The sequence below is a fragment of the Geotrypetes seraphini genome, chromosome 6, assembly GCF_902459505.1.
Source record: "Geotrypetes seraphini chromosome 6, aGeoSer1.1, whole genome shotgun sequence".
NCBI classification, from domain to species: Eukaryota; Metazoa; Chordata; class Amphibia; order Gymnophiona; family Dermophiidae; genus Geotrypetes; species Geotrypetes seraphini.
Window position 1 is genome coordinate 204879296 of NC_047089.1, and position 72089 is coordinate 204951384.

The window sequence follows — 72089 nt, forward strand, 5'->3', positions numbered from 1 at the left end:
AAACAGAGAGTGGGGGTAAATGGACAATACTCGGACTGGAAAAGCATCACGAGTGGAGTGCCTCAGGGTTCGGTGCTTGGATCCGTGATCTTCAACATATTTATAAATGACCTGGAAATTGGTACGACGAGCGAGGTGATAAAATTTGCAGATGATACAAAGTTATTCAGAGTAGTGAAGACGCAGAAGGATTGTGAAAACCTGCAAAGTGATATAAACACGCTCAAGAAATGGGCCGCGACATGGTAAATGAGGTTCAACATGGATAAGTGTAAGGTGATGCATGTCGGTAGCAAAAATCTTATATACGAATACAGGATGTCCGGCACAGTACTCTGAGTGACCCCCCCGGAAAGAGACTTGGGAGTACTGGTCGACAAGTTGATGAAGCTGTACGTGCAATGCGCGGCGACGGCGAAAAAGGCAAACAGAATGCTTGGAATGATTAAGAAGGGGATCACGAACAGATCAGAGAAGGTTATCATGCTGCTGTACCAGGCCATGGTACGCCCCCACTTGGAATACTGCGTCCAGCACTGGTCGCTGTACTTGAAGAAGGACACAGTACTACTCGAAAGGGTCCAGAGAAGAGTGACTAAAATGGTTAAGGGGCTGGAGCAGTTGTCGTACAGTGAGAGATTAGTGAAACTGGGCCTCTTCTCCCTTGAAAGGAGAGACTGAGAGGGGACATGATCAAAACGTTCAAGATAATGAAGGGAATAGACTTAGTAGATAAAGACAGGTTGTTCACCCTCTCCAAGGTAGGGAGAACGAGAGGGCACTCTCTAAAGTTAAAAGGGGATAGATTCCATACAAACGTATGGAAGTTATTCTTCACCCAGAGAGTGGTGGAAAACTGGAATGCTCTTCCGGAGGCTGTTATAGGGGAAAACACCCTCCAGGGATTCAAGACAAAGTTAGATAACTTCTTGTTGAACCAGAACGTACACAGGTAAGGTTAGACTCAGTAAGGGCACTGGGCTTTGACCTAAGGGCCGCCGTGAGAGCAGACTGCTGGGCACAATGGACCACTGGTCTGACCCAGCAGCGGCAATTCTTATGTTCTTGAAGTCTTTTGGTGGCCCTCAGAGCTTTCTCATATTCACACTATGGCTCTTTATGTGAAATAGGTTGAAACTGCATTAACTCATCCCAGCATACACCAACCTTGAAACCCTAATTGCCCATCCATGGCAAACCAGTGGACACAATCTTTATAAACTTCCTGCTATGGACTTCCTGGCCAAATCTGGCCTGGTTGGCAAGGCCACTAGTGACACAGAGTGCACCAGCTGCCCACTATCTCACTGTCTAGTGTCTGCCTGTTCTGTGATGTCCCCTGTACTAGTGTGTATTTAAACTACTGTGTATTTATTCTTGTAACCTATTCTGGGCTCCTGGGGAGGACGGGATATAAAGCTAAATAAATATTGTTGAGCAGGAGCCCAGAATGTTCTTCCTGTAACTGCATAGGAAATCCCATTTTGGCAGCCTGCTACACCATGAACGGCTCAGGACCTCCCTTATCACAGATCTTTCATCAGGTCATCCCATACCTGTCCTAGGGACCTCACTGACAGCAGGGGTTCCAGGATATGCACAATGAATATGCATTAGATAAATGTATATAAGGGATCCAGTTCATGCAAATTTATCTCATGCATATTCATTGAGGATCTCATGACAGTTTAACTGGCTGTGGTATGCCCGGGGCAAGTTTGAGAAACCCTGTGTTATATAACATAGTTGCCCCCCATAGCCCTTATTTTCATGTAATATTTTGCCATTACTAATGAATTAGCTTTTGCACATTTCTTATTTCTTACACAGGCAGGAAGAGTTTGATTCCAGCTCCCATTTTTCTGCATTCATATAATATCCTGCTCGCCTATTCATAAGACTAAAAACAGCTCTTTGTGTGGGCTTTTTCATTTCCATGACAACAGCTCCTCACTATGCAGTTTCCTTTCTTCAGTCTGTGTGAAATTAAAAGGCTGAAGGGTTAACCAGCTGGTTACCACAATCGAGAGAGAGACTATTCTGTTCCAGGAAGCCATTACTTTACTACTTCATTTTGCAATAAATTCAGCAGAATCAATGAGCAAGAAAATAAAACTACTTTTGAACATTAACCCCTAATTCTGTAATGAGCCATTTACAGTCAATAATTGGATTTTAACAATCAATTATTGACATTAATTTGAATTTATACGTACATCTGCCAGTATGCTATTCTATAATCCTATGCTTCTATAACAATTCCAAGTTTATGCTTCTTCCATTTACCCAAAATTCATAAAGGTCTGATTCCGCCTCCTGGTCGACCGATAGTTAACACTCGTGAATTATTGCTGGATCCATTGTCCCAATTTCTGGATTATTATCTCTGTACGGAAGCCAGGAAGGTAAAATCGTTTTTAAAGGACTCTTCTCATTTCCTGCGAAAGTTGCAAGAATTACAACCCATGCATGAAAATGTGTGGATGGTAACGTTGGATGTTGTCTCATTGTACACCCAAATCCCCCAATCTCAGGCTCTCGACATTATAAAAGACACATTGGAAAAACGAGGGGTCCCACGGAGGATTTCCACGGACTTTCTGTTGCAGTTGGCCCGTTGGGTCATAAATTCAAACTACTTTGAATTCCAGGGTCAGTTTTTCAACCAGATCCAGGGGGTGGTCATGGGAGCTACCCTGGCACCCTCTGTGGCGACCCTCTTCATGGTGAATTATGAAGATCGTTTTGTGTATTCAGCTAGCCAATTTGAAGATGTCCATTTTTGGACTAGATTTTTGGATGATATTTTCCTACTGTGGAAGGGAACTGAGAAGGGACTAAAGGAGTTCATAGAATATCTGAACTCGAGAGATCCTCATATTAGGTTTACTTATTCTTACCATCACCATAATATTGAATTTTTGGATCTTTCAGTAACACGGACACAGGAGGGGTTTTCCACTACTGTTTATCGGAAACCCATGTCCCGAAACACCCTCCTTCATTTCTCTAGTCATCATCCAGAAAAATTAAAATTGAATTTGCCCATTAGCCAGTATTTCAGGATTCGGAGGAACTGCTCCGAACTTCCAGAATTTAAGCGTCAGGCTGAAGTACTTGAGGAAAGGTTTTTGGGAAGGGGGTACCCGAAGGGAGCTCTTAGGAAGGCTTACTTGAGATCTCGTTATGCCAACAAGGAATTACTGATCAAAGAACAGGAAAGTAAAGAAGAGGAAGATCGCCTCATATGTGTATTGCCTTTTTCGGGGGCTACAAAGTTGCTCATTGAAATCATGAGGAAACATTGGCACATATTGAGGTTACATAAATGTTTGCACGAGTTCCCCATGATAGCTTTCCAGCGGGATAGAACCATTTGACAGGTGTTAAATTTTTAAAAAATATCATGAATATGAGAAAATTGAAGTTGGATGTCATCAAGCCTGTGGGAAATGCCAATGGTGTAAGAATACAATAGAGGGGGATTGTTGGGAAGTACCGGGCAAACATACAAAGATAGAATCTAGATCCATCACTGACTGTAACAGTAGGGGGGTGGTTTATGTAATTGTATGCCCTTGTGAATTATTATACGTAGGGAGAACCAATAGGCCAGTTAAAGTTCAATTAAACGAGCACAAGTCCCGTATACTGAATAGAAAAAATGAAGCTCCAATTGTTCAACATATGATATATAAGAATCACGAAGTATCTGAGTTGAGGTGGAGAGTGATTGACAGCGTGAGTGAAGGGAGGGTGGGTGGAAACAATGAGGCTGCTTTGAATGTGAAAGAGCAACGGTGGATCCACCGGCTTAACACAGTGCACCCTGGGGGTTTAAACATGGAAATAGAATGGCAAACATTATTTTGATCTGGCCTGGTGTGGGTTGGGGGGTGTTCCCCTCTAAATCTGGAACACAAGGTGATAGGTTGAGCAGAGGACGTAAGGGGGTTGGTCTTACGTAACAAGCCCTTTAAATAAAGCTATTGAAGACGCCGACGCCATCTTTGCGATTTAAATTTAGAGCGGGGTGGATGTTAGCGGTTTGGTAAGTAGGTATGGTTGGCAAGTAGTGGTATGTGATTTCAGAGTAGGACAATAGTATTGTACATTAGTATTAACAATGTATTTGTTTTACATACAGCATGGATCCCTGATGAAGCGGATGCGAAACATGTCGGGTCCTACCGCTGTACTAGAAAAAAAGAAAAAAAGATAAGTACATACTTAAGTGTAGAAAAAACAAAAAAGTGCTAAAAAAAAGTTTTTGTATTTGAAAAATTAGTAAGGACCAGTGAGGATAATTACACCTGAGAAGCTCCCCGTTTTCAAAACATGAAAATAACGGTTGGAGGAGGGTGTTTCTGAGGTCCAAAAGAAAAGTTTTTAAAAAAGTTTTTAAAAAAGTATTACACGAATGTCTGAAATGAATTGATATATTAGTAAATGGAAGAAGCATAAACTTGGAATTGTTATAGAAGCATTGGTTTAGTTCCAAGATTTAAGATATCAGCCTTCAGTTGCTGTGTATTCTATAATCCTAGGCACCTAAATCCCATAGTGCTCAGCCGAAAAGAGAATGTGGCCATGGGAGAAGCAAGGGCAGGTCAGGGGTGTTCCAAAAATTTGAATAACACCATTTATGCACCCAGACACCATGAGCTGGTCGCTGGCATTTACATCATGTTTCAGCTAGCACTTTCATAGTGCTCTAAATGCTGTTGCTCGACTGCACACGTGATTTCTGTTCTCAGCGTCTTTCCAGCAAAAGTGTCCCCTGAGGAAGGCGTTTCCTATACGTCGAAACAGGGATCCTTTTTGGGACCTCCGTTTTTAAATAAAGACTTTATCATTGACAGTCTATACTCCAAGGCGAGGTGATCTTCTGACTGCCTGTCAGCCAGCACTTAGCAATGCCTAACGTAGGCGCGTTTGAGAATCTAGACATATGTGATATTCTATGGTGCGCCCTTTATAGAATGGCAATTAGTGCTGATTTTTTTTGGGGGGGGCAAGAATTTTTGAGCTTCATTTACTGAATCTGTCATTAATGAGCAAATTCTATAAGAAGCGCCCAAACGTTAGGCACGATATAGGCACCAGTCAGCACAATTCAAGTAAAATTGGATCCTGCTTAGTGAATCGTGCTCAGTGGCACCTATTTGGGCACCTATTTTGGAATCGCCCATTAAATATGCCAGCTCTAGGCACAACTAAAAGTTAGGTGCCCATGCAAGCATTTAAGCACGCTTAAGAGCAGCGATTCGCTAACAAGGCGCCTAACATGAAGCCCTGCCCACGCCTAACATGCATAGCGCCTATTTTTTTGAAGGCCGCCTAAATTTTTTGAGGCGTTTTGTTACAGAATCACTCTTTCTTGATAGGCGCCTAAGTTTCAATTATTGTTGATTAAAAGCTTAATTGAGCTTGTTATTCATTTTAGATAGGCGCCTAGGATCAAAGGGCAGAAATCAAGCAGCCTCACATCCCAGGAAATAGCATAGGGAAAACTGCAGGGCCTAGTTGGAAGTGTGGTGGCAGTAGCAGGTTATGGGTGAGCATGGGGATTGAAGCTGCGAACATTTATACCTGCACAAGAACGGGAATAAATGTTTGTACCTAAAGTACATAACTATGCAAACACTTTATAAACAACACATGTACATTGTGAGTCCACTCAAACTCTGTTTCTGAATATGTTTACATGTGGGTCTCATAAAAGCATACACCATTTTGCAAATAGGACTGAAAAATCTCTTTTAAGTGATGGCTACATTGCTGCTTATACACATAACTTAAACCTGCTGTTTCCCTGTCCTAACTTATAAAAGTTATACACAGATGGGGTTATCAGATTTTTTACTTTAGTAAAATCTGGACCCCTTGACCCGCCCACAGGCCCCCCCAGTTCCACCCATCCCTGCCCTGTTACACCCCAGCCCTGACCCCCACTGCCTGCTTTTGTCGCCATGATATCGAGGAAGCTTTTCAAAACCCGGACAAAGTTCCGGGTTTTGAAAAGCCTTAGGGTCACAGCTTACCGCAAGGTAGTAGAAACATAGAAACATAGAATATGATGGCAGAAAAGGGCCACCGACCCAACAAGTCTGCCCACTCTAAGGACTCTCCCCCCTAAGCACTTCCTCGAAGTGAACCCACATGCTTATCCCATTTTTTCTTAAAATCGAGCACGTTGCTTGCCTCAATTACCTGAAGTGGAAGATCATTCCAATGATCAACCACCCTTTCGGTGAAGAAATACTTCCTAGTGTCGCTATGAAATCTCCCACCCCTGATTTTCAATGGATGCCCTCTTGTTGCCGTAGGTCCTGTAAGGAAAAAGATATCTTCTTCTACCTCAATATGGCCAGTAACATATTTGAATGTCTCTATCATGTCTCCCCTCTCTCTGCATTCCTCGAGAGAGTATAGCTGCAACTTACCTAGTCGTTTCGGAGGGAGTACTATTTACCACCACCCTCTGAAGTCTGCCGTTGAGCCAGTCTTTAACCCATGCCGTCAATGTTTCCCCTAATCCCAATGAACTCATCTTGTTCAATAACCTACGGTGTGGGACACTATCAAAAGCCTTACTAAAGTCCAAGTACACAACATCCAGGGACTCTCCCATATCTAGCTTTTTTGTTACCCAATCAAAGAAACTGATTAGATTGGTTTGGCAGGACCTTCCCTTTGTAAATCCATGTTAGTGGGGATCTCTTAGTCTCATCGTTCAGGATCGTATCTAATTTGTGTTTAATCAATGTTTCCATAAGTTTACACACTATCGATGTGAGACTTACCGGTCTGTAATTTGCAACCTCCGTCCTGCATCCCTTTTTGTGCAGCGGAATGACTTTAGCTGTTTTCCAGTCCAATGGGACTCTTCCTGTACTCAGGGAAAGATTGAAGAGCGTAGCTAACAGTTCCGCAAGGACATCTCTCAACTCCCTAAGCACTCTGGGATGTAGTTTATCCAGTCCCATGGCTTTGTTCACTTTGAGCCTTGATAGTTCTTGGTAGACGCTGCCGGTGGTAAACTCAAAATTCCGGAATGGTCTTCTGAGCTCTCCATTGCCTGCAGCTGTGGACCGGATCCCAGCGCCTCACAGGTAAAGACTGAGCAGAAGTATTCATTGAGTAGTTCGGCTTTATCGGAGTCCGATTCTACATAATTACCGTCGGGTTTCCTAAGGCACACTATCCCATCTGTGTTCCTTTTTCTGTCACTAACATACCTGAAAAAGGATTTATCCCCTTTTTAATATTCTTTGCTAGATTCTCTTCCATCCAAAGTTTGGCATCTCTGACTGCTGTTTTAACAATTCTAGATTTTGCCAGATAGTCTTCTTTAGCTTCTAGTCTTTCTGATTGCTTGTAGGATACAAATGCTCTTTTCTTCTGTTTCACGAGTTTTGAGATCTCCGCAGAGAACCATTGAGGTTTATTATTTCTCTGCCGTTTGCTCACTGTTTGTATGTAGAGGTTGGTTGCTTCCTGTAGGGTAGATTTTAGAGTAGACCACAGTACCTCCACACTATCTGTTGTGTCCTGGTTTTGCAGCGCCTCATAGACAAAATTTCCCATGCTTTTGAAGTTAATACTCTTAAAGCTAAGGACCTTTGTGGATGTGTTTGATCTAGTGAAACCTTTCCTGAGGTGAAACCACCTGCTGTGTTAGGCGCCCACTGACTAATTAATTTTTTTTAATTATTTTACATTATATTTAATGGCACTTTCAATTATCAGCGCTGATTAAATCAATTTTTAAAAAAATTAAGTTAGGTACCTAGATTGGCTAGATGCACCAATCTAGGCACCTAACTGGAAGCACCATTAATAGAATCTGGGCCTAAACACTAAAATAGCCATTATGTTCCTATGAGTGTCTTGGCATTTATAGAATGTATTTATTTATTATTTATTTATTTTCTTTCCCATTGTCTCCAAAGAGGTCAGAACAGGTTATAGGTTAAACATACGTGGAGGGGCATAATAAAAAAAAACAAACGTCTAAGTAGAAGCAGGGAAAATGTCCATTATCAAAAAAAATGTCCAAAAGGAGTTGTTGGTTTTTTTGTTTTTTTAATAATGGCCTGCCTCTACGTTCAGCTGTTTAAACGCCCAGATCACCACTACGTCTAAACTTACACCATATAGTCAACCTAAAAAAAGCCTAAGTCCCAAACATCCAAAACAAGGGCCTTAAGGCGAAGGAGGGGAGACGGGGTTTTTGAGCCTAAGCTTCAGTTGCTGTATGATTAACAAATGTGATTACAGAGAGAAAAATACAGTGAAAACCTGAAGTGGCTTCAGCTCTTGAGGACGCACGCCTAAGTTGCTGGATGTCCACATTATGGACACCTAACTTTAGGCGTCATTTAGAGAATTTACCCCTAAGTGTGCAAATCAATATTTTCACTGTTAAAGCTTCTGGAGAACACTGGGAATGGAGATGCCAGTTATGACTATTAAATACATTTCATAATTGACATTGTGGATCTTCAGGGAGTTTAAACCAGAAATTTGTATTATGGAAGCTATGCAAAGAGATGATGTCTGCAGAGGACTATACAAAACAACTAAGCCCTTGTATGAAAGTCTGGTTGTTGTCAACAGATGAAGTTTCTGTGGTAATTGGCCCCACAAGGCATTTTTCAGCGATGTTCCTGAACAACCTCACAAGGACATTGACACAAGAAATCAGTTGAGACCTTCTAACAAGAAACTGCTATATTCTATTTTAATTTGCATTTCTATATATTATGATCAAAAACAAAGATGTATGAATGAAGAGAAGTAAGCAAACTGCAAGAAAATCATTAGGGTCAGAAAATATCTAATAAAACAAATTACCTCATTAAACAAATTAACTAAGGAGCCCTTTTTCTAAGCTGTGGCAAGCATTAACATGTGCTTACCACAGTTTAAACAGTCATGCTGAGGTGTCCCATAGTAAGTTTCATCTACCAGTGGATTAATCTACAAGAAGCCTATTTACTATTCTTCTGTGTGTCCGAAAATACCCTTTTGGACAGGTCCTGATTGGCCAATGTGTGTCACCTGTGCCCGATGAGAGAAACTGTGCAAACTGGACTCCATCAAATTTGAACTTGGAGGAGTTCAGGTCTGAATTTGGAGAATTCTCCAGTGTATTTAGAGGAGAAACAAAGCAAATAAAATAATAATCTTCCTGGTTGTTGTGGATCCCCAATGGCTGATGGGGAGAGACTGTTCTGTGTCTGGTCATTAGTGAACTTTGTCTCTGGACTGTGACCTTTCCACAAAGAATTGGCAGCTGAATGCTTTGTGGCTTTTATTTGACTGAAATACCTTCTTCTGTAGCAGTGCTGGGATTTTGGATCTTACCTGCCAGAACTTCGAGGCTAGCTGAAGCTTGTAGCCTGAAGAAAATTCATTTCTACATCTGTTGTTGACATCAGCTAAAAAAGGGTGAGAGCTGAATTTCTACAGTTGCAGGGGTTAGACAGTAATTCCTTTGCTTGCGAAGGAGGGGTTATTCTCGGGACTTTGGTATTAGCCTAAATCATATTATAGTTGCTGCTCTGTAATCTGCTCATGTAATCTTATAATTGTGTGGTGTTAGTTATATTTACTGATTACTAATTGTTACATATATACACATCAATTGTTTGCATATATACAGTACTGCTTGCAATATTTTTCTAAGACATTTGTTTATTCTTCTAATAAATAAGATTAATTCATACTCTGACATTATTCTTCTCTAGCTATGAGAACAGGCTAATTACGGCATTGTGATTGCCTATGTAAACATACATTCACTGTATTACAACATTACCAACAGAAATCCGCATAACCCCCACTTACGCTTGTCAGTTTCGGTTAGTGACCCCCCCAATATTAGGTGGTAGGGGTTAAGTGAAATGCGCACTGACAGACGCTAGGTCCCAGGTTCAGTTCCCTCACAGATGACTCACCAGAAAGTAGAATAAAGAAGGCATAGCCAGAGGTGTTTGCATAAAGAATATATTATAGAAATAGTCTTACAGAAAAGCAATATTTATAATCATTACAATTAAGCATTACAATTAAATAGAGAGCATAGCAGTTTCCCTGCCTTACAGAGTCCAGAAGGAAGCGTGAAGTTTCAGGGAAAGGCAGAGAGGGAGAGAAAAGGGGGATGGTCTAAGCTTCGTGTTCCATAGATAAAGGGAAGGATAGATAGAGAGAGGGAAAGCCAAGACAGAACCAGAGTGCCAAGCAAAGAGCCAAGAGATAGCTAGATAGAAAGAGAGATAGAGGGCCAAGACCCCTCTCCTGATAGCTTGATAGAAAAAGAGATATATTGATAGAGCAGAGAGCAGGCTTTTATACCTTGGAATCTTATTCTGAATAGAGAAAATATTGTATCTCCCAGTATCTTTCTGTTTAGAATTTGTAAACTGTTTGAAACAATGGTTAATGTAATTGCTAAGAAGGGTGTGATATCTGCAAGCATGGTGATGGGATTAGCCTCTGGCTTCTTTGTCCCATTCAAGCAGGCCATTGTCCTAAGCACCCTCTTAATCAGACATTAACACCTTTTAGCTAGTCATGATTCAATCAGGGAAACTTAAAACATATCAGGGATACTTAAAACAGTTTCCCTGCACTAAGGGTCTATCTGCCTTCCCATGCCGGAGTCAGATTGATATAATTTCCCATAGGCCTCTAGGCTGACAACGCTCTGTTCTGCAAATCCCTGACAACATAACTCTTCCAAAACTTCTGGCCAAGAGCCTAGCACAACCAAACTCTTGATTCGCATCCTCTCAATTACTAAGCGAACATCCACATACCAACTGAGTGCCCTCAGGATGGGTCCCAAAGTTACGGGCCAGGTAAAGAATTGGTTGAGAGGAAGGTGACAGAGGGTAGTGATCAATGGAGATCACTCTGAGGAAAGGGATGTTACCAGTGGTGTGCCTCAAGGCTCTGTTCTTAAGCCTGTTCTTTCTAACATTTTTATAAATGATATTTCTGAAGAGTTGTCGGGTAAGGTTTGCCTCTTTACAGATGATACCAAAATCTGCAATAGAGTAGACACGCCGGATGGTGTGAATAACATGAAGAAAGACCTGGCGAAGATTGAAGAATGGTCAGAAATTTGGCAGCTACAATTTAATGGTAAGAAATGCAAGTTCACAAAACCCGAGGGAATGGTACAAATTAGGGAGTGAAGAGCTTATGTGCACGACAGAAGAACGAGACTTGGGTGTGATTCTATGTAATGATCTTAAGGTGGCCAAACAAGTTGAAAAGGTGACGGCAAAAGCTAGAAGGGTGCTGGGTTGCATAGGGAGAGGTAGGAAAAAGGGCCAGTAGGAAAAAGGAGGTATTGATGTCCCTGTATAAGACTTTGGTGAGACCTCATTTAGAAAATTGTGTACAATTCTGGAGGCCGCACCTTCAAAAAGATATAAAAAGGATGGAGTCAGTCCAGAGGAAGGCTATGGGGACAAATTTAAAGATCTCAATCTGTATACTCTGGAGGAAAGACAGGAGAGGGGAGATATGATAGAGACGTCTAAATACCTACGTAATGTAAATGTGTATGAGTCATTTGAAAGGAAACTGTGCAATGAGAGGACATAGGATGGAGTTAATAATAATAATAATAACAGTTTATATACTGCAAGGCTGTAAAGTTCTATGCGGTTTACAATAGTTAAAAGGTGATAGACTCCAGAGTAATCTAAGGAAATACTTTTTTACAGAAAGGGTTGTAGATGCATGGAACAATCTCCCAGAAGAAGTGGTGGAGACAGAAACTGTATCTGAATTCAAAAGGGCCTGGAATAGGCATGTGGGATCTCTCAGAAAGAGAAAGAGATAATGGTTACTGCGGATGAGCAAATTAGATGGGCCATTTGGCCTTTATCTGCCATCATATTTCTGTGTTAACTCACCACGTCAGATATATTCTAAGAACAAACCTGATCCCCATAATTTACACTTATAACTGCACGATAACAATAGACATTCTTTTATCCATAACACACTGATTACTGTTACTATAACTCTGATACAGAATATTACTTCACTGGTTATTGTTGTGTTGTTATACGGTTTGATTTATTGTTACACTGTTTTGATTTACTGTTATTACTTTAGCCAATTATTGTTACTGTTCTGATCAATTTTGTAACCCACCTTGAACTCCACTTAGGTGGATTTGGCGGGATATAAGACCTCCTCCCCCCCCCAAACTCCCAAATCAGCCTGCTCTACTCTTTTTTCCCCCAAAAAGGACCGGAAATCTTCCTTCTTTAATCCCTCTAACCCTCCGAACCCCCAAATCAACCTGCTCTACTCTTTTTTCCCCAAAAAGGACCAGAAATCTTTTTTGTAAAACACCCTCTTTAACTCTTTTGTAATCCGCCTTGAGGTAATGGCGGAATAGAAATCACTAATGTAATGTAACATAACAAAGGTAAAGGCAGTGGCATATCAAGGGGGCAGAGGGAAGGGGGGTGTGGGGGTGGAGATCTGCCCCGGGTGCAGCCTTAGGGGGGGTGCACAGCCGGCCCAGTCCCTATCATACTCCCTCCCTTACTTAAGGTGACCAGCGAGTGAACCCTTCCGACCTTCCCAGCTAGAGCAGCAAACCTCCTTCCAGTAGCGTTGGCAGCCGCAGTGCTAAACAGGCTGCTTCGCGGCTTTCTCCTGCCGGTAAAAGCCGACGCTAATGGAGGGAGGTTTGCTGCTCTCGCTGGGAGGGTCGGAAGGGTTCACTTGGGGGGGAGAGATAGGAGGGTCAGCGGGGGTTCGGCTGTGAGGGGGGAGAAGCGGTCTGCCTCGGTGCTCCAAGGCTTGGCGTCATTACCTTCTTCGGGCAGCAGCAGCTTTTACAATTCACTGCTGTTGCCAGGTTCAGGCCTTCTCTCTGCCGGGTCCTGCCTACTTCCTGTTTTCATGAAGACGGCCTGAAGACGGCAACAGCAGTGAATTGTAAAAGCTGCTGCTGCCCGAAGAAGGTAATGGTGCCAAGCCTTGGGTGACAGAAGGAGGAAAGGGATCAGAGGGGGAGAGAATTGGGGAGAGTGTTGCTGTACCCAACTGGAGGGAATGAAAGGAGATGCCAGGGGTTGGAGGGAAGAAGAGATGCCAGGGCATGGAGGGAAGGAGGAAGGTATGGCAGACCAAGGGAAAAGGAAGGGGGAAAGGAAGGAGGAGATGTCAGAGCATGGAGGGGGAGGGAGAGATGGAAGAAAAGGAAAGGAGAGAGATGCTGGGAATCAGGGGAGGGATGATGCCAGACCGTGAGGTGGGAAGGAAAGAAAGGAGAAGAGAGAGATGCCAGAGCATAGGGGAGAGGGTGGTGACAGAGAGAGAAAAATGGAGAGGTGACAGAGTTCAAATCAATCATGTACAAAGGAGAGAAGGGGCACGGGATAGATAGTTTATGGAAGGAGCATAGAAAGAGGGAAGATGCCATATGGAAGAGAGAGAGATAGAGGGTGAACACTGGATGGAAAGAGCACAGAGGGCAGTGAATGGAAGGGGCGAGATAGAGGGTGAACAGTAGATGGAAGGGGTAGAGAGAGGGAAACAGACACTAAATGGAAGTGAGGGGGAGAGGAGGGACAGCTGATGAATGGAAGTGTGAGGGAAAGGGGGAGCAGATGCTGGAAGGAAATGGGGAGGAGAAAGAAAAAAAGGACACATGCAGGATTGAGGGAAGAGGATAGAGTTAGTTACTGGAAGGGATGAGGGAAAGATGTGGCAAGCTATAGGTAGACACAGTGAAAGAAGGAAATTGAGGACTGAATAGTAAAAAAAATTTAGACAGAGGCAGAAAATAAATTGAGAAGGAAGACCAGGGAAGAACAGAAGGAAGGGAGCGGAGAGAGAGGTGTCAGAGCAGGGGGGAAGGAGAGGAGACAGATACCAGACCAAAGGGGGTGAATGGAGAGATGGAAGGGGGATGCATACAGTTTCTGGAAGGGGCATAGAAGGAGAGAAGATTCCATATAGGGGCAGAGAGATGGCAGACAGTGGATAAAAGGAAGAGAGTAACAAGAAGATGAGGAAAGCAGAAACCACAGAAGACAAAGGTAGAACAAAAATTTTTATTTATTTATTGCTTTAGGAGACATGTGTCACTGTTTCTGTGGTGTTTCATTGTATGCAGAGTCCAGCTTCTTGCTGGTTCAATGTAACCTTTGTCTATGTATTTCTATTTTATCCCCCCTTTTACAAAACTGTGGAGTGTTTTTTAGCACCAGCCGTGGTGGTAGCAGCTCTAATCCTCAGAATTCTATGAGCGTCAGAGCTGTTACCACCGTGGCTAAAATCCACACTATAGTTTTGTAAAAGGGGGAGGGGTTAGTTTGTGATGACATTCCATACTAGGCAAAGATGTTTTATGTGTTCTGTGTGTTCGAAAGACATGGTTTTCTGTTAGGATTGACTGCAGGATTGATCTGTACTAGTCTGGCTTGTTTAGTTTACAATGGGTGTATTGCTGTTGTACTTCTCACTGCAGTATGTAAGATGCTGCCTTTTCCTAGGTACTCATATGTGATGTGTGGCTTGTTACTAAAATTCATGGGGGGGTGCCAAAAAATGATGGGCCCCGGGTGTCACACATGCTAGGTATGCCACTGGGTAAAGGTATGGCAAAAAACTGTTGTGAAAGGCTGGAAAGTTAGGCACGGTATCAGAGGCATAGCCAGGTTTTGATGCCAGCAGGATCAAACGTTCATAAAATAGACACTGGCTGGTGTTGGCTAGACTGCAATACCATTGTCGTCAGGTGTGGTGGCTGTAGTAGGCAATGATTAATACAGGCTACTTCTGCTGTATGCTGCCTATGAGGAAACAGAAAGTTACTCCAGGAGGCAGGGCACAGCAGGGTTCCCAGGACTGGCCAGAGCAGGCAAACCTACCTTCTTAACTACAAGTAAAAATGTTCAAATTGTGGCCAACACCTCAGGAATAGCACAGACACTCCTTCACTTCTAGATACTTTGTTCAAATCAGATGGGCTTTTCTTTGTGTGGATGTGGAGATGCCATTGTTAGTGGTGGCAACTGGTAGGAGCTGTTTATTTTGCAATGCAGATTCAGGTTGAAATTTATAACATTTACGCACAAGAATTTATGATATCTGGTTAGTGTAGGACTGATTCACCGATGAAGCATTGGGCGAAATGGGCCCGTCGGAATCAGGTTTTTGAATCAATGATCTTCCAACTAAAGCCGTTATCGTGATATACAAATTTTTATTATACACTATCAATAATTTAACACAAATATACAAAAGGGTTGTTTACGACCTATGATTACAGTATTGTCTTGTTCAACTGAACAGCCTTTTGGATGGTTTGAAATGACAAAAATGGTCCGAGGTCTTTTTCCCTCTTGATAGAAAGCCCAGGCACGATTCATAGTTAAGACTCACACAATTATTTGTTACATTATGATAGAATTGATATTATCTCTCTGGGTGTATTGATAAAGAAGAAATAATTTGTGAACTCTGCTTTTAATATTGATCTTGTGAATCAAAATGAAGCCATGCAAAGGGCCATAGCCCAATGCACACTACTGCCAGCTCTGCTTGTTTCCTTCCTCCACCCCCCCCCACCCCCATGATGTAACCTCCTGTTCAAGGAAGGAGGGGCAAAATGTGGAGTGATAATAGTGTTGGAGATCCAATGGATAAACTGTGACTAATAGCTTCAAAATCTCCTAATATATTTGATAGTCCTGCTCACTGGAATTTTTTTATTTATAAGCTGGATATGAAGTTTTCTCAAAAAATTTTTAAAAATTATTCTTTTTCTTTTGAAGTTTGCTTTATAAAGGAAAAATAGTGCCTATGTGCCTTTATATAATATGCTCTTAGTATCTTCCCCAGTACTACACAATCTAAACCAGTTCTGAAAATGATATAAATATGTGAATGCACTCTATGCATGTGCCTACCTTTCACACACTTACACCTCTGCAAAACTTTCTAAGAGGTGACCTTGTCCTATGCCTTAAGTAGACTTAAGGAGGGCCAGCTTGGTTTACCTGGACAAGTACGGGTGATAAAATGAGCAAACATGAAATAATAAAAAATTCAGCCATTACACTTTCTCACATTGCACCAGGATTTACTAGTTAGAAAAACTTGTTGATAGATAGGGCCTAATCCAAGAGCAAGTGAGAATGTAGTATTGGTAGCTAAATATATGAAAATTGGATGAGCTGGAATATAATAATCAGAGATACAAAAGTAAAAGACAGGAATTTAAGTTAACATATTGATTTGACACATGTCTCATGTGCTTGAGGGTACAGGAAGGCAGGCTAAGACATTCTGTGATTGATAACCACCATACCAAATTTACCCCAGATGGAAAAGCTTAAGTTTTATAGGGCTTCTTTGTTCTGAAGAGTGACCAGCCTGAACTAGGCCAATCCTCAGGGAGATATAGGCAGACAGGAGTTGGCTTTTGGCCTGGTATCCACATACCAAGGGGCCCTGAAGTTAACTCAATGACTTGAGTTTTCAGTGGGAAAGACAGTTCGAAACCATATGTGTATCATTGTATGTACTGATCCAAAATTAAGTTTTAGTAAGTCAGTAAAATTACACAATATGAGTTTACTTTTGTAGCTATAGGTAGCAAGTTAACAAGTATAGATTAGGAATATATTTTATTTTGACTTTCATATATCTGAAATCCTGAAGAAAGTTTAATAAGGCTACAGCTGGTGTTTGACCTCTGACCCTGAGCAACTTTTTTCTACTCGTAGAATCTTGATAGGAGGGGGAGCTAACTGCTCCTTCCATCTTTTTCTTTGTTCAGTCTTAGTGAGACAGAGATGATATTCTCAGTACAGAGAGGACACACTGATTTTTACAGGAAAGGATTTAAAAGCTGAATAGTTTTTGTGAGTATATTACAATATCTGTCGATGTATTTCTTCTTTTTATAAAATATGTAAGCTTAATGTGAGTATGTAACTTTTTAGGTGTAATTTTAGGAATTTTTTTGTGGCACGCCTATATGAAGCTAGCCTTATATGGAAACAAATAATTTGGACCAATTAGATTGCAGTTGGATTGTAGCGAAGGAATGTCGTCATTTAGGATATATATGGATGTGTAACTGGTAAAATGTTAGAATTTGTTATGAGCAAGGCCAGTTTTTGGCTTCTGTAATAATTCTCATGATGCAACTGATAATCAATTGATAATCAATTGATATTCTTATGATCTAATATTGATAACAAATAAAAAATAAGATTTTGGATTTTATTAAAATATTTTGCATCATTATTTTTTTTCATTATTCATTTTTACAACCCTAGAGTAGCTATAAATACGCTTGTGTGCAATTATCCTGCTCAGAGGCCGTTTCTGTGTGCAAAACATGCATTACAGTTATAAAATTACACCCATGTCGTTAATGGGTTTTCTGCACATTATGTTGGTTTTACTGGTACTTGGCCGTTTAAACACATATATGTATAGTACATGTGCCAACATGATTGTGCATATTTATATGTACATTCCTGGGAGTGTAGTTTAGGACAATGTTAAACCCCACTGAGATGGTTGGCCCCTGATATTCAGTGGCATGTAATCAGATAGTGCCACTGAAGTCTCCACTAACTGGCCATTTCTTAACTGGTTAGGTTAGGGGTGGTCCTGGGGAGGTGGCACTTGGGCAGAGCCAGCACTTAGCTGGTTAGCGGAGATATTCACATTACTAGCTGGCTAAGCAAGCACATATAGTTAGGGCAACAAAAGGGCTGTCTGAACCTTATGCACCAAGTTAACTGGGCACCTGTTTGAATAGTGACCGGTGCCCAGTTTAACTTCCAGGTCATTGCACATACCCAGATATTCAATGTCAGGGTTAGTTCAGCCCACGGCTAGGTATGGCTTACTGCCACAGCCTGAATATTAACCCCTTAGATTGTAAGCCCTGTGGGGACAGGGACATGTTTACTGTATCTGAATGAGGGAGAGTGCAGTGGTTAAAGCTACAGCCTCAGTGCCCTAAGGTTGTGGGTTCAAACCCACGCTACTTCTTCTAACCCTGGGCAAGTTACTTAATCCTCCCCCCCCCCCCCCCCATTGCCCCAGGTACATTAAATAGAATATAAGCCTTCAGGACAGACAGGGAAAAATGCTTAAATATCTGAATAAATTCATGTAAAACTGTTCTTAGCTCCCCTGGGAGAACAGTATAGAAAACTGAATAAATAAATAAATGTAACTCACCTTGAACTACCACTAGAAAGTTGTCAGCTAAAGAATAAAATATAATTTTCCTGGCCCTGCAGCCTGATTCTTGCTTCCAGCCTACACCACTGCCTTTAATTACACTCCTACTGTCGCCACTGCTAACCCCATCCTCAGGACCATTTCTGCTTCCAGTTGCATAGCTACTTCTAGTCCTATCCTCAAGGTCACTACTGCTTGCATCCAGCACAGCCAGTTTCAATTTCAACATCAAAACTGCTGTTTCTGCTGTTCCCTGTAGTTATTGATAGTGTTTGCGCCATCTCCACAGCTGATCCTGCTTCTATAGGAGCCTCTGTGTTCTGCATATATGAAAAAAAAATCTTTTTTCATATCTGTGTCATATGAACCCCCTGTAATGGTCTCAGAGAATACTAGGAATCCACACGCAAAGAAGAAGAACCACTGGCAAAAAGTATGCCAGGGGATAATTCTGCATTGATCGCCTAAAGCAATGTCCCGTAAACTGTGTCGAGCTGTGGCACACTAAACATAGTGGCCGTAGCTCAAGGCATCTGGAAGTGCACTGACATCAACACAATGACATTATCACACCAACGTCTGCACATGTATAAAGGCCCTCCAGACGGACCTGAGCCGCCAGTGGGTTGTGCCAGCAGGGAAGACGCACGGAGAGGAGAGACGCTGGCGCCGGCTGATTGCCTACAGGATGTGCCTCTCGATGAGAGAGGTACATCCTGTATGCAGTCAGCCTATGCCTCTCCTCTTCCCTAATACCTCTCGGCACACCTGAAATTTCAGGAGGCACATAGTTTGCGATTCACTGGCCTAAAGTTAAGTGCGCACAACTGCCATTATAGAATACTAGTGGAAGTGGAAGTAAGGAAGAAGTAGGGAATTACAGGCCGGTAAATCTGACTTCTGTGGTAAGCAAATTAATGGAAACGCTTTTAAAACAGATAATGGTCAAGTTTCTGGAATCCTGTGGATTACAGGACCAGAGGCAACATGGATTGATCAATTTCTTTGACAGGGTGACCAGAGAATTGGGTAGAGGATGTGTGCTAGATGTGGTGTATTTAGATTTTAGCAAAGCCTTTGACAGTGTTCCACACAGACGTCTAATAAATAAACTGAGTGCCCTCAGGATGGGTCCCAAAGTGACAGGCTGGGTCAAGAACTGGTTGTGTGGAAGGCGACAGAGGGTAGTGATCAATGGAGATCGCCCTGAGGAAAGGGATGTTACCAGTGGTGTGCCTCAAGGTTCTGCTCTTGGGCCTGTTCTTTTTAACATTTTTATAAACTATATTGCTGAAGGGTTGTCGGGTAAGATTTGCCTCTTTGCGGATGATACCAAAATCAGCAATAGATGGACGCTGGATGGTATGAAAACATGAAGAAAGACCTGGCAAAGCTTGAAGAATGGTCTGAAATTTGGTAGCTAAAATTTAATGCTAAGAAATGCAAGGTCATGCATTTGGGCTACAAAAACCTAAGAAAACGGTACAGTTTAGGGGGTGAAGAACTTATGTGCATGATAGAAGAGCGAGACTTGGGTGTGATTGTATGTGTAGATCTTAAGGTGACCAAACAAGTTGAAAAGGTGACGGCGAAAGCTAGAAGGATGCTAGGTTGCATAGGGAGAGGTATGGCCAGTAGGAAAAAGAAGGTATTGATGCCCCTGTATAAGACTTTGATGAGACCTCATTTAGAATATTGTGTACAATTCTGGAGGCTGCACCTTCAAAAAGATATGAAAAGGATGGAATTGGTCCAGATGGAGGCTACTAAAATGGTGTGTGGTCTTCGTGATAAGGTGTATGGGGACAGACTTAAAGATCTCAATCTGTATACTTTGGAGGAAATGCAGGAGAGGGGAGATATGATAGAGACATTTAAATACCTACATAATATAAATGTGCATGAGTTGAGTCTCTTTCATTTAAAAGGAAACTCTGCAATGAGAGGGAATATGATGAAGATAAGAGCAGATAGGCTCCGGAATAATCTGAGGAAATACTTTTTTACAGAAAGGGTGGTAGATGTGTAGAACAGTCTCCCAGAAGAGGTGGTGGAAACAAAGACTGTCTGAATTCAAGAGGGCCTGGAATAGGCACGTGGGATCTATCATAGAGAGAAAGAGATAATGGTTACTGTGGATGGGCAGACTAGATGGGCCATTTGGCCTTTATCTGCTGTCATGTTTCTATGTTTCTAACTTTAGGTGCAAGCATTTACACCAGATGATGAAAATGCTCATGCTTAACTGTACAAATAAGCCAGAATTAATTACTCCAGCTGAACTAGCAACCTTTATCCTGTCTTATCAGGCCCTCAGTGCCACCACTCAGAACTCAAACTTTTCATAGTTCTAAGATTTAAGTGCCAGCTCGTCACTGGGTCTGTTATTTTCTTATCTCTAATCAAGAGCTTAATAGTTTACTATATTTCTTTTTACTCTATTTACTCATTTTTAATAAGTTGATACTTAGCTTAGGCTAGAGATGTCAATGCCGTTGGGAATGTCAAAGTCAACATGTTTCGCGTGAACCACTTTATCAAGGCTCCACCCCTGCAAACATACCAACAGAACCTCTTGTTACTATCAACTAAAAAACCCTTTCAGTACAAAACCTCTAATGAGACATATCATATTTTCCTTAAGTTTACCTGATAAGATTGGATAAAGGTTGCTAGTTCAGCTGGAGTAATTAATTCTGGCTTATTTGTGATAAGAAAATAACAGACCCAGTGACGAGCTGGCACGTAAATCTTAGAACTATGAGAAGTTTGAGTTCTGAGTGGTGGCGCTGAGGGCCTGATAAGACTGGATAAAGGTTGCTAGTTCAGCTAGAGTAATTAATTCTGGCCTATTTGTGAGTTTGAATGGGTTGGCCACCTTTAAAGAATATATAGTGCAAGTTTTGATTGACATGCTTAACTGTAGGCAGTTAGGCTCATATTATATAATCCAACCAGGAATATCATAATGCCTCTATATCAGGGATCTCAAAATCCCTCCTTGAGGGCTGCAATCCAGTCGGGTTTTCAGGATTTTCCCAATGAATATGCATTGAAAGCAGGGCATGCACATAGATGTCATGCATATTCATTGGGGAAATCCTGAAAACCCGACTGGATTGTGTCCCTCAAGGAGGGACTTTGAGACCCCTGCTCCATATGGTTTCATAGTGCGACCTGACCTTGAACACTGCGTTCAGTTCTGGTCACTGTATCTCAAATAAAATATAGCAGAATTATAAAAAGGTTCAAAAAAGAGTGGCCAAAATTATAAAGGGGATGGAACTCCTCTCATAGGAAAGACTAAAGAGGTTAGACCTTGGTAAAGAGATGGCTGAGGGGGGAATATGATTGAGGTCTACAAATCCTGAGTGGTCTAGAAAGGGTAAGAGTGAATTGATTTTCACTGCTGAACTCATAAGTTGGCCTCAGCAAGATTCTACACCAGGCCAACCTCAAGAAATGGGCAAACCAAAAAACATGAAATGGTCCTTCTCTCACCACAATCACAGGTCTGAAGTCTACTAGACCTGTGAATGTGTGAACATGGAAAAGGCCTCACCCTTTCTCAAAATCCTAAACACTCATCACAAACTTTTCTACAAGTAGAAGTATAATGAATGGAGTGAAATGTTGCAACCCAAATTATATGGCAAAGAGATTCTCCACTACCCACCCACCATATATCCTTTTTTCTGTATTTTCTATTGCACAGCATTCTGGTTCATACCCCGTTATCTAGTTTACAATGTCCTAGTAAAGCATGAAGAGTTAAAAGGTTCCTTCAATTTATTATGGATTTTTCTGTCCCATTTCAAACATAAATTAAAATATAGCTTTGAGCTTCCTGTGACATGTCATTTTATTCCTGCTAAGATAATCATGTGCAGAATTGATTTTTGATTGATCTGCTAAAGCTCTTTTGTAACTTCACTGGGTACATCAACAACCAGGGCTAGCTTCCCATAGTTTGTGTTTGCCTGAATGACATCAACAGCAGATTCAGTGCATTGTGACCTTCCTTATTCTTCCCAATTGTCATATAAAATAATTAGGTCCAAGGAAGAGCTGTGATGAAAAAAACAAAGCAGAAGTGTAATTGTGAGATCAATCCAGAAACTTCAGCATTGGGGAAACAAGACAGACTTCTGCAATTTGTGTTCTGCAAATGACAAAAGACTGGTGAAGATCTGGCAACTCCAGTACCGTATATCACATTATCACATACTACAAGTGAGGGTACTGTGTAACTCTAGGGAGGGAAAGTCATCTTAATTAGCAAATTAAATTTTATTGCCATTGCAGTAGGTGAGACATTCTAATCTAGGCAGATGGGTTATATCCCCATAGCCTAATGCATCTGCAGAAGGAATCCCCTCCGGATTTTTCCTCTTGCCTCTGCTGTACGTCACTGGGATCCTTAGCTCCACCTACAGTGTCTGCAGGAGTCTTTGTTCTGCTCTCCCCATTTTATTATTTTATTTGGTGCATTTTTTTTGTTCCTTTATCAGGGATTCTGGTGCCTGAACATGGGGAGGTGGACAGGGATAGAAACAAGGACACAGGAGAGAGGCTAGAAAGGAAAGTTAGGGATGCAGAGGGAATGATGGTGGACGTGGAAAGAGAAAATGAACAGAAGATGGATGACTCTCGAGGACTGGGGAACAGAGTAGAAGATGGATGGGTCTGTGAGGGGGTAACAGAGCAGATAGATGGGCTTGGAGGGGAGAAGGTGAACAGTTTCAATAGTTGCAGCTGGAAGAGGAGATGCCTGAGGCCTTGTGTCCAATTGCTATTTATTTCTATATTGAATCGGTTTACCATATAAACTCCAGCACAGAACTCTACAATCATTTTTAAGTTTTTCAGATTCTTTCCTTTCAGATTATGCTTGGAAATCCATATTCTCATGAATCTTAGTGCTGTTGTGAGGCAGATCCTTTGGTAAGACACCTGTTCTAATGGTAGTTACAATTCTATAGCCATGGCTTTGATCTGTACTTAAGTCTTTGATCACTTCAAAGCTGAGCTAAGGAAGAACAGGACCAACAGAGATCTAAGTAAAATCAGGATTTATTTCCTCTTCAGTAGCAGAATCCAGTATTTTTCCAATGGGACCTGTTGTTGCTTAATATCTTGCCATCTAAAGCATTCCACAAGTGCCTGAATGGTAGTTTGCCTGTGTGTAAGGTTACTAGACGTTCAGATATCCCTGGACATGCCTTCCTTTTAGAGGACATGTCCGAGCATCTGGACAGCTTTTTAAAACCTGTCACTTTATCCAGGTTTTGAAAAACTTCCGGCTAGGAGCAACATCGAGACAGCATCTGCTCATGTGCAGATGCAATGCGGTGATGTCACGCACATACGTGCACGCATGTGACATCATCACGTCACACCAGCACATACACAGATGCGCCCTCCCTCCCCCCCAAGTGAACAGGTTGAGAGAGTGGGGCTGGTGGGCAGAACGGGGCATGACTCAGTCGGAACTGGACAGGGATGGGCTTTGGTTGCATCTGGAGAGCCTCTGAGCATGTGCGGATGATATCACACACATCCGCACATGCTAGCTGCCCTTCAGACGCAGCCAGAGCTTGTCGGGAAAAAAGATGAGGTTTTGAGGGGGGCGGAGCTGGGGGCATAATGGGGCAGGACTTGAGGCAGAACAAGGTGATGATGAGGTAGAATGGGGTGGAACCATGCATCTGGGGTTGTGAGGCTCCAAATATGGTAACCTTATTCCTAATAGGTAGCTTCATTGAGTGTCCCCAAGTCTTCATAACTTTTGATGGAATAAAAAATTGATTCACTTAAGAACATAAGAATTTGCCTCTGCTGGGTCAGACCAGAGGTCCATCGTGCCCAGCAATCCACACCCGCGGTGGCCCATCAGGTCCACGACCTGTCAGGTTATCTTGATTTAGCCCTATAGCCCATCAGGTCCATGACCTGTCAGGTTATCTTGCTTTAGCCCTATAGTCCCCTTGTTTTTATCTATACTCTTTCCATTCTCATATCTACCCCTATCTGTATCCCTCAATCCTCCTATCCTTCAGGAATCCATCCAATCCCTCTTTGAATCCCCGTAGTGTACTCTGCCCGACCACTTCCTCCGGGAGCGCTTTCCATGTGTCCACAATCCTCTGTGAAGAAGAACCTCCTGGCATTGGTTCTAAACTTCCAGTTTCTCCGAGTGCCCTCTTGTGCTTGTGGTTCCCCGTAGTTTGAAGAATCTATCCTTGTCTACCTTCTCCATGCCCTTCATGATCTTGAAAGTTTCTATCATGTCTCCCCTAAGCCTCCTCTTTTCCAGGGAGAAGAGCCCCAGCTTGTCCAGCCTGTCAGCGTATGAACAGTCCTCCATACCATTTATCATTTTTGTAGCTCTTCTCTGGACCTTCTCAAGTATCGCCATGTCTTTCTTGAGGTACGGCGACCAATATTGGACGCAGTACTCCAGATGCGGGCGCACCATTGCACGATACAGTGGCATGATGAGTTCCTTCGTCCTGTTCTACAATACTTAAGATTTTGTAGTCTTCAATCATATCTCCCCTCTGAATATTGGGGCCCCTCTATCTCTCAAAAACTATATTTGTGTTGACTTTTCCAGATATTAGCTAATATTTAGGGTCCACTTGAGATATTCATCCAAAAGAAGACTAGCAGGCAAATGACCAAACTAAGTAGTCCATCAGGGAAAGGGAATCTGCCCTCGATTAAGAAAAAAAGTAGCTGGATACTCTGACAAGTCTATTTTGGGACCTGGAGTATAGTTTTCCCTCAGAGAAAAGAAATGGAAAATCCCCAAGCAGTTTGCAAGAAAGGTCTGGATCCAGTTTAGGCAATAGGTTACCGAGAAGTGTGTTTAATGCTGCTGGAAACTAAAGAGGATCATTTTAAACCAGTGGTCTCAAACTCGCGGCCCGCCAGGTACTATTTTGAGGCCCTGGGTATGTTTATCATAATCACAAAAGTAAAATAAAACAGTTTCTTGATCATATGTCTCTTTAGCTATAAATGACAATATTATTATTACGACTTAGCCAAAAGGAAAGATTTATAAACTATAAAGAGTTTTACCTCATGCAAAATTGTCATTTCTTTAATAAGACATTAACTATTTATTCTGCGGCCGTTCAAGTACCTACAAATCCAAAATGTGGCCCTTCGAAGGGTTTGAGTTTGAGACCACTGTTTTAAACTGTGTTGGAGTTCGTTTAATAAACGTCTTTAAACCATCTAAAAATCAAGTGGTCAATTAAAAAAAAAAAAAGAATATGAAAACAAATATCAAATTATTAGCTTCTGGACCCGCCCCTGTCCCCTTAAGAGCTGTATTCACTGAGCCTTCTAGGCAGTGCAGTGCGTCAATCATTTCTGGTAAAGGGAGAGCTGTGGGTGGAAAGAGAACCGTGTGTACTGGGATCGAGGGATCTCCCTAGGCCCCGCCTCCCATTGCTCTGCAGCTGGTCAGACTCAGATCTGGAGGGGTGAGTGGAAGGCTGAGTGAACGTGTGCAGCGTTAAAGGATTTCTGGGTTTCAGTGCTTCTCTACATAGCACAGACAAGATACCCGGGGTAAGTTCTGATCACACAGCAGACACACAAGCATCGCAGTCTTACATCAGCGATGTCTGGGTGTTGGTTGGGGTTTTTGTTTTTTTTTGGTCCTGTGCTTTGTGTCTAGAGAAGAAAGCAGCAGCCTTGCGCACTTCCTTCCCTAGACGGCTGTTCTGGGAGGTGGGGTGTCGACGATTTCTTAAAGGTTTCACCCATGTTGTGTCTACGGGATAAATACTTATTTGCAGGCTCATAAGAGGCAGACTAGTCAACAATCAGGGGAGGAATCCTGCCAAATGTAGACAGGGATGTGAGTTATTAATAATCTGTCCAACGCACATGTCCTGTCACTGTAGGGAAAGAAGCGCGGTTCTGGGTGTTCTCTTGTATATAACCCAGGCAGGGGGCGGGGGAGCTCGTTATTTGAGGTTTGGGAGGTAAACGGAAAATGTTTAAAGCCTAATTATTTGCTGTTAGTCAAAGTGCCAGGGGTTATTGGTGTCGTGTGTGGTGTGATTGTGGGGGGAGGGGAGGGAGGGTGTTTTACAGCTCTTCATTACACACGATTTTATCTCTTAGGCTGTAAATGCAGATATGAAAATCCTATAAATAACATTGGGGGAAGGAATGGTATTAAAATGAACATAAATGTTTTGGTCATTTAATGCTCTGCAGCATGGGCTAACATCCTTTTCAGAACAGGATATTTCTCTCAGCAGTATCTGGCAGTATCTATGTTTTCTAGTCTTATATTTTAGCAGCTTTTTCCCCTGAGCAGTGGTAGCAATCCAGCTACTCCAGATTTGCAGAGCTAATTTGGTTTTCAGACTACCTACAATGAATATTCATAAAGCTGATTTGCATACATACAGAAAGACTGGGTTGCCAACCACTGCTCGGGGGCATAGGAACCAAATTTTCAAAACTGATTGGGGATGGTAAACCCAAGACAATTGTCTCTCATTGGACGCAGCAAAATTTTCTCAGTGTTGGGGGTACTTAGCCTTATTTTGACTTAAGCTTAAGTTAATCAGGCACCAGAGAAGTTTAGCTAAGAAATTTGTCCAGAGTAGCACTTTACCTCCAGTATTTATCAAGTTGTTTATGGCAAGATTATTTGCAATGTGGATCAGATTTCTTTTAGAATACTGTGTGTACAATTCTGGATACCACACCTTCAAAATGATATAAACAGGATGGAGTCAGTTCAGAGGACGGCTACTAAAATGGTCAATAGTCTTCATCGTAAAGCATATGGGGACAAATATAAAGATCTCGATATCTATAATTTGGAGGAAAGGCGGGATAGAGAAAATATGACAGAGACCTACTGTATGTTTCTATGTGGCATATTTACACATGATGTGAGTCTCCTTTAATTGAAAGGAAACTTTGGAATGAGGGGGCATAGGATGAAGGTGAAAGGGATAGACTCAGCAGTAACCTCAAGGTGGTGAATACATGGAACAGCCTCCCGGTGGAGGTGGTGGAGACAAAAAAATGTATCCAAGTACAAGATACAATATACTGGTCCCAAGCTATCTCTAAGGGAGAGCAAGGATAGTAGAAGGCAAGAATAGGTGGACTAGATAGGTCATATGGTCTTTATCTCCTTATGTTTTTCTCTGTTTTCTATGAACTAGGCCGGGGGTCACCAACCTGCGGCTCTTCAGTCACATGCGGCTCTTCTGCCATGTGGTTGCGGCTCTCCAGGCCCCAACCGTATAATCTCCCTCTCAACCCCATGATTTTCCCCCTCCCCACACACACACACAGTCCTACCGAGGCACCTGGTGGTCCAGCAGAAGTCTTTGTGGCAGGAGTATAGCGCTCTTGCTCCTGTCTTCTCACGGCTGCCTTCTAAAATGTCTGTCGCGACCTGTCGCGTCAGCTCTAGGTACAGGAAAAGCCACGAGCAGCCACGAAAGACCACGGTAGCCAATTTAGAAGGCAGACGCATGGAAGCAGGAGCAAGAGGGTCACGCTTCTGCCACAAAGACCCCCGCCGGACCACCAGGTACTTCAGTAGGCCTGGGGGGGGAGATCATGGGGTCGGGAGGGAGAATAAAGGGTTGGGACCTTGAGAGGGGCGATAACCTTTGCTATGGATCGTGGGCAGGGGAGGAAGGGAAGGAAGAGAGGTGCAGAGATTGGAGGGAGGACGGATTGGTGGGAAGAAAGAGGAGAGAGAAGCTAAACCTTGAGGAAGAAAGAAAAAGAGTGAGAGACTTGGAATATCTCAGACTCCCTTCTCTACCCATTGTGGGTCTTTGTAAATCTTGCCGCTGAACTAGGTAATATGATGCCCTTTGATAGAATAATCAAATGAAGAATTATTCAGCTATCAACCAGTCAGATTTGGTGAGGGAGTTAAGCTCAGCAAGCATTTGTATTACAGACATCAGCAAAGCTGGGGAAGAGAGCATGAAAGTCCTTAATAGGGTGTGGTGAGATGTTTTTTAAAAAAATAGCTGTAAATAGAATTGCTGGTATTTTGAGTTAGGTTGTCTGATCAGTTTTTCTTCCTCTGGCTTGTAAATTACTATAAAAGTACCAAAAAAAAATCTTTACTGAGAGTGATTCAGGATTTCTCCTCTTCACCCGTGACCGCACCTTTTCCATGGAAGGCTGGAGGCAGGGATGTGGCATGTACAGGGCAGTGCTTTCCTGGCAATAGTTGTGGAATTTGATTGCCTAGAATTATCTTTAGGAAGCATGCATGTAATAAGACAAGACTGAAGGTCCCCAGCAGAAGAATAGACAGGTTTAATATTAACTCCCTCTTCTAAAATAGAAAGAACAACTAAAGAATATTTACAGCACCTGCACATCTCTGTTAAATTAGCAAAGTGAGCTAGATAGACTAACTTGATTTTCCTATGTTGTAGGAAAATTCTCTGCATCCAGAGGGTTTCTCCACATTCTGTGTGAAGTTTCATGCCAAGAATTCCTACGTGTGCTTTTGTGTGCTAATATGGGTATGGGTAATGTATCTGCTATACAATCCAGAACTGAACTTGGGGCTCCTTTTACAAAGGCGCATTAGGGCCTTAACGCGCGGAATAGTGTGCTCTAAAATGCTCCGCGCGCTAGCTGCTATCGCCTCCTCTTGAGCAGGCGGTAGTTTTTCGGCTAGCGTGCATTATAGCACATGCTAATCTGGTGCGTGCGCTAAAAACGCTAGCGTACTTTCATAAAAGGAGCCCTTAGCCCAGGGGTAGGGAACTCCGGTCCTCGAGAGCTGTATTCCAGTTGGGTTTTCAGGATTTCCCCAATGAATATGCATGAGATCTATTTGCAATGCACTGCTTTCAATGCATATTCATTGGGGGAAATCCTGAAAACCCGACTGGAATACGGCTCTGGAGGACCGGAGTTCCCTACCCCTGCCTTAACCCATTCTCATAGAACCTGGAGTACTCCACTGCTTCCTATAATGTTTATTTAAAAAAGAATTTAAAATAAGAGAATTTACAATTAAATAAAAAAGAATAAATAGAAGAATAAAAGGGGTGAGGGTTGGTTTTTTTCTTTTGCCAATGACTGCAAAAAGAGCAAAGCAAGCAGATTATTCTGAATTGTTGAGCATGGATCAACCAAAAAGAGCAAAGCAAGCAGATTATTCTGAATTGTTGAGCATGGATCAACCGTGCAAATTACTCTAAACTCTGAGGCTTCCCTCCCCAGCCTAAAATAAGTTAGTTAATAATAAGAAAAAATCATCAGCTTAAGGTACTGCTTCGCCTAAGATTGGGGGATCAGTATATGTATATAGTTATTATCCTCTAATGCAGTGGTTCCCAACCCTGTCATGGAGGACCACCAGGCTGAAAAGGTTCTGGTCCCAATACTGCCTCACATGCTCTGTCGTTTGTAAGTCAGATGCAACTGGGGACAGTCTCTTTAGGAAGAAAGGATGCTCAAGCTCAGGTTTGTCCCAAAGAAATTGTCCATTTATTATGAGTTTTTCATCCATTTTTATAGCATTATACAAGGGTCAGTTTTTTCAGCATATGACCGTAGGAAAAACCATATTTGGTAACAGGATACATAAAAGCAACATAACTGTAGGAAAGACCATATTTGGTAACAGGATACATTAGAAAGAGGTAGCAAACATAAGGAGGGGTTTTAGTGGGAAGTTTCCATCTAGGTCTAGCAATGTTTCTTATCTCTCTAAAGCACAAGATGTAAAACACAGAGCTCAGAACACAAAGAGAAAATGACCTTGTGATTTAGCAAACATACAAACTCAGTTCAAGCAGGAATAGAAAACTTACAAGGAATATATGTGCCCCTTCACAGGCCAGTCGGGTTTTCAGGATAACCCTAATGAATATGCATGAAAGAGATTTGCATATAGCGGAGTTGCAAGGCCTGCAAATCTGCTCCATGCATATTCATTAGGGCTTTCCTGAAAACCCGACTGGCTTGGTGGAGAAAAAGTTAGTAACAGAGACAGCAGCATGTGAGGGATAGGGAGCCATGTGCAGTGCAGACTCAACTGTGGAGCCTCATTTTGCATAAATGTTTGCATAAAGTAGAAAAGACCCAAAGCCGAGCTCTGTGTAAAAAGCATAGCCATGCATAGAGCCGGTTTGACTGGCAAATAAATGGCATCCTTTTATTGGACCTTCTTAATACATTTCTTGACTAGCTTGTGGGAGTTAACACCTGGAAGAAAAGTACAGGGAGAGAAAGAGGAGATGCTGGATCAGGGGAGATGGAAAGAAAGGGAATATGCTGGCTCGGGGGAGAAGGAGAAATGGTGGACACTGGGGGAGTAGGGTGACAAAATGGAGATACTGGATTGGGATGGGAAGAAGAGAAGTGGGTACTGGGATGGGATGGAGGAAGATGCTGGCTTAGAGGATGGGGGGTGAGAGGAGATGCTGGATTGAGTAGGGAGGAAAAAGGGACATAGGGGTATAGGAGTAGAGAGAGGGGATGCTTGACATAGGGTTGTAGAGTGACAGGATATACTGGACATGTGGGGAGTGGGAAAAAGGAGAACATAAGAATTGCCGCTGCTGGGTCAGACCAGAGGTCCATCGTGCCCAGCAGTCTGCTCACGCGGCGGCCCTTAGGCCAGAGACCAGTGCCCTGACTGAGACTAGCCTTACCTGCGTACGTTCCAGTTCAGCAGGAACTTGTCTAACTCTGTCTTGAATCCCTAGAGGATGTTTTCCCCTATAACAGCCTCCGGAAGAGCATTCCAGTTTTCTACCACTCTCTGGGTGAAGTAGAACTTCCTTATGTTTGTATGGAATCTGTCCCCCTTTTAACTTTAGAGAGTGCCCTCTCGTTCTCTCTACCTCGGAGAGAGTGAACAACCTGTCTTTATCTACTAAGTCTATTCCTTTCATTATCTTGAATGTTTCAATCATGTCCTCTGTCTCCTCTTTTCAAGGGAAAGGAGGCCCAGTTTCTCTAATCTCTCGCTGTACGTCAACTCCTCCAGCCCCTTAACATTTTAGTTGCTCTTCTCTGGACCCTTTCGAGTAGTACTGTGTCCTTCTTCATGTACGGCGACCAATGCTGGATGCAGTATTCCAGGTGAGGGCATACCATGGCCCGGTACACCGGCATGATGACCTTCTCCGATCTGTTTGTGATACCCTTCTTAATCATTCCTAGCATTCTGTTCGCTCTTTTCGCTGCCGCCGCACATTGCATAGACAGCTTCATTGACTTGTTGACCAGTACTCCCAAGTCTCTTTCCTGGGGGTCTCTCCAAGTACCGCACCGGACATCCTGTATTGATGGACTTGGGGGCATCAAAAGATAGAGGGGCAATACTGGACATTGGGGTGGAATAGAGACAAAGTGGGGGAATTTTTGTATGATGGGTTGCATAGGGAAATGTTCTAGCTTCATTGTTGCAGAATGTGGTATGTATTACAAAACTGGACGTTCAGGATTTATACCGAAAGTCTTAGAACTGACAAGTTACTGAGTTCCAACAGGGAAATTTAGGCTATTTCTGGCTTTCTGACAATCCTATGGTTATGCATTATGGGACCCGCATCTTGGATTAAAATTAATAGAATCAGGGACTATAACTCCCAAATTGCATGGGGTATAACTTTTTAAATCCAGGATTGTCTTAACCCTTTCAGGACCAAGGGACATATTTGTCCCATAACTTAAAAATCCTATAAATTTTGATTGGGATAGTCTACAGTTCTAAATTTGATATGTACGGATTCCATATGATACTGCCTTTATGTAAACAAACTGGTTCCGACATTCATTCATTAGCGTCGTTGCTAGATTGACAAGAAGATTCACTTGCCACACTGTCCATAAGCCAGAAGTGTGATTTTTTTAAATAAAAATAATGATATTTCACAAAAAAAATCAATTTTTTGGCATCTGCAAGCCCTTTTTACCATAAAAATGTCGTCAAAACCACAAAAATTGGCCTACGATCCTTATGGTCCTGAAAGGGTTAAAAGCCTCATTTCCTGAAATTAGGTAACTTGGCATGTCTGGATTCTGTTCCATCTTGTTTGGAATTGGCTGAAACTATCTGGTGAGATGTTATAGGCTTAGACGTCTTTTGGGACTTATAGCTTCTTCTATAGACAATTTAAAGGTGTAAGGGGATAATTATGTATGGTAATGGTTCCCAAACCTGGAGGAACCCCCAGCCAGTCAGGTTTTTCAGGATATCCACAATGAATATTCATGAGTGAGATTTGCATGAAGTAGTGGAGGTGTAATTATAATACATAATATGTAAACCATTTTGATTGTAACCATCCCTTTTTCCATTTCATCATTAAAGATCTGGAGTTCATGGCTGGTGAATATGGTAAAAGCCATTACCATAGCAGGATTTAAAAAAAAAAAAAAAAATGTTTGGACAAGTTCCTGGAAAAAAAGTCCTTAAAACTGTCATAAAGGTGGACTTGGGAGATATCTACTGTTTATTCATAAGAATATCCTTACTGGGTCAGACCAATGGCCCATCTAGCCCAGTATCCCATCTTCAGGGAGGCCAATCCAAGTCGCAAGTTCCTGGCAAAACCCCAAATAGTAGCAGCATTCCTTGCCACTGATCCAGGGTAAGCAGTGGCTCCCTCCATGTCTGTCTCAATAGCAGACTATGGACTTTCCCTCCAAGAACTTATCCAAACCTTTTTTAAAGCCAGCTACATTAACTGCTCTTACCACATCCTCTGGCAACGCACATCACACCTTGGGAAATGTAAGTGCCCATACGTGTCTCCATAGATGCATTACAAACACCTACAATGTAGGTGCTCTTCCTCATCTGTTTTTATGTGGGTTTTTTTTGTTTGTTTTTTTTTTTTAATGTGCATCCCGATTGGCTGCCAGATGCCTACCACCACCTAAAATCAGAACACAGAGAATCGGGCCCTAAATTCTTATGGGTCCTCCAGAGCCTCAAATACAAACTTAGGGGCCCTTTTACTAAGCTGCACTAGTTAATAAGCGTAGCGCACCTTTCCCAAGTGCGCAGCCCATTAAAAAAATTTTTTTTTAACTTTTAATGCATGGTGTAATAATACAATTATATAAAAACAGACAATACTGTCTTAAATATTACTTGCATAACAGTGCATAGTATAAATAAACAATAACAAAATTAACTTTTATTGCTGAACATTCATAAGAAATGTGATGATGTTGAGAGTACAGAATATACAAGTAAATTTAAAATAGGTAGCATTATGAATTGTTGCAGAATTTTGTCTAAAGGTGCCCAAGTTTTTTTTTTTTTTTTTACTTGAGAAAAATTAAAGAGATGCAATTATTTATTTCGATTTCTATCCCGTTCTTCCAGAAACTCAGAACGGGTTATAAGTAGACATTCACAATCGTTTGAAAACAGACTAGTCATGACAACAAATAGGTTACAGTAGACAATAACAGTAGACCCGACTGGTCATAGCAAAGAGTACTAGGAGAAATATATTGAGGAGGCAGTTTTTAATGACCCGATTGGCGGAAGATGAAGGTCTTTACTGCTCTGCAGAAGGTCATTCGTGAGTCTAGCGATCTGATATGTGTGGGTAGTTGGTTCCATAGCTGAGGTAGGAAATGGCTATAGGATCTTTTGTACGCTGTAATCATTCAAAGGATCTCCCTGCGGGAATGCTGAGTCTTTGTTCCGCTTTGGAGTGGAGGGGGCGGTTAGGGGTGTAGCTTGGATGCTATGTAGGCTGGGGGTTTTTGGTAGAATCTCTTGTGTGTCATGACCAGGGCTTTGAAGATGCATCGCTTTTTGACTGGTAACCAGTGAGCTGCATAGAGCGCTGGAGCAATGGGATGGTATCTTCATATTTCCGGATTGTACATAGCAGGAACCACCAGTCATAGAAAGATAATTTTGTATTATCCTTCCATTGCAGTACTATCAGATGAGTGGGGCCAGCATAGTACTGAAGAGTTTAATATAATTTTCAAAGATAGAAATTTCTAGCATTGAAGCTCTAAGAATCACAATGGAATATGAGATGAAAACAGAATTGTTCAGTAGGGTTATTGCATTGATTCTTTCCCAAGTGTAATTCCAATAAAGGCAGAGATTGACCCAATGAAACAGTAAGTGAGACAAAGTGCCTGGTTCTGAGGAGAATGACCAACATAATTTTGAGCAAGGATCATTGGAGAACTTGCTTAGTTTAGCAGTAGTCCAGTAGGCTTTGTGTAGTGTAAAGAAAGGTGATTGTGTAATTCCTGCTAGAGAGTAAGTTGTAGAGCTTTAGACCATAGAGTTTGCCAGTTCATGTTAGCTGAATCAATGCAGAGTGAGTTTTTCCAGACCTTTTCCACAGTTACACATGATACTGTCCAAAAGTTGAACTTCTTTGCAAATTTTAGAAGCCATTTTACAAGTTGCTAGTAAGGTTTTGTACCAATTTGAAAAAGCAGAAGATTTTGAAATATATTAAGTAAGTGATTGTGGTTCAATCTGCAGGAGATTGTATAGTACACAGATAGAACAAAATGGAAGAATAGATATTAAGTACTAATTGAGAGACAGACCATGTTGTACCAGCAGTTTCCCATGATTGCCAGTATAAGTAGGGTTTTTCTAGCTTGAACATAAGAATTGTCATGCTGGGACAGACCAAAGGTCCATCAAGCCCAGCATCCTGTTGCCACCAGTGGCCAACCAAAGTCACAAGTACCTGGCAAGATCTCAAGGAGAAAAATCGATTTTATGCTGCTTATCCTAGGAATAAGCAGTGGATTTCCCCAAGCCATCTTAATAATGGCTTATGGACTTCTCTTTTAGGAAATTATCCAAACCTTTTTTAAACCGTGCTAAGCTAACTTCTTTCACCACATTCTCCAGCAACAAATTCCAGAGTTTAATTACACGTTGAACGAAGAAATAATTTTTCCAGTTTACTTTCAATCTACAAGTTATTTATTTCATTTTACATCCTGTTCTCCCCAGAGAGCTCAGAACGGGTTGCAAGGTAACATACATAATAAATAAACAAACGAGATACAGACAATTAAGGCAATATAGGCTATAATGGTATTCATCTAGTACAGTTGTTCACCCTAAATTAGCAGGTACAAAATAAGGATTTATAACCTACAGATAATTCATCTTACATTAGCAATTCCAGAGATAAGTTTAATTTCACATATAGTTTGATCCACTTGAAGCAAGAGATTAGCTCAACATATGTGAGGAATACGTTAGTGCGTGATACAGACTATATGGCTGAAGGAGGAAGATAGTGGGTTGGATGCTCTAGTAGGCAATTTAACACTGATGATGTATGGAGGGTGTTGGCGTCTGGGTGCTGTATCATCCAGAAATTAGGTAAAGAGGTAGGTTTTTATTGCTTTCCTAAAGCTCAAAAGTCTTTTGAGGGATTTGATGTGTAGAGGCAGTTAATTCCTGTATTTTGATAAGAAATGAGAGTAAGATCTGCATCTAGCACTTTCTAGTTGGAGGTGATGTACTTGGTCTTTGGCAGTTATGGTAGATGGTTCTCGGAGAAGAGAAAGGCAGTTGTAGGTGCAGTGTTCTTTGTGGATCCAGAGGAGTTCAGTTTTTGAGGTGTTTAGTTGTAATTTATTTGTAGACATCCAGATTTTGATTTCTGAGAGATGATTGTGAAGTTTTGTAATCTAGGAGTCAGAGTTCTCTCTAAGTGAAAGATATAGTTGGATGTTATCGGTGAGATTGGAGCCAGATGGGTGAGAAGGGAGTCAACAATATTGGTAAGGTCATCGAGTGAGACATTTTTGAAGTGGGTTTGAGAATTCTGCTTGGGCAGTGTCGAGATGAGAGTGTATTCTGTCTATTTTATGAGTGAAGAAGTTGGAGAGTGATTAGCTGTTGAGGTTGATGATCAGGTTTTGGTTGTCTCCTTGTGATGCTGTGAATATCTTTTTAGTTAGTGTAAAAAGGTTCTTTAATCTGTTGAAGGTTTTTAGTAGTTGTTGGGAGTAGTAGGCCTTTTTGGCATTGAGAATAGTTTTATATCCTTCATGTAGTTTCTTTCAGCTGGATTTGTCACCATTCGGCCTGAATTTATACCAATCCCTTTCTACTCTTCTTAGTTCTCTTTTTTTGGTTCTTAAGTTGTCAGTGAACCAGGAAGAGGAGAGATTGTAAGGGTAGCATTTGATTTATTTTGCTGAGGCTAAGCCCTCGTAGAGGTTTTGTACTTTGGTGTGCCAGGTCGAGGCGCCTTTTTTGATGGATTTGGGATCTGGATTCAATGTTCTTGCTAGGTTAGAAAGACCCAAGGAGAGATTTTGTTGTTGCTGTTGTAGATTATCTTATGCTGGGGTTGTTTCTTAGTTGATGGTTCATTTGCTGTGTAGGTGTGGTTGAAAGTGATTAGATGGTGATTGGACCAGAGTTTTGGTTCAATGGAGCAGTTAGTGGTTATTGTGTCGGTGGATGAATATTTTTGGATGAAGATTAGGTTTAGGACCGGTTGCCCACCCCTGGTCTAGAACATGACCTGCTAAGTCAGAGTGGCGACTCGCATGCCCCTTAGTCCTAATATTATTGGTACAAGTAAACAAGCAATTCACATCTACCTGTTCCATACCACTCAGTATTTTATAGATCCTCTATCACAGGGGTGTCAAAGTCCCTCCTCGAGGGCCGTAGTCCAGTCGGGTTTTTAGGATTTCCCCAATGAATATGCATGAGATCTATTAGCATACAATGAAAGCAGTGCATACAAATAGATCTCAAGCATATTCATTGGGAAATCCTGAAAACCTGAATGGATTGCGGTCTTCGAGGAGGGACTTTGACACCCCTGCTCTATCATATCTCCCCTGAGCCATTTTTTCTCCAGGCTAAAGAGCCCTAGCTGCTTTAGCCTATCCTCATAGCGAAGTCATCCCATTCCTTTTATCATTTTTGTTGCCCCTTTCTATACCTTTTTCTAATTCCACTATATCTTTTTGAGATGCGGCAGACTGAATTGCACAAGTATTTGAGGTGTAGCTTCACCAAGGAGCGCTGTAAGGGCATTATAACATTATTTGTTTTCCATTTCTTTCCTGATAATTCCTAACATTCTAATGCTTTCTTAGCAGCCACCACACATTGAGCTGAGGGTTTCAATGTATCGTCAATGATGACATCTAGATCCTTTACCTGGGCAGTGATTCCTAACATGTAACCCTGCATCATGTAGCTTTAGTTTGAGTTCCTTTTTCCCCACATAATGTAAATCACTTGAGACGGATCTCTTTACACCTGAAATTTCTACAGGAATCCAGACCCGGGTCTTGGCCTGCCTATCTGACATTGCTACCTAGATGTCTCACCGCCATCTAAAATTAAACATGTCCAAAACTGAACTCCTCATCTTTACTCCTAAACCCTTCTCTATTTTGGTGGATAATGCACTCATCCTCTTTGTCACCTCAGCTCGCAACCTCTGGGTCTCTTTCCTTCTCTCTGCATATCCAACAAACTGCCAAATCCTGTCTTTTAGTCTACAACCTCACTAAAATCCAGCCTTTCCTCTCTGAACACACTGCCAGTATCCTCATTGCCTCTCGCCTGGACTACTGCAACATGCTTCTTACAGGTCTTCTGCTATGTCATCTCTTTTTTCCTTCCCCTTCAATCTGTGCAGAATTCTGCTGCACGTCTCATATTCTGCCAGGGCCATTATGCTCACATTACCCCTCTCCTCCAGTTGTTTCACTGGCTCCCTCTCCGTTTCCGCATTCAGTTCAAACTCCTCTTATTGACTTACAAATATATTCACTCTGCAGCTCTTCTGTATCTCTCCTCTTATCCTTCCCTACACTCCGCCCCGAGAACTCCATTCATCAGGCAAGTCTCTCTTGGCAGTACCCTTCTCCTCCACGGCCAACTCCTAACTCCATCCCTTCTACCTTGCTGTGCCATATGCCTGGAACAACCTGCCCGACTCGGTATATCAGGCTCCATCTCTGATGGTGTTCAAATCCAGACTGAAAGCCTGCTTTTTTGAAGCTGCATTTAGGTCCTAAACCAACTTGTAAAGCACCAAGTTTGGCTGGTCATTCCCTCCATAGTCCCCCCACCATATCCGCCTCATCATTCTCCTTCTAATTCCCTACCTGAGCAGCATATATAGATTCACTCTTTTGTCCTGTATGTCCTGCTGAACAAGAATGTACGCTGGTAGGGCTAGTCTCGGTTAGGGTACTGGTCTTTGACCAGAGGGCCGCCACGTGAGTGGACTGCTGGGCATGATGGACCACTGGTCTGACCCAGCAGTGGCAATTCTTATGTCTTAATTAGATTGTAAGATTTATCAAGCAGGGACTGTCTCTTTATGTGTTTAATGTACAACATTGCGTGCATCTGGTAGAGGTATAGACATAATAAATTGTTGTGAACTAAAAAGATAAATCCAATGAGTATTTTTATTTTGTTTTCAATTTTTTTCAAATTATTTTTTTAGAAATTGAGTAGAAGATTTAATTATAAGAGAAACTTTTGAACATGTGTATCTAGACATCGAGGGCAACAAACGTAGTTTGAAGGAATGTAAAATTGGCTTCTGGAAATTAGGCCAGCGAGGTGTGTCGGGAAGATCTTGTTTAGCAAACCATTTAAACATTTGCCATTGTTTGAGCTTTGATGTTGTGGAAGATTTGCTGACTTTTTGCTATTGCTCATTAGCCTCGCTACTGTGGAGAAAAGTTCTTTGGTTTGCGATGAGGATTCCTCAATCTTTTTGTTATAGTGTTACTTCTTTACACTTTACGTTATTGATTGGTAGGTTTGTTTAGGTGTTTTTGGACAAGTTCACCAGTCTCTTTCTGCCTTTCTAAGCTTTTGTTTTTCATTCCGTAGATCATCGTTAAACCATGGGGCACTTTTTGTTTGTTTTAATCACTACCTCATGTTTAGGAGCGATTTTGTTAAGTGATAATGGGAGGGATTCATTCTACAGCATTACTGCTTTGGTAGGGGGGAGTTCAAAGTTGTGAGATTCTTTTTCAGAATGGGTTCAGGTCAGTTATCTCAATTTGGTCATGTTTCTCTGTGATCTTTGGGGCTTGGGATTTGCTTACTTGGGACTTTGCAGGTCCATCTGAAGGAAATTAGGTAGTGGTCAGACCAGGGAACATTTTGCACTTTATTGATTTTGACTTGTGAAGGACAATGGGATTGGGCAACAAATAGGTCGAGTCCTTCCTTTTGTATGCTTTGGTTGATTTATGATTTGTGTCCAGCCGAGGGAGTGCATTGTATTTAAGAAATCATCAATGTAAGTGTTCTCATTGGCTCTGTCTGTTTCCATGTTGAAATCTCCTAACTTTTTAAAGTATGATGTCCAATTATAGAAACATGATGGCAAATAAAGGCCAAATGGTCCATCCAGTCTGCCCATTCGCAGCATTCACTATCTCTTCCTTTCCCTAAGAGAGCCCATGTGCCTGTCCCACACTTTCTTGAATTCAAACATGGTCTTTGTCTCCACCACCTCAACCGGGAGATTATTCCATACATCTACCATCCTTCTGTGAAAAAGTATTTCCTTAGATTACTCCTGAGACTCATCTCTTAACTTCATCCTATGTCCTCTCATTACATAGCTTCCTTTCAAATGAGATTCGCTTTATGTGCATTTATGCCACATAAGTATTTAAACAACTCTTATTGTATTTCCCCTCTCCCGCCTTTGAAAGTCTGTAAAATCCAGATCCATGCAATGGGAATTGTTCCCTCCCCTAAAAAAAAACAAACCTGTTTAGAGAAACCACCTGTGTTCATTAGATCTCAATTCTGCAGGCTGTGAGTGTGAGGCTTGTAATAAAGGATGAAGGCAGCTTATCCTCACCATGGCAACAGTACATTAGTTGTCTCTGCAATTCGGGGCACCTGCCTCATGCAGAAGGGCATCCTCATGGGTGCATTGTGCAGAAGTGGATTTCTAATGGTTAAGCAGAAATTCAACGGTGATGAGTGCATGATTTCCCTAGCTTTTCTTGTTGGCTAAATGACACTGTCGGTTTAAAAATATAAAATTAACTGGAAACTCAAAGCACTGGTAGAACACAAAGGTGGATATGATGAACTGATACAGAAAAGCAGGTTATAGTATTCTTTTTTTTAATGAGGTCACTCTTTCTTTTGAACTGTTTAAAACACACTGCAATTTCTGCAATATTACTGGCTTGTCAAGTAGGGTGTTGATGGCTTAAAGGTCCAATGCATGCTAAACCATTCTTACAAGCTTTTCTAGAACACTTTGCTTCCCTATGAAGGTATTGGTATAGGCAGAAGCTCCCTTCTAGAGTTGCCAGCTGGCTTCAGATTTGCCTACCTGATTTGTTTTAGTAATCCTGGGGCTTCTCCATTGCATGTAGGAACTTGCAAGGCTTAGGGGCCTATTTTGGAATAGTTGTTAGGAGGAAGGTGGCTGCTTTTCTGAAAGAATGCAATTAGGATAGCAGAACTACAAGTCTCTGCATGCACTGGGGTAAGCTTGGGACCGGATCAACCCTAGTGGATGAATCTGGAGCCAGCTGCAACTCTACCTTTCACATACCTTTCCTTTTGCTCCTTTGTTAATAGTATCATGCCAAAAACAATTCTTTATTCTATATTCCAAGAATCTTCTCTCTCCCAACTCCCGATGGCCGATAAGGCAATGACAGATCTGCCAAGTTACCTATTCCAGGAGAGAAACTTTTTGCCAGTCTTAGTTTTAAACATCATCTCAAAGCAGTGTAGTATTTGTAGTCAATGATTCTATCAATTGAAATCTGTGCTGCAGGTCCCATGATGCACCTGTATGAGATTGGCAGAAATCCAGGACTGGCTAAAAAGTCTCCCTCGTGGAATGGGTAACTTGGCAACTCTGCAAGTAGAGAGCTCTCTGTCATAGGAGCTGGTCCTAATTTTACCACTGCACTCATGGACTTTGAATTCTGACTTTCTTGAAGTGGAGGCAAGTCACCTTTTATTGTAAAAGTCTTGAAATGAAAACCATGAAGATGTAATTTTAGGCATGTTTTACAATAGGCAGAAGCACCTTTAGTACTCATTTGTTTGCCCATGCATAAGCAAATGAGTACCATTTAAAAATTCTCCCTATTTGAAGGAGACAGCAGCCCTCTGCACAGGGCTGCATGTGTCAAAGTGTGGTCCAGACCCTAGTACTCTGCATGGATTTCCAGTCTAATAGAAAACTTAGAGAGTAGAGACAAGACTTCTGAATAGGGTTACTAGATTTTGTTTGTCTAAAAAGAGGACATTTTCCCCATCCCACCCTGTCCCCACAAGAACTTTATCTCTTTTCCCTGAGCTCGGGGCCGCATCTGGAGGGCCTCCAAGCACACACGGATGCAATATGATGAGATCATGTTGCATAGGTGCATGCTCAGAGGCCCTCCATACGCAGCCTCAAGCTTGGGGGCCTTCCAAAACCCAGACAAACTGCCTGGTTTTGAAAATTCCCCAGCCCCCAGGCACCTGGACATCTGGTAACCCTACTTTCACCCATAGACCCCCATGCTGACTGGTATTTTTCAAAGTACAGCGAAGAGGGGGATTCCTGTGTTTCCTAAATCTGTCTCTGTGTTCACTTAATCTAAGTGTAGAGATTCATCAGACAGGCCTCTGATGTCATGGCAACAGTGAAGCTATCATGCACACTGTGTGGACTCCTCCCACTGCAAGGGGCATAGAGATACTATTGGCTCTTTTGAAAGAATCTGAGTTCTTTTAGCTTGAAAAACAGTATACAGAGCAAGCACAGAAAGCAATTGGAGTCAGAAGGGAAAGGGAGTAGGGAGAAACAGTTTGTCTTTCTCTGGTTAATAGTTTGTGGGAGCTGGCAGAGAAATTCTCTAAACAGCAGGCTACCTCTATGCATATAGTCAGGGGATCAGTGTCCCAGAACCCCAAATATTCTGGTAAAGGGGGAATTTCTAGTGATACTATTTCATCTCCTTTTACCTGATTGTGTCCTTCTGGCATGCCTCCTGTACACATAACTAGCCACATGATACCATAGGAGGTCAGGGGCTACACCTAGGACTGGATTGGTAGCATGGATTGTTGCAACTACTTGGGGTTTTGCCAGGTATGAGTGAAGATACTGGGCTAGATGGACCATTGGTCTGACCCAGTAAGGCTATTTTTTATGTTCTTATAATGCTGTTGGATGAATCTGGAGCTGGTTGGCAGCCCTGACTTACACATACATTAACCGATATTTGCTATTCCCCAAAATTAGCAGTCAGCAGCATACAATTCAATGATTTCATTGGGTGCACAGGTGTCAACTCTGTGAATGCAGCTGGTATTTCACACCAAGTGTTTTGAGCTAAGCCAATAGTTCTCAGCCCAGTCTTCAGAACACACTCTTTCAGGATACCCACAATGAATATGGATGAGATAGATTTGCATTGAATAGAGGTGGTTCATGCAAATTTATCTAATGCATATTCATTTGTGGATAGCTTGAAAACTGGACTGGCTAGGTGCGTCATGAGAGCTGGGTTGATAACCCCTGAACTAAACCAATGGCTTGGACCAGGGAGGAGCAATTTGTATTGGGTTTAACACACCCCATTGTTTTGTAAAGTTGGCTCCTATGACTTTGTGTTGGTGACCTGCATAGAGTTAATCTTTCTTATGACTCTCCTTCTTGATTCATTTTCATGCACGTTGCATGACAGGAGTCAGTCAACTTCTCACGTTAACTGTGCATACAGCAGACATTCCAGTTTTAAAATTTTGGTAAAATATGAACAAAAAAAAGTGTTAAAGGAGACACTTTCAGAATCTCAAGAGTGACAATAGTGTTTGGTAAATCCTTTTTTTTTTTTTAAATCCATCTATGTGTGGTCAAGTTTTGTATTGATTGAAAGGGCATATGAATATTTATTGAGCAGCCCTTTAATGTCCTCAGAATTGCCTTTTCACCTTGCATCTATGCTTTTAGATCCTTCACTGACCAGAGGAAAACCAGCAATTTCATTTTCTAAGAGCGTATCCAACATATCCAGCTCTCTGCTCCATTTTTCATTAGTACTCTCCAGGTCAGTGTTCAAAACCACTTTTGCAGCCAGCATCAGAGACAGATTGCATAAGTGGCTGTTATTTTTCCCATGTAAGTCACTGTATAGCCACAAGTTATGTGCTCAAAGTGGGATGGGATTTGGGACGGTACAAGAAGTTATATAGATAGCTGATATCTATTTAACTTATGTGTTCAAGTCTGAACACAGAAATAGTATGGATGACATTATACAGATAACTTATCATTATAAAGTCAGGTTTGAATATGTAACCAAGATAGAACTCTGCAGAAAGCTGTACAGATAACCCATAATCTAGAGTGGAGGAGTAGTCTAATGGTTAGTGCAGTGGACTGAGAACCATGAGAGCCTGGTTCGTTTCCCTCTGCAGCTCCTTGCGATCTGGGGCAGCTCACGTAACCGTCCATTGCCTAAGGAACAAGCTAAGATTGCAAGCTCTACAGGGAAAAAGAAATACCCACCATACCTGAATATACATTGCTTTGAGACCTCAATGTGAGCTGTATATAAGAAATAATTTTTAAAAAATCCTCATGTACTCCCCATCCCATTACATGTGCTGAATATCGGCCAGAAGGAGGTATACAGTATGAGTGGAATGACCACCAACCAGTTAAATTGCTTGTTGACAGCTAACCAAACATTTTTCAAGGGCACTTAACAGTTTTTTTGCCACTGAAAATAAATAATTAGCACCAAAGTGCAAGCCACCTATATTGGGGGCATTTCGGGGGCAGAATCTGGTTAGTTCCTGATTTTCAGAGCTAACCAACCATTGTTAGCGCATTCAATCTATCACTAAAGCTGTAGATCGTTCTGGCTCTCGCCTCTCTCCAAGATTCTCGGAGAGAACGAGAGCCAGAAGGCCTTGAGCATGCGCAGATGGTCAAGGCCCAGTCTGGGAAGAGGCAGGATCTTCGGGCATTGGCACCTCCTGTGGGTTGGTGCTGCGTGCTGTGCCAGATTGGGGGTAAGCCTTTAGTTTGGGCGGGCAGGCAGGGGATGACTGTTAACGCTCGGAGGTGGGGGGCACGAGCGTTCATGAGGGGGAGCAATGCCGGTTTGCGTGGGGGGGGCAGCGGCGATGCGGGTTTGCGGGCGGGGGGACTCGCAAATCGAGTCAATACTCGGTTTGCGAGTCACGATTTGTGAAAATGTTTTGCTCGTCTTGCAAAACACAAACTGCGGTACTCGCAAACCGAGGTTTGACTGTATTAGCACAGGCATAAATGAGCCTGCTGGTTGTCCTGGTAACCAGGGTAAACATTCTGGTTGCTGCTGTTGCCTTTCATTGTCATTTGGGAGGGCTTGAAGATATGAGACAGATGTTTGACTGATGTATGCCTGGAATTGGCTTGTTTTAGGAATTTAAGGTAAAATTTAGTTAGGAAGGAGATGGTAAACTGAAAATATGGAAGTTAATTAGAGTTTGAGCTTCACAGGTTCACTAGCATCAAGGTATTTGTGTTGTATACATTAGATGATGAAAAAGGAAAATTGTGAAGTAAAAAAAATATCAGCTTTGCCGGTGTTAATTCGGACAGTCAGGCCATTATAGGATTGTTTACTGGCTGTATGAACTAAAGTGACAGAACTGCCCCCCCCAAAAAAGCATATATGTTCTGGGATAAAATTGAGCAATTGTCAGATTTGTGAGAATGTGTGTGAGTAAGCACAATCTGAGGTTTTTTTTGTGGGAGAAAAGAAAAATTATTAGTTTGATTTTATTCTGGTTAGTCCATGTAAATTAAAGCAATATCAAGCAGAAGTGATGTATAGGAAACAGGGAGACAGGGTTTTCCATCTTTTCATTTATTTAAAGTTAGGGAGGCAGATGCGAATGTTACTTAAGTGGAATATTTCCCTGGATCTGGAAGAATTCACTAAAAGCAACGGTACCCAACATCCAAGAGAGCACTTGGAAGAGGAAAAATAGCTTTAGTAAGTTACTGAGATTCCTGAGAGTACCTGATACAGAATCCTCAGGGTTCTGAGGTGTAGGACCTGAAAGAAAAACTTTAAGGAATCTAGTATTTTACTAAGTGAATTTACCCAAATAGTTTTATAAGTACATTATGTGGCTAGCAATCGTATCTGTCTGAGAATGCTTTTGATGTTCTTGATAACAAAGCTGTTTGATTTTGCTATCCTGTAATTGAAAAGCATATGTTAATTTGGCACTTACAAGTTTTAAATTTAAAATAATGATTTAACATCTAATAATTAACAAAATAATAAAACCATATATTTAATGTTAAATTCCATGGTTTGGTGTTGAGATTATTTGGGGAAACCACTGTGACATTAACATTTTTTAAGTGTAATATCTTGCTCCATCACCAGGGGGTTTACATTAATTCATTTAGGTGGGGGGGAGTTATCAATATGGGTTACTGTTAAGATGGGTTGTTTTGGGTCAAGTTGTGCTATTTTAGCAGATGGGTTCCATTACCCTGTGCTAAAATAGCATGATCTGTGGAAAACTAATGGTAAACCATGTTGATGACTCCCCCCACCCATAGCCTATGCAGTATGGCCATGTTCTACATAAACTGCCTGCAGAGAGAAGGGGGGGGAAAGGGAACTAGGAATAAGGTCATTAAAAGAAGACACTGAATAGTGTAGCATACCTATAGATGCACCAGTGCAGGAACTAGGTATTGCTGTGTCTTAGCCACAGCCATGGGAATCAGTGCAGCATGCTTCGTGGTCCCAGTCATTTGCAGTATTTTCTGACTGCTAAGGGGAGGCAGGAGAGGGCAGCCAGAGCACCGGCGAGTGAAGGAAATCACTCACTGTATGCTCCAACTGACTCTTCCTGTACTAAAGTCAGGCCTCACCAATCAGGAGCTGCTTTGGCACTCGGGGCAGTGCCACAAGCATCCTATCTTAGTTCCAACCCTGATACTTACTGCTTTCATATAACAAATATTTTTTCAGATTAAAATGGGATAGGATGGAATAATGAAGGGAGTGAGGCAAAGAGATACTGAGGTGGGGGGAGAATTGTTGGGCATGGGTGTCTTGAGTGAGAGGGAAAGAGAGATGGTGCACATAGGGAAATGAAGAAAGCAGTGAAGTGTTGGGCATAGGGAGGGAGAGAGAAAAATATTGGACATGGTGGTGGAAGAGGTGTGAGGTACAGATGCATGGGGAAGAGAGATGAAAGGGAATGTTGGATGTGGTGATGGAGAGGGAACAGTGGGATGGATGAAGAACAAAAGTAAGTGTAAACCTCCTATCTCTTATTTCTATTTAAACTACAGTACTTTTATTTTGAGGACTGATTCTTTAAATTGTAATGTTTTTATAGACTGTACTGTATAGGATCCAAATTACATACAAATTCAACTTAAGAATGGTTTAAAAAACAGAACTCGTTCTTAACCCAGGCACTGTCTGTACAGCATTTTTCATCTAAGTTACACAGGGGTAAGTGTGTGAAATATATTTTACGGTACCCATTTCCATTCTTTAATTAATCTCTTTGAACTTTTACATTTACAGCCATGGCGAAGAGTCTGCTAGCCTGCAGTATTATGGTCTTGCTATTTTTGACATGGATAGATATTTCCCAGCCTCTAAAAATCAAAAGTGGAAAAAATAAAGGTGGGAGTAAGAAACCTACAAGCAACTGGGGCAGCTGGGGCAACCCAAATACCGGGACAGGCAACACCGGGGGCACCTGGGGGAACCAGAACCGGAACCCGAGTTATCCTGGAAGCAACTGGAACAACTGGGGTCAAAACTACAACCCTTATGGAGGGGGAAGCAGCTACAACAACAAGCAGTGGAAACCGTACAACAAACCCAAGCCAAACATGAAAATGATGGCTGGAGCTGCAGTGGCAGGGGCAGTTGCCGGGGGCATAGGAGGCTATGCACTGGGAAATGCTGTCGGGAGGAGCCGAATTTTCTTTGATGATGATTATCAGCGGCAATACTACAACTACCACTCCAACCAGTTCCCAGACCGTGTCTACAGACCCCAGTACTACGACAACCAGCGGGTGACAGAAGACATCTTTGTCAATGATTGCTTCAACTATTCCATGACTGAATTTGTGATGAAACCCTCTGCAGAGAAGAACATAAATGAAACAGATGCCATGGAGATCCAAGTCATGCAACACGTGATTAGGCAGTTGTGCATCAGAGAATATCGTATGGCGTCGGGGGCAGAGATACTCACTTTCTCTTCACTGGTACTCTGCGTGCTTCTGTTCATCTCCTTTGTCACTCACTGATAAATGCATATGGCTAGTGTTTGCAGATCCCATGCTAGTGCTTTGAGGGGAGTGTGTACATAAATGGCAAAGCAGAGAATTCTTCCTAATTCTGATATTTTTGTCATAATCCAGTCAATGTATGACCAAGCATGAAAGAAGACCGACATGCACACCCCATTCCTTTTTCCAAGTTGTGCACATTACCTACTATCCTTATTAGCATGTTAAAAGTGAAAGCAAATGCAGTTCAACAAATGAAACAAAAAGTTAGGAAAATACCTACGTGTTCACCAAACAGAACATTAGTTAATAGAAATGCATTGTCGTTGGATAAAGAAGAGACTTATGGAGAGTATTCAAAGGTTACCCCTATTAGTTTCTCAAGCTTATAGCTCTAAGCGTTCATAAGCCTTATAAAAGTATCATTTCTACCCAGCTGCTATGTTGGAATCCTTGTGGTGAACCAAGTAAAACACTGGTTCTTTGAAATGTAAGAATGTTGTCTCTGGATTGCATTAAATTACAAGAAGCCACTTCATCCAAAATTTCTCTACCAATCTTCTCACACTGGTCATTGTGTGACACTGGACACATCTGTCCCTGCCTGAATTAGGTAAATAATTGACTTTAAAATGTGTTTTCTAAAGTTGCAAGAGACATGGGTTGAGTTCAGTCATCTTTCATGCACAACAGGGTTTAAGATCTAATTACATCACTTTTAGAGAACTCAAGATCTTGTATAATGTTAACCCCTGCTGAGCAGTTTATTGGCACAAGCATACCAGATTCAGAAGGAAGGGCGAGATGACTGGGTTGAATGTGGGACAGTGGAGAAAAAGGGGAGATAACCTTCTTGCAGCATTGATTCAAGGATCAAAGCATTTCAACATCAACTCGCCACAATCAAAATAGGAAGAATGGTTAAAATAAAATACCATTGGACTGGAAAGCCAGGAGTTAGATATGGGGACATATTGGGTGAAAGAAGACATAATCCTATTCACTTTGCTCAAGTATTCATATTAATTAAAGACTGACCTGTGGTGATTAGAGAAAGTGGGATCTGGCTTGTAAATGTGTTTCATGCTTGATTTCTCTCTTATATTTTGTGTACAAGTAAAATGTCTACCAGTCCAGTACTTGACTAACTTGTTAAAATGTAATGAAATATGGGACCAAATAGCCTAGCATAATTATATATTTATCTGTGAATATAATTTTGCATAGTTGCACAGTGTAGTACATATTTGTTATGAAACTATTGTACTGAGTACCTAGAGATGATACACACTGTACTGCAAGGCACTAAAGGGACATACCGTATTTTCTCGCATATAACGCGCGCGTTATATGTGGTTTTTACGTACCGCGCATACCCTCGCACGTTATACGCGTGAGCGCGTTGTACAAAATTTTTTTTACATAGTTCCCTCCCCCCCCCCCCCCCGACGTCCGATTCACCCCTCGCAGGACCGCTCGCACGCACTCCCACCCATACCCCCACAGCCTCCTGACCCCCCCCCCCCCCATCATGTAGAAGCTCCTACCGGTGTCCTGCTGCTTCCTCTTGGCGGTCCCGACACCCGACACGATCGGGGCAAGAGGGAACTCAAGCCCTCTTGCCCCAGCCAACCGCGGTACACCCGACACGATCGGGGCAAGAGGGAGCTCAAGCCCTCTTGCCCCAGCCAACCGCGGCACCCCCGACACGATCGGGGCAAGAGGGAGCTCAAGCCCTCTTGCCCCGCTGACTCCCCAACTCACCGACAATATCGGGCCAGGAGGGAGCCCAAGTCCTCCTGGCCCTGGCGACCCCCCCCCCCCCCTGCTAGTTGTTCGGGCCAGGAGAGAGCCCAAACCCTCCTGGCCACGGTGACCCCCTACCCCCACCCCGCACTACATTACGGGCAGGAGGGATCCCAGGCCCTCCTGCCCTCGACGCAAACCCCCCCTCCCCCCAACGACTGCCCCCCCAAGAACCTCCGACCGCCCCCCCCCAGCCGACCCGCGACCCCCCTGGCCGACCCCCCACAAAACCCCCACCCCCCTTCCCCGTACCTTTGTGTAGTTGGCCGGACAGACGGGAGTCAAACTTGCCTGTCCGGCAGGCAGCCAACAACAGAATGAGGCCGGATTGGCCCATCCGTCCCAAAGCTCCTCCTACTGGTGGGGCCTAAGGTGCCTGGGCCAATCAGAATAGGCCCGGGAGCCTTGGGTCCCACCTGGGGGCGGGGCCTGAGGCACATGGGCCCAACCCATGCGCAGTATATAAAAATTTCTGTACATAGATTTGTGTTTTTCGCGCGCTATACCCGTGTGCGCGTTTTACACGGGTGCGCGTTATCTACGTGAAAATACGGTAATCAGCCCCCATATTTGGAAAGCTTATGCTATGAAAATCTGCACTGGCCTCTACAAAAATCCCAAAATGCATAATGACAGAGATGCCTACTTACCGGAGATTTTAGGATAGTCTTGGATTGCTGACTGCACACTGCTTTGGGGTGTAAGTTCATAAACAAGCCAAAAGGTCTACAGCTTGGAAGTGGGTAACTTAACATCTTTGATGTCTGTGGAACAGCAAAAGTATAGATGGGTCTCTCTACACAACTAGCTGTTACCAAGCCATAGATTTCAACCATTTTAATGCATTGTCCTTATTAAGCTCTTATGTTTACTCATTAAGAACACCCCTGCACACATACCTTTTCTTTGCTTGGTAATAGTGACTAATCCTTGAGTAACTTTTATTCTAGACCAAGGACTCCCAGTATAGCCCCTGAGACACACCAAGACAAGTTTTCAGGATACCCCTGATGAATTTGCATGAGATTTGTATATTGTGGAGGCAGTGCACAGAAATGTATCCAGACTGGCTTGATGTGGCCCAAGGACAAGATTGAGAATCCAGGTTTTAGATCAGTGATTCTCAAGCCTTCCCTGAAGCACTACCAGTCAATCAGGATTTTAGGATATCTCTAATGAAGGGATTTGCATAAAATGAAGGCAACAAGCATGTAAATCTCTCTCATGTTATTCATTATGTATATCTTGAAAACCCAGCTGGCTGGTAGCCCTCCAGGACAGCTTTTACAAGCACTGCTTTACAAGTTTCAAGTTTATTATATACAGTGGTACCTCGGTTTATGAGTGCACCGGTTTGCAAGACGAGCAAAACATTAGCAAAATCGGTGCCTCGGAAACCAAGCGTGCCTCGATTTGCGATCCGGCACCCCCCCCTGCCACTTCTTACTGTCATCTGGGCATGGGCACTGGCATGTCCTGTGCGTTGGTGCCCGAAGATCTGCCTCCTCTTCTTGCTGGGCCTTGAGCATCTGCGCATGCTCAAGGCCTGCGAGTTCACGTTCTCTCCGAGATCTCCAAGAATCTCTGAGAGAGCGTGAACTCGCAGGTCTTGAGCATGCGCAGATGCTCAAGGCCCAGCAAGAAGAGGAGGCCGATCTTCAGGCACCGGCACCAACGCACAGGACATGCCGGTACTGGTGCCCAGGCCCAGATGACAGTAAGAAGCGGCCGTAAGGGGGGTGCCAGATCGCAGGGGGGGCCTTCAGGGGAGCAATGCCGGTTCTCGTAGGTGGTGATAGAGCAGCGCCGCTGGCCTTGGGGGGGGGGGGGGGGGGAACGTATCAAAGCAAGTTTCCATTATTTCCTATGGGGAAGTTCACTTTAATATACGAGTATTTTGGTTTACGAGCATGCTTCTGGAACAAATTATGCTCGTAAACCAAGGTACCACTGTATTTGATATCCTGCTTATCATTACGTCTAGTCGGTTTACAATAGGTTAAAAACAATGTTTAAAATTTAGAGGGAGGAAAAATAAAAACAGTACATCAGACTGAAATGTATAAGCATGAGAACATATGGACTAGAGACAAAAAAAATTGTGGGGGTGGGGGAAGAAAAATACAATATTCAAATTTAAAAAAGGGCTCGCACATTGGGAGGGAGCAAAAGTAATGTACTACACTGCCTAGGGAAGAAAATGGCCACTAGGTGATCTTGTGGGCTAGTGAAGCTGAAGCTACAGAAGTCTGTTTAGGTCAGAGGCTCTTAATCCAGTCCTTGGGATACATCTAGCCCAGGGATCTTAAAGTCCCTCTTTGAGGGCCGCAATCCAATCGGGTTTTCAGGATTTCCCCAATGAATATGCATTGAAAGCAGTGCATGCACATAGATCTCATGCATAGTCATTGGGGAAATCCCGAAAACCCAACTGGATTGCGGCCCTCAAGGAAGGACTGTGAGACCCCTGATCTAGCCCATCAGTTTTTCAGGCTATTCACAAGAAATATGCATGAAATAAATTTGCATGCACTAACTTTATTGTGTGGTTTATGAGTTTATTCACTTCTTAATGTACCACTCAATACAATGTAGGCATATCTTTCTCATGCATATTCATTGTGCTTATGCAGCAAACCTGATGGGCTGTGTGTCATGGAGACTAGTTTAAGAACCACTGATTTAAATGAATGATACATGGAAATGCCTTAAAAGAAGCATATTAGTGGAACCTCATGCTGAGGATGAGTGGAGGGGTTGGCTCCTGTTCCTGTTGTGATGGAAGGGTCAGATCTTCAGGAAAACACAGCTGGGACAGCACTGCTATGAGCTCTAGCTGTCTGATATGAGAAAGATGTAACCCTTGTAAAACTGAAGTCTGACCATGGTGATTTTTTTTGTTAGTTTAAAGTTGGAAAAGGGGGTGTTGTAAACAGTGAGAAATTTGAAGTGGCCTCTTAATGCAGCAAGCAAGAACATCTGAGGTAGCACCTTCTTTGAGCCGGGAAAAGGTATCTTGGGTGAACGGATAGCTTCAATCACATGTGTGACAAATCACAGGTTCTCAGCATGGTTGCACTGGTTGGTCAGCTTAACAAACTGCTTTTCAGTGAGTCCGGGCTTTTAGGACACTGAACAGTGGTTCAGGATATCCATAATGCATAGACCTGAAATTGGTTTGCATACAATGGAGATAATATGCATGGAAATTTATACATATTCATGGGATATTTCTTGAAAACTCAGTGAGTTTGTGGACTTCAAGGACTATTAGTGACTATCACTTCAAACAACATGATTGTTAAATGTTTTATGTATAGGAATATTCCCCGGGACATTCTTCACATAAAAAAACGCTAAGAATTCTGTGGACAATATTTTTTAATTCTATTAAATTTCTGCATGATATATTAAAATAATATAATTAATGGGAGGGTTTAGTAGTAATTGATTTTAACTTCAAAACTGAACAAAATTCTTTCTGAAAAATTATTTAGGGCAGATTTCCCTCGTGTAGTAACAGTGAGCATTAACTAGGGTTTTCTGGTTGTTGATAATTTCATTTTTACAGGGTCACCATCTTTCAGCTGCCAGTGTTTGTGGCAGGTTTACTGTCAGGAACTGAAGGTTTTATGACCTGCAGTCTCAAATTTAGGAGCTGTAGTCACAGACAGGGCTGGATTAAAGGCTAGGCCCAGTAGGCATGTGCTTCAGGCCTGAGGAGTTCAGGGGGGGGGCCTGATGTGCTGCTACAATGACATCACATCTACTACATAGGTTCCCAACACACAGGTATGCAGCACCAGCATGCCTTCCACATTCCTGCCACCATCGCCATAATTTTGTTTCCACTATGCTCCAGTCTAGCAGCGGCATCTCTCCCTCCCCCCCCCCCCCCCCCCCCCCCCCGACTAGCAGACTCTCTCTCTATTGCAATTTGCCCGACAGCTTTTGTAACGTTAGGAAATCGATTCCTTCTAGCAGCCTCAGCCCACGTCCAATGATGCAACTTCCTTTTTCCTCAGAGGCAGGCCCCGAGGTTGCTAGAGGGAATCGATTCGCTAACGCTACTGTAGCTTTCAGGCTTCTGCTCATGCTGCCTAGTGCTTCTTGTCCTCTGTCCCTGATTCTATCAGTGTTGCCAGTTGGGTGGGTTTCCCGCCAAACTAGGCTAGTTTTTGAACCCTGTGGCGGGTTTTTGAGCTAGTTGTAGCTGAAACGGCTTGTTTTGAGCGGGTTTGTTAGTCATATCCTCAGTTCTCTCCACACTGCAGTGCTAGCAAACTTCCTTTTTTTCTTTCATTGGTTGTGCTGCAGCACAAGTGACCAGGGTCTCTGAGTTTGCTTGTGACCAGCTGACCCAATGATGGCAAGACTGAAACAGCATGCTCTTGAGCACAGCGGAGGGCAGGAGCAATGGAAAAAGTGATTTGGGGGGAATCACAGGGAAAAGAATGGCAAAGTAAGAAGGGTGACAAAACAGGGAGAGGAGGTTGCATGGCGGTATCAGGGAGAATGTCTCCAGGGCAGGGATCACAAATAGATTGGTAGTTGTAATCCAGGGGTATCAAAGTCCCTCCTCGAGAGCCGCAATCCAGTCGGTGAGTTCCCGTAGTCTCTCGAGACTACGACGGGAGATCATGGCAGCCATTTCCTATTGGCGATCTACACGGGGCAGGAGCGTAGGAAGATCACTCATGCCCCGAAAGCCCACTGGACCACCAGGTAAGGCCGGGATGCCTGGAGGGAGGCGGGAACGTCCAAAACTATAATGTCCCCCCCCCCCCCCAAAAAAAAAAAATTGTGAATATGTGAAACCGTGAGTGTCGAAACCGCGAATGGGGAGGGGGGAGTGTACTCAAATCATTCTAGATTTATCATTCTGGATGTATCATCTGAAAAATCTCAGTGACCTCCTTTGCATGGTAAATCTCACTTTTTGAAATGGTTCACCCTTGGCATCTTTAGAACATGGTGCGAAAAGAAGGTACCAAATGGACAAGGAGACATAATATAGCATTTCTATACCACAAAATAAGTTGATCCACCCTCCAATTTTTCCCCCCATAAAGGAGGAAAAATGGTTGAATATAAGGCAGCTTAATATCCAAGTGCCCTGCCAGGATCTGCACCCATCACCCTTCCCTCCCTCCCAGGCTCTCCACCCTGTCCCCCCTCCATGCCATGTCTATAGTACCTCCTCTGCTGCTGGAATCCCTGGTCGGCCAGAGATGTAATGGGCAGGAGCGAGCTTTCCAAGCTTCTGCCCTGCTGCTAAGGAAAGAATGTCGCCGTCGAGTTCCTTCTTCAGCCGCTAACCAGCGTGAGTAGGATCGCGCTTTGGTGCTGTTGCTTGACACTGAGTGGCATGCTGAATGGCTCCACGAATTCTCATGAGAATTTGCATGAGCCATTCAGGAAGCTGCTCAGTGCCGAGCAACAGCGCCAAAGCGCGCTCCTGCTCAGACCGGTCAGTGGCTGAAGAAGGAACTCAGCTGTGACCGACCTTGCACTGGCGGGGCAGGAGCATGGAAAGCTCGTTCCTGCCCACTACACCTCTGCACCACCAGGGATTCCAGCGGCAGAAGAGGTACGATAGATGCATCAGATGAGGAGCGATAAACATGGGGGGGAGGGGGGACAGGGTGCAGAGCGTGGCGGCCCAGCGAAGGTCTGCAATAAGTCTGGGAGGGGGACGGGTGGCCGCTGGCCTGAATATAAACTGGGACCCCCATTTTTTTACCCCAATTTTTTGGCCCAAAAATCCCAGTTTATATTTGAGTATATATGGTAAGAAAAAGCTGAACGTCAGCGAATTACAAAAAGTATAAGATGGTTAGTTAGAAAAATTTATCGTACAAATAAGTTTTTAACTGCTTTCTAAAGTTCATATATGAGGTAGAAGTAAGAAATAATTGACAGAAAACAGAATCCCAAATAGCTGCTTGATATGAGACCAGTCTGTTATGAAATCTTTTATAACGGCATCCCCTGGCTGATGGAAAAAAGAACATTGTTGAAATACGTGAAGAGCGTCAAAAGCTAGAAAAGGTAAAATGATCCACTAAATACCCTGGAGCCATATTGTGCACCACTTTATAGCATAGACATCCAAACTTAAAACACCACCTTTGCCACAATGGGAAGCAAATGCAGTTCTTTGTAATATGGGGTTATATGATCTTCCTTTTTTAATCTAAAGATTAGGCATACTGTAGTATTTTGTATCAAACGCAGGTGATAGTAATTTTTTTGAAGACCCCCCCCCACCCAAATATACAATGTTACAGTAATCCAATATTCCCAAAACAAGTAATTGGACCAGTAGTCTGAATGATCGATCATCAAAGTGAGGTCTGATGATGTGAAGCTTCCATAACATGAAATAACACTTTCTGACCTGGGAGTCATTGATAAATTTCTATCCAAGTATTCTAGTATCCTAATGGTTGAAAAAGTGGGGAAAGTTATTCCATTTAAAGTCAAGTTTCCCTCATTGCATTTAATTTGAGTTTATAATCCTTCATCCATTCCACCGTCAACATTATTAATGATAATGTTTGTAAAATATTCGAGATGTGAAAATGTAATGGAAGTACGATAGTTATGTCATCAGTGTAGCTGTACAATTTTATTCTGTAATTACATAATTGTTTTCCCAACGATGCCAAGTAAATGTTAAATAGCGACAGGAAGAGAGGGGAACTCCACAAGGGTTAACCCATGTTTCTGATAGCTCATTCTGAAAACTTACCTGATAAGTTCAAGAACTGAGAAAACCCTTAAACCAATGCAGCACATTCCCTGAAATGCCTATCTCATCCAGATCCATTAGAGCAAAGGCACTACTTAAATCAAGTTGTATTATGATTACTTGTTCTCCTTGTTTACAGTTGGTTCAAGAGCAATCTAATAAGGATGCCAAGGCGGTCTCCATATTATGTTGAGAACCGAAACTTGATTGAGAAGTCTGCAAAAATGAAAATTTATTTACATATTCTTGTAGTTGTAAATTAACTAAGCCTTCCAGTAATTTAACAAAGAAAGGTATAGAAGCAACTGGTTTGTTGTTAGACAGTGATGTAATTTTTTCTTTCTGATTTTTTTTTTACAACTGGGGTGATTATTATATGCCCCCAGGTTGATGGAAACTCTCCATTGGCTAACATATAGTTCAACCATTCAAAAATATGTTTTTTAAAGGATAATAGAGATGTCTTAAGAACATTAGGAGGACATGAATCCAAACAACAATATGAAAATTGATTCCAGTCTGGACTTTCAAAAGTATTCCAGCCTAAATCTACTAAACTAACTATTCTTTGGCCTCCTTAGCATCTCTAGAACATGGTAAGGAACGAAGGTACTAAATGGATAAGGAGACTTTGGCAAGATACGTAGTTAAGAGAAGGCAGAGGAAAGCAGAAACCAGATACTGGGACCAACACTATTAGAAAAATAAAATGGCCATATGCCAAAGGTAGAAAAATATAATTTTATTTCTATTTATTGATTATTGATTAGAATGTGTCAGATTTTAGGAATGTGTGTCTTCCAGAACTGGTTTTAGACATGGCTGAGACCCTTGAGAAAAACTTCACTCATTGACCAATCTCCAGCATTGCCAAATCTCCAGCTTTGCCACCCTTGGTTTCACATCCTTTCTTCAATACACACTTTCTCCTTCTGCTTATACTCCTTTAACATGTTCCTCTTCCCTCAGTTTATCTCCCCTTCAATACACTCCCAACTTATCTTTCCATGTCTCCCCCTACAAGGCCCTTCCACAGCTTTTCTCTCCTCTCACACTCTCTCCTACAACTCATCCTACAGTCTCTCTCTGTCCATATGTTGCTCATCTCTCTTGGTTCAGTTGACTTCATTCTGCACACTGCAGCTCTCAAACTGAGTACTGTGCAGTGCCTGAACTCCATCCATTATATTCTCAAAGTCTTACAAGAACCACACAGGACTTCAGGCACCATACAAGTTACACTCTAGAAAGCTGAACAGGGCAGGACAGCTCCTCCTGCATCCTGAGATAGGGTTACCAGACGTCCTGAAAAACCCGGATATGTCCTCTTTTTAGAGGCCTCTCTGGTAGAGAATGACATGGGGACAAATTTTGCCCTGTCCCTGCGTGAACTCACTTTCCCGGCCTGGAGAGTTCTTTTCCTGTCCCTGCTCCATTCCTGCAAGCTCTATATTCATCTGCACAAGCCTCAAACACTTTAAAATCATAAGTGTTAGAGGCTTTTGTGATTAAGGCAGAGCTTAAAGAAATGGGACAGTGACAAAACAAGTAGGGGGCAGGGAAATTGAGTTCCTGTGAGGATGGGGACAAATTTGTCCCCGTGTCATTCTCTACTGTCCAGGCTCCTGGATGGACTTTCCAAAACCTGGTGAGCTCCAACCGCATCTACAGGGCCCCTGAGCATGGGCAGATGATGTCACACGTGTGCATGCTCCAGGCTAGTGCTGCCCGATTCAGGAAAAAAAATTTCGATTCGATTCAGCCTATTGAATCATTTTTTCAATTTGATTTTCCTGCCCAATTGGGTGGTGGTGTTTTTTTCAAACATCATAGTGGGTTTATTTTATAGCCTCGTCACCCCTTTTATAGCCTCTTCACCCCCTTTGCCCTCTCCTACCCACACTGGCGCTGTGGTGTAAACAAAAAAGACTTTTCCTCTCTGTGTAAAATCCTAGCTCACGTTCGCGGTCTAACACCAGCTTTGGCAGCATACACATTTCAAATCTGACATATTGTAATCACCAAACAGAAAATAAAATTATTTTTTTTACCTTTTGTTGTCTGGTCATTATTCAAATCATGTTGGTCCCATACTCTGGTTGTCTTCTGATAACTTGCTTGCCAGGGTCTCCTGCCCATTTATTGTTTTCTTCTTTCTCTATGCTAACCATCCATCTACCATCTCTGTCCTCTGCTTCTGTTTCCCTTCCCTCCCCTGGAGATCTGGCATCTTTCCTTTTTTTTTTTGTCTCCATCCCCACAGCTGCAGTGATATACCCCACCATCTCCAGATCCACCATCTCTCCTTTTCTTAACTACCCTTTCATCCAGCATCTCTCCCTCCTTTTCCACGACCCAGGGTTCACCATCTCTCCCATTCTGTTCCCAACTACCCTCCTATCCAGTATCTCTATCCTCCCCCCTCTACACCATCCCTTGTGTCCAACTTATCTCCCTTTCTGTTCCTTCTCTCCCTAAATCCCATTGTCCACCATCTTTCTCCCTCTCCTCTGTTTTTAGACCCATTATTTCTTCTCCCCCTCCAAATCTGGCATATGCACATCTCTTTGAACCCCCTTCCCTCCCTCTGTGTACTTCTACACCAGGGCCCCCCCCCCCCAAGGCCTTACCTATACTTAATTACAACAGCGGAGCAGCCTGCACAGAGGATCGCCGGTGCTGTAGCAATCCTTGCAGGCTGTCGTCGTCCTCAGGAGCACGTTTAATCTGTCGCAGTCCTGCCCCTCCTCTGATGCCATGGGCAGGATCATGGCTGATTGATGTGCTCCTGAGGACAACAGCAGCCTGCAAGGATCGATTCACCCGAAGTGAATCGCTGAATCGATTCGAATCGGAAATCAGGCAGCACTACTCCAGGCCCTCCAAACGTGGCTGGAGCTTGTCCGGAAGAAAAGAGGAGGCTTTGTGGGGGCAGCTCTGGGGTGATCCTGGATGCGGAACAGGGTGTGGTTTCCTGTAGAAAAATATGGTAACCTTTTGGCTTCCCTGGGCCGCATTGGCCGAAAAAAAATGTTTCTGGGGTTGCGCAAACGCTGCAGCAAGACAGAGGAGGGGGCCGACAAGACGGTAAACACCCGGGGGCAGTAGAAGAAAACACTGCATCACCCTCAACCGGGGCCACACAAAATACTTCACACGGCCGCAGGTTGGACACCCCTGCCCTATCCTGAGGCAACTCTACACCAGCATAGGAACAAACTGTTGCAAGGGCTGGAGTAGGAAACCTAGTGCAGCACCCTTCCCCTGCCTTCCACACATAATAGTGCCAGAAGCACTGTACAAAATACAGTGCCCCCTCCCCCCACAAAAAAAAAAAATTGGTGACACCTAATTTTGTGCCATAAGGAAAATGTAAAACTGCTGTATTACACATTCTAGGAATTTCCAAATGTTAAAGATTTCAAACAGCTGATGAAGAAGCAGAAGTTTCACAAGGCCTGTACCCCCATAAAATCTCTATACCTGCTTGTTGTATCCAAATTATTCATGTATTAAGTGAGTTGTAGATGAGGATCTTTTATTGGACAAACATAATGCAATACCTTGCTGTGAGTTACGCCAGGCACCCTTCTCCAGCTGAAATCCAGAAGTACCACAAAGCAAGAGGTGCCGGAAGTGGGTGCTCCTTTCATTCACATATGCCTCTCCTAACAAGTTACAGCATGAACCCTGGAGTGGGGTAATTAATAAGTAATGCAGGTCCTGTATCACATTCTCCTGTTCCTCCTCCTGAGTGTCCCAGGCTGAATGAGAAGGAGAAGATGCACTAAGTACTGGATGTGAATCACTCTTGAGTGTAGGGAGCAACAACAGAGAGGGGGCTCTGACTAGTGTTACCAGATTTTACGATCGCAAGATCCGGACCCATGGCTCTTCTCCCCAGCCCCGCCCTGCCCCCCCCCCCCCGCCCTCCAACCTCTCATGTTGGGAGGGCATCTGCCCGTGCGCAGATGTGACATGATATATCTGCGCATGCATGTGATGTCACCTCGTTGCATCCCCGCATGCGCAGATGCCTTCTCGATGTGGTCCTGAGATGGAAGCTTTTCAAAACCCAGACAAAGTGGGTTTAGTCTGGCGCTAATCACCTCTAGTGTCCACATTTGGTTTTGAGTATTGGCCCATAAGAGACTGATGCTCAGAGGTTCGCAGAGTCTTTACCATAAAGCTAGCACACAAAAATGACTGCAGCATACTCAATGAACCTGAAAATTAATACTGCTTTAAAATCATGGCAGTAACCTGCTGCTCAACATAGTAAGTGGCTCAAATACAGGAAATTCAGCTTTAAAAAAAAAAAAAAAAAAAAGCATGTGACATGCATCAGTCCGTTACCCCCAAGCTGACACCCCTTCCCACCCCCAATTTAACCCAGGTATCTAATATCATCCATCCCTGCCTCACATACCCAATCCCCCCTCCCTTATCTCCAATCACTTTAAAAAATGTTAAGCAGCCCCCTCTCCCCTCATCTTCCCTCAGTTGCAAATGCCCTGGTGGCCTAGTAGAAACATCCCAACACCCATACCTCATACGAGACAGGAGTGATGCACATTCACTCTTGTCTCTGGGCCCCATCATCTTCAAAATGGGAGCTCCCCAACCTGCATGGTGCTTCCTGGGATGCACTGAGCAGGGCCTATCTGACACATAAGGGAGAAACTCAATGGCCTTGCTCATTCAACTAACTAAATTGATCAAATTCAAGCTACTTTGTCCAGTCTTCAAAGCTTGGCATCTTCAGAAACTGGCTAGATATCAACCTAATAGAACTCAGATCATCACATCACGATCAATTTGAAGTCCTTGGACCAAGATAAATAAAACAAGAAAGAGAGCTTTCTCATATGCAGGTCCTAAGCTTTGAAACTCCATACTTCACAGCTTTCTTGAGGAAACATCCTACTCCTTCCGAAAACTATTGAAATCAATTCTATTTCATCAATACTATGGAACTCTAGGTGATACCCTCCATAATCCGCAAACAAGCGTCTCCCACTAACTGCAATTTCTCCCTCCAACTATTCATACCTTATTTTGTTTTTATTTTGCTGGATTTGTCTTATTTTATTTTTCTATTTCTTTTCTCCTTCCTGATATAGTAATTTATATTTATCTTGTTAGATTTGCTATTCTATCTTTTTCTCTACAATGTACCCACTCTGCTTCTCTTTCCCTGGTTCTCTATAGCTCTCTGGGGTGCCTTCCTTCTATTCTTCTTTCTATTTTTATCTTTGAATGTATGAATGATGTTCTTTTTTTATTAGGCGCTTTAGTTTAGATTGTGAGCCCGTTCGAGACAGAGAGTGAAGTCCAAAGTACATAATGTATTTAGTTTTGTAAACCACTTAATACTCATGTACAAGTGGTATATCAAGTATAATAAATACAATACAATAGCTAGGACTGAATGAGCCATGAGCAGAAAAAGATGGACCCCTATCTAGGCTTATCATATGACTCCTGAAAAAGGAGGACAGATTGAGACATCCGAGTTTTATTTCCATTGATTTCAATGGAAGTAAAACCCAGATGTCTCAATCTGTCCTCCTTTTCCTGGAGCCATATGGTAACCCTCCAGTTGGCAGACCTGTCTCTTTAAAATGGTGGGCCTTCCCAGTATATCCTGGGAGAGGGGCCTAAGGTCCTGATTGGCTCAGTTGCTTAAGGCCCCTCCTATGGGAGGGGCCTTAGGTAACTGGACCAATCAGGGACTTAGGCCCCTTCCTGATATATTCTGAGATGTGCTGGGGAGGAGCATAAGGCTCTGATTGGCCTAGGCATCTAAGGCCCCTCCCATAGGAGGGGTCAAGTGCCTGGGCCAATCAGCACCTTAGGCCCCTCCCCGGCGCATCCCAGGATGCACCTGGAAGGGGAATATCCACCATTTTGAAGATGCGGGCCTTCTGGCCAGAGGGAGTTGGCATCCCTTTGGCTAGCCATCGTCAGAAAGGTACAGGCGGCAGGGGGGCGGGAGACCTCGGTGGTGGGAGGGAGTGGGCATCCCTCCTGCCAATCTTGTTCAGTATGTTGGGGGGGGGGGTTGGCAGGAGAGGGGACTCTTCTTTCTACTGATCTCCCTGCCAGTTAATCAGCTGAGCCAACAGAATTTGGGGAGACCTGCAGCTCAATTGATCGTGGCAAGGAGAGCAGCCTTGACAAGAGGGAAGAGCTGTGCTTAGCGATTCCTCTTCTGAGCAATTGTTGGGCACAGTATCTCCTGTTCTTTACCGGCAATTCTCCACACAAATAGTGTGCATATAATTTGCATGCTATTATCCTGAGAATCGCCCATAAAATAAAAGTCACTCCTACTATGAGCACTACATTGACTCACTGGATTTTATCAGCAAGTTTTGAGAATCTTCCTCTCAGAGAGTTGAGCAGGAAGAAAACTATTAAACTCCCTGCCCCAAAATATAAAACATCAAATGATACCTATGCGGAGGAGTATGAAGGAGGAAAAGGACCAGGAGGAGCAAGGGGAATGAAGAAAGTAGGAGAGAAGTTGGAGGAATAGAGTTTCAAGAGTATGCAAGCCGCTTATTGGGGGTACGCAGCACTGCACGGATTTCCTTAATGGCCACCACCACCACAAGGGATCCCATGCCCTCCTTCCCGCCCGTCCCGTCCACTGAAGCTGACGCTGCTGACACCCTCAGGGATCCCATGCCCTCCTTCCTGTTTGCCCCTCCTCCACTGAAGTCAACGATGATGACGCCGGGGATCCCGTGCCTTGCTTCCTGCATTCCCCCCTCCAGAGCTGACATCAGAGGGAAGCCTTCCGGGTCAGCGGAGGATCCCAGTTATCTCCTTCAAGGCCGTCCAGCTGGGCTGTTCCTTCCTGCCTTCAGCCGCACAGGGATGTGGGCAGTGGCTCTTGCATGCTGCATGTGGCTGATCCAGAAGCCTTCTCTCTGACATCAGAGGGAAGACTTGTGGGTCAGCTTCCCGCAGCATGTAAGCCGCTGCCTGCGTCCTTCTGCAGCTGAAGGCATGAAGAAGCAGCCCGGCTGGACAGCCCTGAAGGAAGTGAGTGCAGCCCTGGAGCGATCAAGTAAGGGAGAGAGGGGACATGATAGTGGGACAAAAGGAGGCGGGGGGGAAGGAGCAAATTGAAGAAGTTGAGAAACTCTGGTTTAGATAGGCTAAGGCAGTGTTTCTCAACTTCTTCAAGCCAAGTACCCCCTAAGTCTAACAAATATCAACTGAGTAGCCCGTCCATGTTCTGCCACAGCCCCACCCCCACCCATGCTTCACCCCTGACTCCACCCCTATAATAATAGTACTAATTGTAATGCAATTTCTTCCATTCATTTTTCATATACACACAATATAATCTTATTAATTCATAATGGTAACCACAAAATTTAAAAAACACAAAGCACCCTGTATGCAGAGAAAATGTTAATTGTCATTTATATTTGGGGGGTTTCAAAGAGGTCAAGGCAGATGATTTTAAAATATGCAATGGCACCTCAGTAACAACAATAGACAAATACAGTGCAAAATAAATTCTCAAAACTGACACATTTCAATCATAAATTGCAAATAAAATTATTTTTCCTACCTTTGTTGTCTGGTGATTTCATGAGTCTCTGGTTGCACTTCCTTCTGACTGTGCATCCAATATTTCTTTCTTTCTGCCACCTGCATGCTTCCTCTCCTCCAGACCTCATTCCCTTCCCAACCAACATCTCTCTCTGTCCTCCATGAGTCCAATTTTTCTTCCTCTCTCCTTCACCCCTATAAGCAACATGTCTCCCTCTCTCTCTCACTGTCCATCTGTCTTTCTCTCATTCCTTCCCTTGCTGCAAAGGGAGTGGGGAAAGAGAGAGAGATCCAGGGTGCATCTCTCCCACCCCCTCTACTGCCACATCCAACATTCTCCCTCTCTCATCCCCAGGATCATGTGCAACATTTTGCACCACTGCCCACCAGCCCTCTGCCCATTTCTCCTTCTCACCCCTCTCCAGCATAATGTCACATCTCTCCCTCCATCATTATGTCCAACATTCCTCCCCTTGCATCCCCTTCAATCAGTCCATCTGTTCCCTATCCACCACAATATCCTAAATTTCTCCCTCTCATCCTTCTATTCTTCATGCATCTCTACCTCACTCCTCCATCTATGCCCAATTTTCCTCTCTTCTTTTCCCCATGTGCACCATCTCTTTCCCTTTCACTCACACACTCATACCCAAAAATTCTCCCTTTCTATTCCCTCCCTCCTATGTCCCAAGTTAGTGCCCCTTCCTCCCTCCCTTCTGTGTCCCATGTTCATGTCCCCTCCCTTACTTCTGTGTCCCGAGTTCGTGCCCCCCTCCCTGCCTTCCAGCCTTTGTCCCAAAATCATGCCCCTGCCATGTCCCAATGCGCTCCTTCCCACCCATCCCACCCCTTTCTCCCTTTGTCCCAGATCATGTCCCTTATCTCCCTTACTTACTCGCTCCAGGGCCGCACTCGCTTCCTTCAGGGCCATCCAGCTGGGCAGGTCCTTCTGCCTTCAGCGGCACTTGCTGCAGGGACATGCGGGCAGTGGCTCACACGCTGCATGTGGCTGACTCACAAGCCTTCCCTCTGATGTCGGCTCTGACATTGAAGAGAAGGTTTCAGGGTCAGCCACATGCAGAATGAAAGAGCCACAAACAAATCCCTGCAACAAGTGCCACTGATGACAGGAAGGAGCAGCCCACCTGGAAGGAAGTAACCGAGATTCCCTGCTGACCCAAAAGGCTTTCCTCAGCTCTGACATCGAAGGAAAGCCTTCTGGGTCGGCATCGAAGGAGGGAGATGGGCAGGAAGGAAGATGTGGCAATAAGGAAGGCATGGGATCTTCGGCAGTGGCAGCCATTAAGGAGGAGGGGGGGGCAGAAGACCCAAGAAGTGCCGCATACCCCCAACAAGCGGCTTGCATATCCCTAAGGGTACGCTTACCACGTGTTGAGAAACACTGAGCTAAGGGAAGAGAGGGACTGGTTGGAGAAAAATGCTATGAAAGACTTGAGAGAGAAAGTATGATGCTAACAAACTGTGAGGTGTAGGATCCTAAATTTTGATATGTCCACATTACCTGCTCTGTTCTTGACATTTAGATACAGTTTGGTCTCTCTCTACCAGATGTATTTTGGGTTTTTTTTCCTTTTTTTTTTTCTCTCTCCTGGATGAAGGAAAATTTGTGAGTTATGAGTTGAGCACCCCCAATCGTTTTCAAAAGTTGGCTGCTATGGTTCCCTCCCCTAAAAAAAGATACACATTAGAGGAAAACAGTTCCCCTGTTATGAAAGCCATCAGTGTTCTCTGCAGGATGTGACTGTGAAGCTTGAGGCAGCTTATCCTCACCATGGCAACAGTACATCAGTTGTCTCTGCAATTCAGGGCACCTGCCTCATGAAGAAGAGCAACCTCACGGGGAAGCGGGTTTCTAATCATTAAACAGAAAGGCAGCAGGGATCACATGACACTGCATGATCTGCCTAGCCTTTCTTGCTAGTTAGAGGACACGGTGGGTTTAAAAATATAAATTAATTAACTGGAAACTCAAAGTACTAGTAGAATACAATGGTGAACATAAGGAACTGATACAGAAAAGCGGGTTACAGTATTATTCTTTTTTAATGAGGTCATTCTTATGAGCTGTTTAAACACACAGTGCAATTTCTGCAATATTACTGGCTTGTCAAGCAGGGTGGTTGACAAGCCACCCTTCTTACCAGCTTGGCTAGAACACATTGCTTTTTTGAGGGGGAATAGTGTTGTTTGCCTTTAAAGGTAGGGCTATAGCCAGAAGCCCCCTTCTAGAGTTGCCAGCTGGCTCCAAATTTGCCTGATTTGCTTTAGTAAACCTGGGGCTTCGCCATTTGCAAGTATGAACATGCAAGCTTTAGGAGTCTATTTTGGAATAGTTGTTAGGAGGAAGAAGGCTGCTTTTCTGAAAGAATGCAATTAGGATAGCAGAACTACAGGTCTCTGCACGCACTGGGGTAAGCCTGGGACTGGATCAACCCTGTTGGGTAAATCTGGAGCCAGCTGGCAACCCTACTACACATACCATTAACAAAGGAGCAAAAGGAAAACTGTCATGCTAAAAATTATTTTTTTCATGAAGTAAATACAGAAATTCTTTCAACCCCCTCCAGCTGGTCCTAGTTTTGCCACTGCATGTATGAACTTTTACTTATATCTTTACTGAAATGGAGGCAAGTCAGCTTCACTGTAAGACTGTCTTAAAATGAAAACCATGATGTCATTTAAGATAGGGTTACCAGATGTCCAGGAAAACCTGGACATTTTCTCTTTTTAGAGGACTGTCCGGTGCCTGGATGGATTTCCAAAACCCAGCAGTATGCGCACAGTTACTATACATGTATGCTCCCTTTCTGACCCATGTGTATGTGCACACAGCTTAGAGCAGGGGTGTCAAAGTCCCTTCACGAGGGCCGCAATGAAGTCGGGTTTTCGGGATTTCCCCAATGCAACTTAGGAATCAAGGAAACTCTTATATCTTGGCATCCCAAGTCCTCTAAATTTTCTTCACACTTCTACCTCTAACCCTCTGTTGTAGTTCCTTCCTATTTCTCCTACTGTATACCGCGTCGAGCTCTACGAACGTGGAGATGATGCGGTATACAAACCTAAGGATTAGATTAGAATATGCATGAGATCTATTTGCATGCACTGCTTTCATTGTATGCTAATAGATCTCATGCATATTCATTGGGGAAATTCTGAAAACCCGACTGGATTGCGGCCCTCGAGAAGGGACTTTGACACCCCAGGCTTAGAGGGAACACTGCCCCGCACTTAGTTACCGGAGGCTGTGATAGGCCGGAGCACGTTACAAGGCTTCAAAGAAGGTTTGGATAGGTTCCTAGAGGATAAAGGAATTGAGGGGTACAGATAAGAGTAGCGGTAGGTTATAGGGATAGTCTGGGACCATTGCTCAGGCAATGGGCCTGATGGGCCGCCGCGGGAGCGGACCGCTGGGCGAGATGGACCTCTGGTCTGCCTCAGCGGAGGCAACTTCTTATGTTCTTATGTCTGGGGAAACCCAGACATGTCCTCTTTTTAGAGGATTGTCTGGATGCCTGGATGGATTTCCAAAACTTGGCAGTTTGTCAGGGTTTTTGAAAGCCTGAGCTCAGGACCACGACGGGGGGGTGGGGGGGTAGGGGCTTCCAATAATGCACAGATGTGACACAATAACGTTGCATGCATGCACACATCATCGCGCCGCATCTGCGCGTGCTCGGAGGCCCTTCAGATGTGACCCCGACCTCAGGGAAGACAATGAAAGTTTATGTGGGCACGTGACTGGAGGGTGAAATGGGGCAGGGCCAGTTGCAAGCAGGGCAGAGTCACGTGCCCTCTTTTTTTTTTTTTTTACTTTACAATCTGGTATTGCTACCCACATTTTCCTGCAGCTCCCAATGGAAGAAAAATCCAGACTGTCTCAATCTGTCTTGCAAGATATGGAGCCATCTAGTAACCCTAACTTATAGCTCCCTGACTTGTGCTCTAAGGGGGTCTCCTTCCTCCAGCCTACCCCCCCACCTTCAACTGAGTTCCACATCCTAGGATCACAGAGAGCTGCAGGCTGACCTGACTCTGTTTGAGCTCCTCCCTTCCTGTTTCAGCAGCTAGACTGGAAAGTATCAGAGCAGAAACCAATTGTTCTGCTCTCTTCTTCTGCCCATTATCGCCCTGGAATAGAAAACAGAGATTTCCCAGTCATGAAGATTGATGCTGCCTTCAAAACTTAGTGCTAAAGTTATTACCTACATTGACTGTACCTAAAATCTTGTCCTTCTCATGCATATTCATGGTGAATAGCCTGAAACCCCAAGTGGCTATGGGGGATCCAAATACATACACAGTAGGAGCACAGCGTGAACAACTGAAAAGTGGTCTCAAAAACGAATGCTGGGGAGATTAACAAATTGTTTTATTTATTTTTTATTTATTTGGTTAGTTTTATATCCCATCCTCCTCAACAAACTCAGAACGGGTAACAAGGTTGACAAACATAATACATAGACAAATTATGAATTTATACTGTGTACAGTAATGTTAAATATACAGAGTCAAGTTTAGCATACAATTTGGTCATTTTAAGTTAACATACAGTTATTTCCAACTTCAGGTAACAAACAGTGGATCTAGTTCAGTGTACATTAGAATAAATATGGCTGGAAGGGAGTGACTGGATTTATGGGTAGAGGTAAGATTTTATTGCTTTCCTGAAGTTCAGAAGCCCTTTGAGGGATCTGATTTGAGGAGGCAGTTGATCCCAATAGCTTGGTAGGAAGTGGGAGTAGGAAGGGCATCTGGTGAACGGACACGTATCAGAACTTTAGTAAGTGTCCTTAGGCATATGTTGTTTAAAGATGCAAAGGTAGGCCCTGTTTATCTTTCCCTTCTTTGAAGATGGTACAAGGACATGAATGTTTAAACAGATATGTAGTGAAGTGAATTCAATTGTTTTGTTAAGCCGTATTTACAGACAGATTTAGATTAGGGGCTCTGCTGGTTAAGGCTTTTTCTGACCCTCTGTGGACTTCAATCTCTAGATAGGAAAAATGCTGATGTGTTTAAAGTTTCATGTGACCTTCCATATATGGTTTGTATTTACGTCACATGCTGACACATGCTGGCAAACCTGATTCGTATAAAAGATGTGAAACTCATAATAAACTTTGGACATATTTGAAAGATGGTTTCTGGTCTTTAAGATGTGTCCCCAGGTACCTGACTTACAAATGACAGAGACAGAGAAAGTATGGGGCAGGAATTGGGACCTGAATCCTTTTCATCTGGTGCTCTGGAATTGGAGGTATTTGCAGTTGTGTTTCCTCCTAAGAGTGGAGTGGTCTGTTTGGGACATATGGAGGAAGTTTGGTTGATATGTAGATGGGTGCCATATTGTGTAGGGACTTGTATGTTATTACTAGGCCCTTTAAGATACGTTTGGTAATGGGTAGCCAGTGGACTAATAATAGTGCTTCTGAGATGAAGCCACAGGCGTGGAGATTTTTTTAGGAGTCTAATTGCCATGTTTTGTACGCGTTGTAGGCGCTGGAGATTTTTTTGCTGTCAGTCCATTGAATAGTGCATTACAGTAGTCCAGCGGGACAGGATGAAGGCATAGAGAAATTGGGTGAAGTCAGTTTCGGAGAAGTAGATTCTTATTTTCCAGAACTGTCGGAGATAGTAGAATGAGGAGGAGACCACCTGAGAGATGTGACAAGAGAGTGAAAGGTTTGTGTCAAAAAGTATTCCTAGGCTGCGTGCTTGGTCTTTTTGCAGTTAGGGTAGTGGATTTCCAGATAAGAGAGGGTCGGGTGTAGGTGCAGTGCTCTTTGCGGATTCAAATTGGTGATATTTTGTAAAATCTAGCAAGTCCCACTGCCAGGTGGTGAATAGGTAAGCTAGAGAGGGTGTTTGGTACAGGCATTGGGGGACTGGGAGCTTATTATATTCTGTATTTGTTGAGTACTACTACTACTATTTAATATTTCTACCAGATGCACACAGCACTATACATTAAACGTGCAAGAGACAGTCCCTGCTTGAAAAAGCTTATACCGTATTTTTCGCTCGATAAGATGCACTTTTTTCCCCAAAAAAGTGGGACGCATCTTATGGATTTATGGCGTTGTAAAAAATTATTGAAGAAGCATCATTTTTTTGTCACATGAAGTATTGTATTTGAATTTGGTCGCTCTATTTTCCTTTTACCGTTTGTAACCGTTTGTCGCAGGGAGGGGGGCAGGGTGCAGAGCCTGGCAAGGAGTGTGGGGTTGGGTGCAGAGCCTGGCAGGGAGTGAAGGGAGCTGGGTGCAGAGCCTGGTATATATTAGTACTCATTTTGGTTCACAATGGTTTTTCTTGTTTTCCTACTCTAAATCTAGGGTGCGTCTTATGGTCCGGTGCGTCTTATGGAACGAAAAATACGGAAATCTAATTGTGAAAGACAAATGGTACAAAAAGGGTGAATCTATACACACTGCTCAGGTAGGGAATGATGAGGCGGATAGGGTAGGGGACCATAGAGGGAATGACTAACAGATATGGGTGCTTTACAAGCCAGTAGGGTTAGGACTTAAATGCAGCTTTAAAAAAGTGGGCTTTCAGCATGGATTTGAATACCACCAGAGACAGAGCCTGACATACCGAGTTAGGCAGTTTGTTCCAGGCATACAGTGCAGCAAATTAGAAGCAACGGGAGTCGATAGTTGGCAGTAGAGGAGAAGGGTACAGACAAGAGAGACTTACCTGATGAACAGTGTTCCTGGGGCAGAAAGAGAGAGACAAGAGATACTCAGGAGCTGCAAAGTGAATACACTTGTAGATCAATAAGAGGAACTTGAACTGTATGCGAAAATGGACAGGGAGCCAGTGAAGTGAGCATCACGGCCCTAGTGGAATATGAGATGTGCAGCAGAATTTTGAACAGATTTAAGGGGAGAGAGATGGTTTAGCAGAAGACCTGTGAGAAGCAAGTTGCAGAAGTCCAGATGAGACGTGACGATAGGGTTACCAGATGTCTGGACATATCCTCTTTTTAGAGAACTGTCTGGGTGTCCAGAAGGATTATTTTTTTCCCCTTCTCTCACCTTTGCTGAGTTCAATAAGAAAATGACTCCACAAACTCTTCGTGCTCTAGCACTCTGAAACAGATAACGAAGCCCTTTCTTCTTCATCATTTATTTACAGGATAGAGACCTTTTGACAGCAATGTAAGATTATTAGGTGCATTATTTATCAGCTCATTTCCTGAAGTTGCAGAACACAGGCTGTCCTGAGGTCACTGAAAGGTGTTTTCCAGTGACTTCTGGCTGATTAAGGGTTCAAAGTTTATGTCAGCGCTTTCAGTCAGTCCATCAATTTCATTGTACTGTTTGGCAGTTGAAAGAACAATTTGAGAGTCCCCCAGCACTCTGATAGGTGTTTGGAATTGGATCTTCTTAGTTTAATGCCAACATAAACTAATACACTGCTTCTGTGGAAGGCAGCCCTAGTTCTACTCCAAGAATGGTGTATGTGACCCTGCCGGCGCTGGTTATTTCTCAGGTGCCTCTGTATAGCTTGAGCAGTTATTAGTCTCCCCTGCACACAAGTACCAAGCGGTAAATGTACCAAGGACGGTCAAGTGGCTTGGCCCAAGGATACAAGGAACTGCAATGGGGTTTGAACCTGAGTTATCAGCCAGGGCCTTTCGGTATGAGCTGTAAGTGCAGTCAAAAGGTCAAGGTTACCTGATGGTTGCAGGTCCCCAAAGGATGGGCTGAGTTACTTCAGGTTTTGCCCCCACAGCATCCTGTTTAATTTAATATCAACATTATTGTCCCACTTAACCACTAAGTTTAAAGTGGGTTTTGCATACAAAATAAAAACCATAAATAATATCACAATTTACAACACATCACCAAATCCAACCTGGTTCCCCCAATATAAAACACATACCAGTTTTTCCTGAACAAATTGAAAATACTAGTCCATCTTGGTCTGTATGCCAGGACTTTGAGACACGCAGGGCCTGATATTCAAAAACAGCTGAGCTCAAAAAATGTATGTCTTATTTTCAGCCAAACCTAGAAGTCTAAGTTTTCAGCTGAAAATTAATGTTAGTTAATTTAGAAGTTCACTTTCCTGGATCTAGGAGTCTAGTGCTGAAAATCAGAGCTAAAGGTTCTAATTTTGTTCCCCTGCCCTAAATCTGCCCCGTTGCTACCCACTTTTAATGGTCCTAAATTTTGGAATTCAGAGAAATTTTGAGTATAAATGTAGGCACACGGCCCTAGCAAATTTTCAGAGAGGCCAATTTATGAACATAACTCTCAAACCCCCTTGTTTTACAAAGCCTGATAGCAGGGACCATGTGGTAAATGCTCCAGCCCCTATAGGGACTGAATGGGCATCAGAACATTTGC

The 72089-nt window shown here is 43.1% G+C and overlaps 1 protein-coding gene across 5 annotated transcripts; it reads left to right on the forward strand.

Annotated features, from left to right (window-relative positions):
* Positions 1-25623: 25623 nt before the first annotated feature.
* On the forward strand, positions 25624-48808 carry PRNP (prion protein). 5 transcript variants are annotated; one of them, XM_033947436.1, is made up of 3 exons: positions 25624-25842; positions 43251-43347; positions 46855-48808. In XM_033947436.1, the coding sequence occupies exon 3, from the start codon at positions 46857-46859 to the stop codon at positions 47592-47594; it is 738 nt and encodes a 245-aa protein (XP_033803327.1). In that variant the 5' UTR covers positions 25624-25842; positions 43251-43347; positions 46855-46856; the 3' UTR covers positions 47595-48808. The 5 variants fall into 5 exon arrangements, with proteins under 5 accessions (XP_033803327.1, XP_033803326.1, XP_033803330.1 ...); XM_033947437.1 differs by having other exon boundaries at positions 25637-25754; XM_033947438.1 differs by lacking the exon at positions 25624-25842 and adding an exon at positions 26116-26134.
* The last annotated feature ends 23281 nt before the right edge of the window (positions 48809-72089 follow it).

Excerpts from the sequence above, each read along its gene's own strand:
- PRNP (XM_033947436.1), top strand. The coding sequence starts at position 46,857 with ATGGCGAAGAGTCTGCTAGCCTGCAGTATTATGGTCTTGCTATTTTTG.